We start from the raw sequence: 71,043 nt of genomic DNA on the forward strand, positions 1-71,043 counted from the left end.
AGTATCTTTATTTTATTTTTATGTGGTGGTGAGGATCCAACCCAGGGCTTCACACATGCTAGGTGAGTGCTCTACCTCTGAGCCACAATCCCAGCCCTTACATATCTTTTTCCCTTCATCAGTTGATGAACATTTGGGTTATTTTTTATTTTGGGTACCAGGGATTGAACCTAGCTGTGCTCTACCACTGAACTACACCTCTGTCCTTTTCTGTTTTCTTTCAAAACAGGGTCTTGCTAAATTGCTAAGGCTGGTCTCTAATTTGCAATCCTCCTGTCTCAGCCTTCTGAATTGCTAGGATTATAGACATGTGCCACCATATCCAGCTTATTTATTTTAGGCTATAATAGTGCTATAAACATTCATGTACAAGTTTTTTGTTTGTTTGCTTGGGCTCTAGGATTGAACCCAGGGAAGTTCTACCACTGAAAAAATTCTCAGCTGCAATCTTCCTGTCTCAACCTCCCAGTTGCTGGGATTACAGGCCTGTACCACCACCTCTGGCTCATGTACGAATTTTTAAAAATATTTTATTTTTTAGTTGTAGATGGGCACAACACCTTTATTTTATGTATTATTATTATTATTTATATCGTGCTGAGGACCAACCCTAGAGCCTCACATTTATTTGCCTAGGTGAGTGCTCTACCACTGAGCCACAACCCCAGTCTCTTATGTACAAATTTTTTGTGGACAAATTTTTTCAATTCTCTTGAGTAAACCCATAGATGTGGAATTGCTGATTAATATGCTTAACTTTATATTCAACCTTTTGAGGAAGGGCAGCTATTTTACAAAATGCCTGCTACATTCCCATCAGATCTATCTGAGGGTTACAATTTCCCTATGACCTTTCCCAAAGTTATTATCTTTTTTTTTTTTTTAATCAGAGCCGTGATCCAATATACTTTTAGGCTTTATTTATTTAAAAATAGATAAATTTTCACTAGAGGCTGAACCCAGTGGCACTCTATCACTGAACTACATTTACCACCTCTCACATTTTTATTGATTTATTTGTGGGTACAGGGTATTGAACTCAGGGGCACTCGAAAACAGAGCCACATCCCCAGCACTATTTTGTATTTTATTTAAAGAGAGAGTCTCCTTGAATTGCTTGGGGCCTCGCTTTTGCTGAGGCTGGCTTAACTCTCGATCCACTTGCCCTCCTGAGCCACTGGGATTACAGATGTGCGCCACCGCGACCGGCCACATTTTTACTTTTTATTTGAAGATAGGGTCTTGCTAAGCTGTCCTCTTGCCTACATGGGGCATGCTCATGATCCCAGCGAGTTGGGAGGCTGAGGCAGGAAGATGGCAAGTTCAAGGCCAGCCTCACTAACTTAGTGAGAACTTCACCTAAAGAAGACCCTATCTAAAAATAACTAGTGGTTCAATGACAAAGCATTCCTGGGTTCTATCTCCAGTACCAAAAGAAAAAAGAAAAAAAGAAAAAAGAGAGAGAGAGAAGTAATAGCATGAGATCAGTTGGGCACTAGAAGATTACAAAGATCAAAACAAAGGATGTTTATATAGAAAGGAGACAGAAGGCAGATGTGACAAACAGGTCGTATCAAAGTGCCAGAAGGTGAATTCAAGGAAATAAAACCACAATTTGTTAGCAAGAGTCAAGATTGGGGAGGAATGGACTTCCTGACCAGCGTCATCAGCGGTGGTCTCATCATGCTGTTGCAGAGCTTGGTCATTTTCTAATTGCATCAGGCTGTTTTCTCTCCAACCTGACTGTAAATTCGATTTGGGGGTTGAGGGGCGCGGGGTTGGAACCTAGGGTCCTGAACATGATACAAGTGTTCTATCACCAAATCACCGACAGCCTTCGGACTGTGAAATCAGGCAGTGCTTTGAAAGTTTCAAGCCTGCTACCTCTACGCGAAAAGCACCTCCTGACACCAGCTTAGTCGTCAGCTTCCAGGAGCACGGAACCGCAAGTGCTCGACCAGAGAACTGACTGCCTGCCAGGAGACACGTCCAGGGCCACGCCCAGCCAGCGCAAGCCCGCGCGGGCGCTCGGGTCGCTTCAGCCCTCCCGGCACTGAGATTCGGCTTCCAACTGGCCAGGAGCACACGAGGCCCGCCCTCCAAAGGTCGCAGGCTGGTCTAGCCATCACTTCCACGAGGAGCCGCCAAGCTGAACCGGACACCGCATGATCCCGTCGGTTCCCAGCCGTCAAGGGCCAAACCCGGAAGGCTCTCCCACCGCAAAGGCACCCCGGACTGCACTAGGAGGGTTGTGAGCTTCTAGTCCCTCTACACTGAGAGGGCGGGTCGCGTCGGCTCCCGCCCCGGAAGCGGAAGTGCAGGCGCCGCGGGGTCCCGTCCACTGTGAGCCCGGCCAGCGCGCCAGCGGTTTCCCCGGGTAGTCATATAGTGCTTCCTCGCTGCCGGTGTCCCGCTAGTCGGTCCCGCCATGCTGTCTCTAGACTTTTTGGACGATGTGCGGCGGATGAACAAGAGGCAGGTGAGGTTGACTCCCCTGTTTCCTCGGGTTCTTCTTGTCGTTTCGAAGCTGCTGCTGCGGGCCCCGGAGGAGCTCTGAGCCGGGTGGAGGGCCTGCGCGGTTTGACGCTGGATCATCCCCTTTCTTTGGAGTCGGTGGCCAGACGCCCTTTGTCCACCAGCTGTGTTTAACCCCCTAACTGATTTTGGATCTGTCTGGGACGGAGCGGGACGCAGTGTCTTCATGTTCCATTCTTCCCAGTGAGATAGAAATCGTGGAGCGCTTTATGGGAGTTGAGGTTTCTTATTGTTTTACACAGTGAAGGCAGTCAACTCGGTTTCTCCAGTCGAAGCCACTGCCGCTGGGGTCCGGAGAAGATCCAGGGAGACAAGATTTAGCAGTTCGGAAAGGTGATTGTAGGCCCTACAAAAGCCGTTCCTATTTTCATTCCGTCGCTATCTTTCCAGTCCAGCTGGGCCCCAGCGGGCTGCACCGACTTTAACTTGGACGACTCTAAGCTTAGAGTTGAAATAGTTACTCTACTTGTCCTTGAGTCCACTTAGCAAGAAGTGGGCATTCTTGTGAATCTTTGGTTTTACCGTGCGATGTCAGTGACACAAGGATCTTGAAATTTAGGTCTCCAGATTTTACCCCTAAAGCTTACTTTGTCTTGATCTTGTTAGTATCAAAAGGTACTGAGAGTACTTTTGCAGTTATTTGATTATTACAAAAAGGTTGCTCCTTTTTGTCTTCTACACCATGTGTGTCTGTAGATCAGTTTTGCTTGAAGTCAGTCTTTTTTTCGTTTTGCTGTTAAGAATTATCCCTATGTCACTATTAAAGCCCCACCCCCAATTTGTATTTCGCATGGTTTATAATTGCCATTTAGGGAAGTAGGTATACACCCTTCCCTTACTCTTCTTCAGACTTTAGCTAGCTTGGTATCATTACCTCTTAAATGTGTCTACAAAATTGAGAGGTTCCAGTCAGATATTAGGAACATCTTTAAAGAGGAACTGACATTTAAACTGTAATTTGAAAGTTTTTTTTTTTTTTTTTTTTTTTGGGGTGTGTGTGTGTGTGTGTGTGTGTGTGTATGTATGCTGGGGTTTGAATCCAGGGCCTTGTGCATGCAAGACAAACACTGTACCAACTAACTGACTGTATCCCCAGCCCAAGATCTTTATTTTTGGTGCTGGGGATTGTACACAGTCTAAGCACTTTTCTGTCACTGAGCTACACACCTTGCCTTGAAAGACCTTAACGTTTTTGTGGGTTGTTTAGCATTTTGATAATTCAAGAGAAAAAGAATGGGAGAACATTCACTGAATACTTGTAGACATACTATGTGGCAGGCTCTTGAGTCCACAGACATGTACAGGGCATACTTCCTGCTCGAGGTTTACCAGTTTAAAAGAGAAACAAAGAAAAATGTCAACTATTGATAACTTCTATAATAAATTATAGACAGGAACATGGTGAGAGAATTAGTAGGCTACCCTTTTTATATCCCTACTATGGAATGACTGGTTCAGAATCCATTACGTCCAGGACATTCAGGACTAGTGGAAGAGTATATGGTGAAATTGTCCGCCCTAACTTCTCAGGTTGTTAGGAATGGATGGGAAGGATTAGATAGCATAGGATAATGTGAGGGAAGAGTTGAAATGAGATTTTACCTGTATATATTATTTGGAAAAAAGAATTGACAGCGATTGTAGAGACTGAGTTAATCAAATGAAGGAAAATAGGATTTTGATCTGTCTTCTTCCTCCTAGAATTGCTGTCACTTGCATAACTTTCCTATTTATGCCTATTTATATATGGCACACATAACAAATCTCTGATTATTTAGTCTTGTTTTAGTTTTTTCTTATTAGGTTATAGAGAAATATTTTATTAAATAAAGTCTGAACATTGAGTACAAAGCATGCCATTTAATGAGTTTTTACAGTTAGGTGCACAATCAAGATACAGAATGTTTCTGTTACCCCCAAGATCCTTGTTTCCTCTTTGTAGTTCATCTCACCCAGCCCTAAGCAACTGCTGCTTTGCTTTTTGTCAGTGTGGAGGGGTTTACACTTTATATATGGAATCACAGATTATGTACAGTTTTAATTATTTTTTTCTCTAATCTCCTTACCTCCTCTGTGGTCATGAAAAATCAAATTCAGGGAAGTACTCCCACTGAACCACATCCCCAGCCCTTTTAAAATTTTGTTTTGAGACCGGATCTCTCTTAAATTGCCCAGGCTGGCCCGAAACTTGTTATCCTCCTGCTTCAGCTTCTTGAATAACTCAGATTACAGGCAGGCATCACTGTGCCAGGCCTCTATTTAATTTTTTAAAGAGGGTTTTAGGTTCAAAGTTGAGAGGAAGGTACAGAATTTCCCTTATACTTTGTCCTCTGACACGTGTCTACCCTCTGGGCATACCAACATCCCCTATCATACTGGTACATTTGTAACATTTGATAAACTACATTGATACATCATAATCACATAAAGTCCATAGTTTAAGGTTCACTCTTGATATTATACAGTCTATGGGTTTGGACAAATGTGTAATGACATGTATCCACTATAGTATATAAGAATAATTTCATTGCCCTGAAAGTCCTCTGTGCATCACCTGTTCATCCTCCCAAACCCTGACAACATTGATCTGTTTATGTCTTCATAGTTTTGCCTTTTCTAGAATGTCATGTACTTGGAATCATAAGAGTATATAACCTTTTCAGATAGGTTTCTTTCACTTAATAGTTTGCACTTAAGGTCCCCCGCTAATTTTTTTAGAACTGAATAGTATTCCATTTTCTGGATGTACCAAAATGTATCCATTCACCTACTTAAAGACATCTTAGTCACTTACCAGTTTTGGGAGTTAGGAATAACACTGCTATAAACATCTGTGTTCTGTTTTTTCTTTCTTTCTTTTCTTTTTTTTTTTTTTTGGTGGGGGTGGTTACTGAGAATTGAACCCAGGGCGCTTTACCACTGAGCTAAGTCCTCAGCCCTTTTTAAATTTTTGCCAAGTTGTTTGGTGCCTGGCAAAGGAGCTGAGGCTGGCCTTGAACTTGGATCTTTCTGCTTCAGCCTCCCAAGTCACTGGGATTACAGGCGTGCACAACCTCACCGATTTTATATTTATTTTTGACAGCAGTGTATTCTGCAGTTGGCTTGAGAATTGTTAAAAATATTACCGTTTTTACTCCATCATTCCATTGGTTAATAGCATTTCTGATGCACATTGAGATGGCTTTTTTTTCCTCAATAGGTAGAAAAGTCTATTCACTGTTATCTTTAGTTTTAAAAAATTAATACTTATAAAGGTTAAATTTTACTTATTCATTTATTGCAGTGCTGAGGATTGAACTCAGGGCTTCCCCAGTGCTAGGCCAGTGCTTTACCACCAAGCTATATCCCCAGCTTATAAAAGCTAAAATTTTGAAACTAAGTTTTGGAATATGGGGTTTAAAAGCAACAACACTGGGAGGCTGAGGCAAGAGGATCAAAAGTTTGAGGTGAGCCTTGACAACCTAGGAGACCTTGTCTCAAAATAAAATAAAAAGGACTGGGGATGTAGCTCAGTGGTAAAATGCCCAGTTGGTTTAATTCAGTACCAAAAAATAAAAATATTTTAAAAATTTAAAAAATTAACAAAAAACAGCAACAATTTAGTTTTGAAGCTTTTCAAATCAATTCACAAATGTTATCCTATATAAAGTGTAGCAATTTTTTTTTTACTAGTTGTTGTTGGACCTTTATTTCTTTCTTTATTTATTTAAATATTTATTTTTTAGTTGTAGTTGGACACAATCCTTTATTTTAATGTGGTGCTGATAATCGAACCCAGGGCCTTGCACATGCTAGGTGAGAGCTCTGCTGCTGAGCTGCAACCCCAGCCTCAACCTTTATTTATTTTTATGTGGTGCTGAGAATCAAACCCAGTGCCTCACACATGCTAGGCAAATGCTGTACCCCTGAGTCACAACTCCAGCCCAAGCGTAGCAAATTTTAACAATTTTGTTTTTCCAGCATGCTAGTCAAGTGTGTGATTTACCACTGAGCTACATCCCCAGCCCCCACCCTGACTTTTTTGTTTGTTTGTTTTAATTTTGATACAGAGTCTGACTGATTTGCCTAGACTGGCTTTGAACTTGCAGTCCTCTTTAGCCTCTAAAGTAACTGAGATTATAGGTGTGTACCATCACACCATGCTAAAAATTTCATTTTCAATTACAAATCACCTGAAATTAAAAGGTGTTTACTCACTAAGTAAATAAATATGTCATGCTATTTATTTTTATGTTTACTTTCATTTTATGGTTACTTTCAATACAGGGGATTGAACCCCCAAGAGCATTGCTACATCCCCAGCCCTTTTTTAAATTTTGGGACAGGGTCTCACTAAGTTGCTGAGGCTGGTCTTCAGTTTTCCATCCTCCTATCTTAGCCTCCTAAGTATCTGGAATTAGAGGTGTGAGTCCTTTCACTTTTTCACATATAATTTTTGGAATTTTCTTCTCTGAACTGAAATTTTTTAATGGCTAGGAGATATTGGTAAGAATGTGATTGGATCTGTGTCTGAGTCCTGATGTGACTAATCTCTAATAGACGTTTGCTTAGCTACCTCCAGGTTGATTATTTAATTGAATTTTCTATTACTTTACTTGCTTGATTGAATTTTCTTTGGGTTTTCTGTGTTTTTCTGCTTAAATGTAAAGTCCTTAAAACTTGATAGACTCCATCATTCTTTTAATATCTTTCTCTTAAGATTGCCAAACTCATTTTGTGGGGAGGGGAGGTACTGGGGATTGAACTCAGGGGCACTCAACCACTGAGCCACATCCTCAGCCCTTTTTTGTATTTTCTTCAGAGATAGGGTCTCATTGAGTTGCTTAGCACCTTCTTTTTGCTGAGGTTGGCTTTGAACTGTTGTTGATCCTCCTGCCTCACTGCTAGAATTACAGCTGTGTGCCACCACGCCCATCATGGACCACCCAACTCTTAATGGCTATTGCAGTATCTGATTGAATTTAAGGTATATTTGATAATTTTGTTGTTGTAAATGAATTGACCCTCTTAAGACGTGTGCGCGCGCACACACACACACACACACACACATATATATATATATTTATTTATTTTTCTTTCTTTCTTTCTTTCTTTTTTTTTTCTTTGAAACAGGGGCTCACTAAATTGTTAAGGCTGGCCTGGAACTTTCTATCCTCCTGCCTCACGCCCCCTCCCCCGCCAGCAATAGCTGGGGATACCAATGTGCTGCACTACTATAATGGCTGCACCCAGATTTTTCTTAGGTTGGACCTAATATGAGTAAATGTGCAGCAAATCGGAGGTGTATGCAACACAGAAAATCCATTACTGTTCTTTGCCTTTTTTTCTTTTTTGATGATTGGAAACTAATCTGATCTTGTTTAGGAATAGGAAAGTTTTTATCACTGATAGGGTGTCAGCATTCCTTAACAAATTGCCACATTTCAATGTAGAAATATTAACATCAATCTCCATTACATACACAAGAAAATTACACGAAAAAAAATTAAACTGCCTTTAGCCATCCACAGGTATGTTCTTCTTGACCATCTAGAAATCATTTTCTTCCCTGTGTAACTGAAAAATCCAGAATGTAGCACCTAGCAAGGATTACAGATGTTTCTTGCTACTGTCCCTTCATACTTCACATCCTCATAACATTCTGTCCATGGACATAAAAACAAGCATGGTTATTCATTCTCAACAGTAGACGGTACAAGACTAAAACAATAGAGATGAGCTCTACTTAAGCAGAAATTGTGATTACAGTATAACTCTTCTCCAAAAGGGTTGTCTTCTGATTTCAAGGAAGAAAGATAGAATTCAAGCTAAGATATTTCTGTCTAAGGTGCTGTAATTATCCTTTGTTTCTGTAATTGGTCACATGGTCATGGCTGTTTTCTTCCTGTACCCTCCACAAGAACCTAAATTGGTCATGGTTTCTTGCCTGATGCAGTGACTCAAATTTTCCTTACTGAAGAGTTAATGTCATGAACAGTCCTACCTGAATTGCCTTTTTTTTTTTTGTATGTGTGTGGTACTGGAGATTGAACCCAGGAGGATTCTACTCAGCTATATCTCTAACCCTTTTTATTTTTTATTTTGGGACAGGATCTCATTAAGTTGCTCTTGCTGGCATTATACTTATGATCCTCTTGCCTTAGCCTCTTGAGTAACTTGTGCCATCACTCATAACCTACTTTTTTCTTCTTGAAATCAATTTTTATTTTTATCAAAATATTATATATACTTATATACAAGAGATATATAATAAAAAACAGCAATATTCTAGCTATAGCAGAATTTTCTTTATTTTTTATTTTTTATTTTTTTAATTGTAAATGGATACAATACCTTTATTTTATTTTGTTTATTTTTATGTGGTGCCGGGGATCAAACCCAGTGCCTCACGCATGCTAGGCAAGTGCTCTACCACTGAGCCACAACCCCAGCCCAACATTTTTATTTCTTACAATTGTTTTTTTCTGGTTTACCCCCATGTATCTAAAAACTAATTGTTTATCTTGTTTCATAATAGGTAGTTAATACATGAGTTTAAAAATTTTATGATGATGTATTTAGCTTTCTTACACTTGCCTGAACCTCCCCCAAACAAGCCACAGCACCTGACTTGTTTTTCTTAACTTTTATATGGGAGCCTTAGATGGGTGTCAGAGGATCGCTGTCACCAGGAATTGAGCAATGAATATTTAATATAAAACATCGTTAACTAAGGGCTGGGAATGTATCTCAGTGGTAGAGTGCTTGCCTAGCATGTGTGAAACCCTGGGTTCAATCCCCAACATTGGGGGGTGGGGAAGTTAAATAGTAAAAGATACTTCACTACAAGAAAGGTAAAAGAGAACTCTTAAGGGGTTTAGAGGTAGCATAGGCAGAAAATAGCACTACCCAGTAGGATAAGGAAAGAGCTAACAAAGTACTTTCCTACAACCACCCTTCCTAAACTGAAATTTAGACCTCTTTGAAGAAGTTGTAACTGCCACAGGAATTTGCAACCTGTTATTGCATGGCAGTGACATTTGACAGATTAGTAAGATGGATCTGGTTCAGATTAGTAAGCTGGATCTGGCCTAATGAGAAGCTGAGAAATTTGCCAGAGACTGGGTAGTATCTAGAGCCCAACTATGATGTTCCCTGAGGTGAGCACTACTAGGCTCCTAGACACAGATCCACTACTACTGTGTCGTATATAAATACCACTGGAACCAGGAGAATCCCCTTACTCCCTCTGTTGCCTAGCAGTGGCCCTTCAGCGCTCCACCTCCCCACTTTTTTTTTTTTGGCAGTAATAGGGATTGAACCCAGTGACACTCTACCACTAAGTTACAGTCCCAGCCTCTCTACCCTCTCCACTGCTTTTTTTTGAGACAAGGTCTCACTAAGTTGCCCAGGCTGGCCTTGAACTTGGGCACCTCCTCTTCAGCCTCCCAAATTGGTGGGAATCCAGGTGTGCCCCACCTTTTATTAATAAAACCTGACATTGTTTAACCAGCTGGCAAAGGAGAATGTTATAAAATCACCTCAAGTAATACTTAGAAGGGTGTATTTGAAGTTGAGAGAGAATAAGTTGATAACTGGCCTACCTCCACTGTTCTTTCACACAAGATTTTTGAAGGCTGTGGAGGACATAGTAAGACATTTTACAGTCTTGTGCTTACTACTGTGATTTAGTTGCCATAAAATACATTTTTGAATAACCAATAAAAAAATAAATAAAATATAAAACATATTAAAATTAAAAAAAAAACATTTTGTGATCAAAAGCAATTTGTTTGGGATACTGTGCTGCAGAATAAGGCCTTCCATAACGTTATGAATGATGATTTTGATAGGAACACTGAGGACAGGAAGCATGCCATCAGGCTTCATGATTAGTTCTGAGGTTGTAATATCATAGCTGTCTACTTTGGGTTGGTGCTAGGTGATTTATGTAGCAACATAAAAACCAGGTCTAGAGTCTTCCATAGTCATCTGGGAACTCCCTGTGAGATAGTAAATGCAGGGTGAGGGGGGAAGCTCTCTCTGTAGTAAGGTTAGGAACCATGGGTAGAATGCATAGTGTTAACAAAAACAACCTAAAATGTAAAACCTTTCAACTCAGGGTCTTGTGCATGCCAGGGAAATGCTGTACCACTGAGTTATAGCCTCTAAAGCTATAAAAATTTCCTCTATGTCCACTGTATTAGGCATATCCCACACTTTTTACAATGTTGTATTTTTATTCAGTTCAAATACTTTCTAATTTCCAATTTCTTCTTTTACCATTAGTTATCTAGAAATGTGTTATTTGATTTCTGAACATTTGGGATTGTTCAGATGTCTTTCTATTATTGATTTTTCATTCCATTGTAAACAGAGAATACACTTTGTATAATTTACATTATATAATTGAGATTTGTTTTGTAGTCCTGATGGTCTGTCTTGGTAAATGTTCTGTATGTACTTAAAAGGAATTTAATATGCGTTTGCTGGTGTTGGGTGTTGAGCTGAATGTTCTGTAAATATCAATTAAGTCAAGTTGGTTGGAAGTGTTGTTCAAATCTTTTATATCCTTATTGATTTTCTGTTTTCTTGCTGTATCAGTTACTAACAGAGTGGTTTTGAAATTTCTGACTATAACTGGGCACGGTGGCACACGCCTGTAATCCCAGCAGCTCAGGAGGCTGAGACAGGAGGATTCAAAGCCAACCTCAGCAACAGTGAGGTGCTAAGCAACTCAGTGAGACCCTATATCTAAATAAAAAATACAAAATAAAACTGGGGATGTGGTGCAGCGGTAGAGTATCCCTGAATTCAATCCTCAATACCCCCCCCAAAAAAAAAAGAAATTTCTGACTATAAAAATTCCTATATTTGCTGTATTTTGAAGCTAAGTTGTTTGTTACATAAGCATTTAAGATTGTTATATCCTCATGGACAAACTTACTTTTTTATAATTATGAAATGACCACCATTGTCCCTGGTAATATTTTTTTGCAGAAAAATCTTTGTATGATATTAATGCAGCCACTGCTGCTTTATTTTTCCTTATTTATTTTTGCAGTACTGAGAATTAAACCCAGGGACAAGCTTTCACTGAACTACACCCCTGGCTCAATTTATTTGTTTTTTTATTTATTTTTTTATTTTTTAGTTATAGGTAGACACAATTTTTTTTTTTAAGAGAGAGAGAGAGAGAGAATTTTTTAATATTTATTTTTTAGTTCTCGGCAGACACAACATCTTTGCTTGTATGTGGTGCTGAGGATCGAACCCGGCCGCTGCACACATGCCAGGCGAGCACGCTGCTCTTGAGCCACATCCCCAGCCCACACAATATTTTTATTTTATTTTTATGTGGTGCTGAGGATCGAACCCAGTGCCTCACACATGGTAGGCAAGTGCTGTACCTCTGAGCCACAACCCAGCCCTATTTTTTGTTTTGAGACAGGGTATTGCTATTGAGCCTGGCCTCAAACTTGTGGTCCTCCTGCCTCAGCCTCCCAAGTCATTAGATTACAGGCAAGACCACCACAATTGACTTCTTTCAGTACTTAAAGGTTTTGCTCCATGTCTTCTGGCTTTTGATGCTTTCAAAGAGAAGCTGATGTTTTTATCATTGATTCTTTTTACATATTTTTTTCTTGCTTTTTATTTATTTATTTATTTTGCTACTGAGCACTTTGTCACTGAACTACATCCCCAGCTTTTTTTACTTTTTATTTTGAGACAGGGCCTGGCAGAATTGCTGAGGCTTGCTTTGAACTTGTAATCCTCCTTCCTCAGCCTCCCAAGTTGCTGGGATCAGAGGCATGCACCACCCAACCTAGCCAATGTTCTTTTTATCAATGATTTTAAGTAGTTTGATGATCATGTGTTTTGTTATAATTTTCCTCATGCTTCTTTTGCTTGATGTTTGCTGTGCTTCTTGAATTGGTGGGTTTATGGTCTTAGTCAAATTTGGATAAATTTTGTTTATGATTTCTTCAATTTTTTTTTTCTGTCTTACCCCTCCTGGGGAATCCAATTACATTATGTTAGACTGCTTGATATTATTTTTCAATTGCTTTGTTCCCTTTTTTTCCGATCTTTTTTTCCCTTTCCTAATCACTTTTTTATTTGAGATTATTTCTATTGCTGTGACTTCAAATTGCTAAACTTTTCTGTGGTATCTAATCTGCTATTTTACTTGTGTAAGTTTTATTTCAGATATTGTGTCTTTTAATTTGCAGAAGTTTGATTTATGTCTTTTTTTTAATACCAGGGATTACCTAGCAGCACTTAACCACTGAGTCACATCCCCAGCCCTCTTTTATTTGATGATGATGATGATGATGATGATGATGATTTCGATGATTTCTGAGACAGGGTCTCACTAAATTGCTGAGGCTGAACTTGAACTTGGGATCCTCCTGCCCCAGCCTTCTGAACTGCTGGAATTATAAGAATATGCCACTGTGCCCTGCTGTCTTGGATATTCATATCTTTCTCTACTTAACATGCTCAATCTTTTCTGAACATGCTATTTTAATGTCCTTGTTTACTAGTCCTACCACCTCAGTCATTTCTGGGTCTGTTTCCATTGATTTTTCTCATCTGGGTCATATTTGCTAGTCTCTTTGCATGTCTGGTTTGTTTTTGTTTTGTTTTGCACTGCAGGGGTTGGAACCCTAGGGCCTCACATATGCTAGGCAAGTGCTTTACCACTCAGCTATAGCTCCAACCTTCATCTGGTAATTTTTTATTGGTTGCCCAACTTTGTGAATTTTACCTTTTTGGGTACTAGAAGTTTTCATGTTTGCATAAATATTCTTGCTTTATTCAGAGATGCAGGCAGGTTACTTGGAAACAGTTTAGTCCTTTCAAGGCTCTTTTGAACCTTAGGTAGATTCAGAGCAGCCTTTAGTCTAGGAGTACCATAAGTGACTAAAATCTTTCTGCATATTCTATTGAAAGCCCCATCTGTTAGGATTTCCACTCCAGCTGGTAGAAGCAAACTATTCCTACCCCATGTAAGCTTTGAGAATTATTCTGTCTGTTCCTTTTAAATGGTTTAAATCCGCAGTTTCCTCATATGCATGCATTGATCATCACCTAGTCCAAGACTTGAGAAGAAACCCTTTGCAGATCTCTGTGTAGTTCTTATTTCTGCACTGTTTTGTAGTCTCCAGATGCCTTTACCTCTTTGAACTACCATTTCTTTTCCTTTTTTGATACCAAGGATTGAACCCAGGAACACTCAACACTGAGCCACATCCTCAGTCCCTTTTTTGTATATTATTTAGAGACTGGGTCTCACCAAGTTGCTAAGGGCTCACTTAAGTTATGGAGGCTGGCTTTGAGTTCATGACTCTCATGCCTCATCCTCCCAAGCCACTGGAATTAAAGATGTTTGCCACTGCTCCTGGCTATAAACTACCATTTTTTTTATCCTTCAAGTAAACTACTGAGCTCTGTCCTGTGGTCTGGAAATTGTATTTGGTCTATAGGTTAGAGCAACTAGTCTCCCCCTGTTAGTTTCTGCTTTCTAAGTAATCACAGCCATATGCTACCTGGACACAGCCACATGTCCAATGCCTGAAACTCTTGTTTTATATGTTTTGTTCAGTGTTTTAGTTATTTTAGGCAGGTAGGTGAATTTGGCTAAAACAGCATATTTTTGAGATTCACCTATATTGAATGTATCAATTCGTTCCTTTCTATTCCTGAGTAGTGTTTGATTATCTGGAAATATTGCAGTTCATTTACTCACTGTTGATGGACACTTGAGTTATTTCAAGGTTGAGGCTATTATGAGGGAAACTGGTAAACAGGTGTATGTATAGATGTATTTTCATTTTATCTTTTTTGTTTGTTTGTTTGTTTTTTTGCTATGTTGTCTAGACTCTAGACCTCAGATTCCTGGGGTTCAAGTGATTCTCCTGCCTCAACCTCACAATTAATTGGAATTACAGGCACAAGTCACCTTACCTGGGCTGATCGGTCAGATTTTTGAAAGATGCAGCATACATTTATTTATTTGTTTAATTGGTGCTCGGAATTGAGCCCAGAGCCTTGTATATGCTAAACATACTCTACCACTGAGCTATACCCTCAACCCAGATTTTTTAAAAATTAAATTTACTTTACTATTATTGATATTATGCTTGTTTAAAAAGGATTTTTAAAAATTATCACTTAAGATACATGCTGGGGCCTTTGGTGATTTTATTGGATCACAGTAAAAGTGGGTATCCTGAGCTTACTTCAGTTTTGCCAGCACCACAAGTTTCACAGTTTCTAAATACTCCTGTTCCTGTGAGTTAGAAAACAGAATTGTGTTTATAGATTAATGGTTTCTTAGTTTGAGGTCTTAAAATAAATGGAATTTAAGACTTACACAAACTACTATTTTGTAGTCTAAAATACATTTTTGCTTCCATGGTCAATACTATCTTTGTTTGAAATTGCCATAAGTCTAAGTTTTGTGAAAATATTCTATATGTTTTTGTTTTTACACTGATAGGAATTGAATCCAGGGCCTCAAAGCTGCTAGACAAGCACTCTACCACTAAACTTTGTCCCTTGCTCCCAAATATCCTATGTATTGAACTTTACATAATCTGAATTGGAAACATAATGGTATGTTTGATAACTGTAGTAGATATAACTGGATATAATTTCCAGATTATGGACTATTAAATTATAGTATTTTAATTAATCTCAGCTATTTTTTTTTAGAGATAGAGAAGAGAGAGAGAGAGAGAGAGAGAAAATTTTAATATTTATTTTTTAGTTTTCAGCGGACACAACATCTTTGTTTGTATGTGGTGCTGAGGATCAAACCTGGGCCGCACGCATGCCAAGTGAGCGCGCTACCGCTTGAGCCACATCCTCAGCCCATAATCTCAGCTATTATATGGCTGAATTTTTTGTCTTATAATAGAGGGTTGTTTTTTTTTTTTTTGGTACCAGGGATTGAACCCAGGGGTGCTTAACCACTGAGCCACATCTCCAGCTCTTTTTTAATTTTGTTTTTTAAAATAATATTGATAAAGGGTCCCGCTAAGTTGCTATGGCTGACTTTGAACTTATGATCTTCCTGCCTCGGCCTTTCAAGCGGCTGGGATAACAGGCATATGCCACTGTACCCACCTCATTGGTTTTAATAATATTGTTTTTAGTTTCACCTTGAACATTGAGGAACATACTATTCTAGTCACTTCTTAGAAAACAATAATAGGGCTATTCAATTCTGTGGTTGTTATTCTACACACGCCACAATGTCTTATTAATAGTTAGCTTGATGTGGTCAAATGGTATGAGTTTAAGTAGCTGCCACTTTATTTCTGCCAATACCAGATAAAACCTTTTTCTGATAATATACATTCATAAGCATTCAGATGTAGTGGTAAAGAAAGCAGGTACTAGAGGGGCAGTAAGTTTCACTTTTTTTTCCTACTTTTAAAAAATAAGTTTGACTTTTGAGTGAAGATCATTGGCAGGAAAAGAGGAGGAAAAAGAAAGGGAGTAGAGTATAATACTTTTCAAACTGTTTTTTAGATAGGGTATTTGTTTTAGCAAATAATATGCTTCTTTCTAAGTTTTTGCCCATAGATTGACTTAGCAGTGTTATACACAGGCACCTTTTAATGAACATACCAGTTAAACACAGTGAGGGACATTTAACTTTTGTATGAAAGGTGAAGAGGATGTGGTCTGGGGTTGTAGAGCATATGCCTAGTGTGTGCAAGGCCCTGGGTTTCCATCCCTAGTACCATTTTTAAAAAGAAGCCAGGCATGGTGGCAGCGCCCATAATTTCAGTGGCCTAGTAGGCTATGGCAGGAGGAATGCTAGTTCAAAGCCAGCAATTTAGTGAGGTTCTATGTAACTTTGTGAGACCCTTTACCAAAATTTTAAAAAGGGGAGCTGGGGTTGTAGCTCAGCAATAGAGCGCTTGCCTTGCACATGCAGGGCGCTGGGTTCAATCCTCAGCACCACATAAAAAATAAAATAAAACTTTAAAAGGGGCTGGGGATGTGATTCAATGGTTAAGCACCCCTGGGTTCAATCCCTGGCACCCCCCTAAAAAAAAGAAGAGGAGGAGGATCTTGATAAATTTCACAATAATGATTCTATAGTAAATGTAGCATGACATGTCCAAGGAAAAGGTTAAATATGGATGGGATAATGAGTTCCTTGCCAGAGATATAGGAAATTATAAAATTTATGTCATTTGTTTTTCACTTAAAAGATACATCATTGGAATAGGGGTGTAGCTCTGTGGTAGAACGCTTGCCTAGCTCAAGCATGGCCCTGAATTCAATCCTCAGCACCACAAAAAAATTAAATAAATGATTACAGAGGGCACGATGGAGTGCTTCTGTGGTCCCAGCTACTCTGGAGACTGAAGCAGGACAACCTGGCCACCCTGGGAAACAAAGCCAGTCAAAATAAAAAAAAGTAATCTTATTGGGTATCTTATTAAGTAACTCTTCTGACAGTTCTATGTCTCAATCTTTCTGAAGACAAAAAGTTTTCCTCAACACAATATGCTTGACTTGATAGGGGTGTAACTATTTTTATTTCTTATTTGTTTTACTGTGTATTTTTATGTTCATTTTATGAGGAAATATTAATATGTTTGATTATGGGATGTTGCCATAGACCCTGCTTAGAATAGCATATGTGGTCCATGCAGGTATTGTGTTTTAAAAATCTGGCTGATTCTGAATTCTAAAACATATCTGATCTCCCAAGGATTTTGAATAAGGGATTATGGAACTAAACTTCCTAGTTTTTGTAAAATCCCCGAACCCCTCCCTCAGAGGTTCTGGATTGGGGCCTACAACTTGTCATTTACAAATTGGTCCTATAAATGATATTTTTTGTATGGAAAGTTGAAAAATGAAGACTAAGCTGAATTCATGATTTTTTTACCCCTGGTTGACCATGGTTACTTCTCAGAAGCTAGTTTTCTTCCTTTTATCATCTCCCCCTCCACTTCCTGAAATTAGTCATCTGAATAAAAAGATTGGTTTTATCTTTTTGAAAGCCTCCATCTTGAAGAGATGGTATTAGTTGCTGCTCTTTCTGCCAGTTGCTTTGCAGTCATCAGTACCTCATTTAGCCTCTCTGTGCCTCAATTTTCTCAACTAGAAGGGAAGGTGTCAGACTGGTCAGATGACTTATATGTTCCTACTATTCCATTATTCAGAGAACAGCAAATATTTCCAAATGTATCTTAGAAAATGTCCATGTATTCTTTGTGGATGATGTTTGTTAATTATACTGATATAGTATGTTATTCATGTTAATTGGAATGCCAGAAAAATTGTATCCTGGCTATCAGTATGGACTTAAGAAAATAAACAATTTATTTATCTATGTGTTTTTGTTGCTGGGGATTGAACTTAGGGCTTTGTGCATGCTAAATCCACACCTCTAGACCCTTAAGCAGTTATATTTGAGTAGGTAATACTTGCATAAAGTAGAAACTTTAAAAACATGAAACTATGTATTAGAAGGTATTTCCCTTCCACTCTGACTCCTAGTCTCTCTTCCCAGAGGCAGCCACTCTCCCCAGTTTATTTGTTTATTTTTATGTGATGCTGAGGATCAAACCTAGTGCCTCACATGTGCGAGCAAGCACTGGGCCATTGAGTTACAGCCCCAGCCCTCTAGAGATTCTTGTTGTTTTTTTTAAATTTATATATATAAATTTAAATTTATATATATACACACACACACACACACACATATTAATTGTAGATGGACACAATATTTTTATTTTATTTATTATTTTTATGTGGTGCTGAGGATTGAACCCATGCCTCGTACTTGCTAGGCAAGCTCTCTACCACTGAGCCACAACCTCAGCACCTCTAGAGATTCTTGATAAGAATAAGTAAAAATAATTTTTGTTTGTGTGTGTGGTACTGGGAATTGAACCCAGGAGTGCTCTTCATCTGAGCTACATTCCAGACCTTTTTTTATTTTATTTTGATACACGGTGTCACTGAGTTGCCCAGGCTGACCTTAAATTTGTTATCCTTCTGCCTCAGCCTTGAAGTAGTTAGGATTACAGGCATGTGCCACACATACAGCACATATTATTATTTTTTAAAATACAAAAATGAGCCTATATTATATATATTTTTGAAACTTGTTTTTGAACTTTATATTGTGAATGCTTTTTCAGGCCCATATTTCAGTCCTACATTTAAGATTCTTTGTAATCTGACCTTAATATGTTTTGTCAGATTTCTCTAGTATTTTCCAGCACCATTCTTTCATTTCTTGAAATATTTGCCTTGGGATACATTTATCCTCTCTACTTTTACCAATTTTCTAATCTTGCCCCAACACACTTAGCTCACTTGAAATGCCTTTCTGTTCTATTTGCTTATTCAAGTCATAAAAACTTTAGGTTTGTAGAGTAGTGGAAATTTAGTAAGACAGAGACTGGTCTTCAAGGCTTAACTATGTGTCTGATAAGCTTAGAATTCTATGAAGTCTTTTCTTTCTGAGTTTTCTCAAGTATAAAATGAGGAAGTGGAGTTAAATGTTGTTGACTATCTTGTGCTTGTCAAGGAAGAAATACTATAGAGAATTAAGTTCTAAAGTTCAGAAGCAAAGCTACATTACTGTCACAGTTAGTGCATGTGGATGCTGTTGAATTTAAGCTAAATTACTATGAAGCCCAAATGAAATAGTTTATGTGAAAAGTTCTGAAAATACTATATTGTAATAAAGGTGTAATTAGTGTTTTAGTAAACAAAATGGAGCAGGGTACTTTAGGTGAGAGGAGGATTGTTCTGGGATGCTCAGGGTTTAATTATTATAGTATTTTAAAGAATGTCTCAGAACTTCAGCTGCCCTAAGGGTACTACTTGAAACTTTTAAATTAATGGATACTACTTTCACTTGCTTTCCTGGTTGGGGATAATAGTGGATCTGATTTGTTCTCTTTTGTTCCTACAGCTGTATTATCAAGTCCTAAATTTTGGAATGATTGTCTCCTCGGCACTAATGATCTGGAAGGGGTTAATGGTAATAACTGGAAGTGAAAGTCCAATTGTAGTGGTGCTCAGGTAACAATTTTTCTTTTCAAGGCATGAAATTGCATGGCATTACTTGGAAAAAATTTGAGATATTGAGTAACTTTTATTTCAGTCCTTTAGAAAAACTCTTTCCCAGAAGAAGGCCTAGAAAAAAATTAGTTACTATTTCTCAATTATGAGAAATTCTCACCTTCTCAGGCACTCCATCAGAACCTTAAAGGGCCCATGACCTTTCTATAAAAGGTTAATATGGGAGGGGTTGGGGCTATAGCTCAGTGGCAGAGCACTTGCCTACCATGTGGGAGGCACTGGATTCCATCCTTAGCACCACATAAAAATAAATAAATAAAATAAAACAATTTAAAAAAAGGATATTATGGTGAGCTTTATTTTTGGCACATCACTTATGAAAATTTCACTGTACTTTATTTTCCTGAAATTCTGTCATTCATTCCTTACTTTGATAATTTAGTTGTTGGTTCATTATATTTTATAGTATCTCTAGAAATTAAAAGAGTTTTTATGCAGTAAGAAGCATCACTATTTTCTTATTTTCTGTTGACCTTTAAATATCAGTTCTAAACTAGACTGTACAAATTTTGAGGTATTAATTCCATCTTCTAAGGTGAAGATAATACTAAATTTCTTTTTCCACTCTCTTATCTTTGTATTTATACTCTTAGTGATTTTAAAATCTATTTTAGTATCTCATTTTTGGAGAATTATCAATTATTTAATTGAATTATTATATTCTCTCATTTTAGGCTTAATTTTGTAATTTCAAATCTTTTCTGGAAATAATAGAGTACAAATAGAAAATAAATAGAATCATTAACATTATCTATAATGTAGATAATAGTACATTACACTTTTTTCTTAACCACTTTACTGAGGTACAGTTGATATTAAAAAAGCAGTATTTTTTTTTCCTCCCCTTTTTCTTTTTTGCAGTACTAGCAATTTGGACCCAGGAACATGTACTGCTGAGCTACATCCCTAGCCCTTTTTTGTTTTTATTTATTTTTTATTTTTGGGGGGATAGTGGGGATTGAACTCAGGGGCCCTCAACCACTGAGCCACATTCCAGCCCCATTTTGTACTTTTATTTAGAGACAGGGTCTCACTGAGTTGCTTAGCCCCTCACCATTGCTGAGGCTGGCTTTGAACTCATGATCCTCCTGTCTCAGCCTCTGGAGCCACTGTGGTGAGCACCACCACACCCGGCTTGGGTTTTTATTTTGAGGCAGGGTCTTACTAAGTTGCTCAGGCTGTCCATGAACTCGAATCTTTCTGCCTCAGCCTCCCAAATTGCTGGGATTATAAGTGTATACCACCACTCTCAGTTTAACATTACCGTTATCAAGATGAACCTGACTATTTTGTTTTCATTTTTTCATACTTCCAGGTTGAAGACATTAGGTCTCTGGTTTATTTTTTACTTTTCAGTACTAGGAATTGAACTCAGAGGCACTTTATTGAGGCGTATCCCCAACCCCTGCACCCCACACTTTATTTTTTTTGAGATATAGTCTTGCTGAGTTGGTGAGGATGGTCTTGAATTTGTGATTCTCCTTTCTCAGCCCCCCAAGTCACTGGGATTATAGATGTACGCCACTATACTGGCTAGGTCTTTGATTTTGTTTTCAACCTTTATTTTATTGATTTATTTTTATGTGGTGTTGAGGGTTAAACCCAGTGCCTCACACATGCTAGGCAAGTTCTCTACCATTGAGCTACAACCCCAGCTCTAGGTCTCTGATTACTTGTACTTTAATTCTCTCCTTATTAATCAAATGCAACTATGATTTTAGAGATCCAAAGAAATGTATGAATCTTGTTAGCCAGGAAAGCATTTAATGTATTACTCTGTGAGTATAAATCTCTGGCTCTTTGATTGTCCAGCTACAACCTTGGGCAAGTCACTTACTTATTCACTAAACCACAGTTTCCTTGTCTATAAAATGAAGGTTAAGTTGTTTTTTTTTTTTTTTTTTTTTAAAGAAATGAAGGGGGCTGGGATGTGGCTCAAGTGGTAGCACGCTTGCCTGGCATTGAGTGAGGCACTGGGTTTGACCCTCAGCACCACATAAAAATAGAATAAAGATATTATGTCCACCTAAAACTAAAAAAACAAATATATTAAAAAAAAAAAAAAAAGAAATGAAGGTTAAATTTTTTTTTTAAAGAAATGAATGTTAGACCTGGGGATGATGTCAGTAGACCTCTCCAGTTCTGAAATTATGTGCCCCTAAATTCCCAGCCTTGAATTCAGTAAGAGAGCTTCAATTTGCAAAGTATTTAAACAACCAACAGAAGGAGAATCCATACTAATTGGCACTCTGGGGAAAAGTTGTAGAGAAAGGACCAGTGGAGTCTTCTTCTGGAGATTCTTCTGGGACTCTTTCAGATTTAGTTCCCTTCAGTGGAGGTGTTTAAGGACAATCAGCCTCTAAACTGAGGGTACTGGAGTAAACAGGGAATTAGACTAGAGGACCTGCTCAAAATATTGGTGATCCTGAAAGTAGCCTATTCTTCTGTAACTGAAAAATTTGTTTTATGAGTTGGTATTTAAGAGCCACATTTGGACAGTTAGGTAGCTAGGGTGTTTATATACTAATAAGCTTTTTTGTTTGCCAATCTAAGATCAAGAAAAGAAATTAAGAGAGACCGGGTTATATTAGAGAAGACTTTGGTCAAGACTAGAAGGAAAGTAGTCATTAGAGAAAGGTAAAAAATTTAAAAAAACATTTTTTTCTGTGCTGGGAATTGAACCCAGGAACTTATATATGCTGGGTAAGAGCTTTAACACTGAGCTACACTCTAACTCTAGAGGAAGGTAATCTATATGATTACAGGGAGGCCAGGTAGGTTTTACCTGGTCAGGGTTTTGTATAACTTCAAGGAATATAATTTTTACCTGAAACCAAATATGTCTCAGAGGACTCAGGGTGACTGCATATCCACTTTTAGGATTTTTATTTATTTATTTTTATGTAGTGTTGAGGATCAAACCCAGGGCCTCATGCATGCAAGGCAAGTGCTCTAACACTGAGCTCTACCCCAGCCCCACTTTTAGAATTTTTGTGACGCTTTGGCTATAAAGACACTTCCATATTATTTTATTAACTAAAATTTCAGGTAATATTCAGAACCTAATGTTTTCCTTTATGAAGTATAACTCTGTTTTTAAAAAAATTAACGTTTTTTTATATACCTTCTAAAAAATGGTTGCTCAGAAAATTAAAGTAGAACTTTTACATGATCCAGCAATCCCACTATTGGCTATATATCCAAAAGAAATAAAATCATATGTTGAAGAGACATCTTCAACTCCAGTGTTTATTGCAGCACAGTTCATGGTAATGAAGAAATGGAAACAACTTCAGTGTGTCCATCAACTGAAGAATGGTAAAGAAAATGTGGTACATGTATACAGTGGAATTCTATTCTACCGTAAGGATGAAATCCTGCCATTTGCATGGATAGATCTGAATGGTCATTGTGTTACATGAAATGACCAGGCACAGAAAGACAACTTCTCATACAAGTTGAAAGTAGAATACTGGGTAGCAAAGGCTAGGCAGAGTAAGGGAGAGTGAAAGGTGGGGAAAGACTGATCTGTGGGTACTAAGTTATAGTTAGGAGAAATAAATTCTAGTGTCTCATTACATAATTAGGGTGACCATAGATAATGATAATGTACTCTGTATTTCAAAAGGGCAAAAAGAAAGAATTTTGAAATTTTTCACTATAAGAAATTTTGTTTGAAGTGATGTATTAACCCTAATTTGAACATTATACAACATATACCCATGTCAAACATGACACCCTGTAAATATGTACAATTGAACGTGTTAATTAAAAAATAAAATTTATCATGATTGATATAATAAATTTAAAAGTATAGTTAAATCAGATAATAGTAAGGTTTGCTAATGATTTATTTAATGTTTAAGAAGTTTTCCCCAACTTGGCACCATGGCACACGCCTATAATCGCAGTGCCTCTGGAGACTAAGGCAGGAGGATCTCAAGTTCGGGGCCAGCCTGAGCAAGTTAGTGAGACCCTGTCTCAAAAAATAAAAAGGACTGGAGATGTGGGCTCAGTAATAGAGTACTCCTGGGTTCAATCCCAGTACTACAAGAATAAAAATAAAGCTTTCCCCTGTTAATTATTTAAGAAAATATTTTATTTGTTCTTTTTAGTTATACATGACAGTAGAATGTATTTTGACATATCATACATACATGAAGTATAATTTCCCCTTCTAGTGGTTGTACATGATGTGAAGTTACACTGGTCATGTATTCATATATGGACATAAGAAAGTTATGTCCGATTCCTTCTACTGTCTTTCCTATTCCCATCCCCACTCTCTTCCCTTCGTTCCCCTTTGTCTAATCCAATGAACTTTTTTTTCCTTCCCTCCTCCCCCCCAGTTTAATTCTTTAATGGTCCTCTTGGACTGGGAATTAGCTCAGTAGTAGAGCAGTTGCCTAGAATGAACAAAGGACTGGATTCAGTCCCCAGCACTACAAAAAATAATAATGAAAGTTTAAATGATCCTCTCACTTCATACTTTCATATATTTTAATTGCTGTATATATCTGAATTCCTAAGTCTGTTTCTCACCCAGCTTGCTTCACTGAAGTCTAGACTCTTGTTTTCACCCCATATTTGGACATCTCTATTTGGATGTTGACCAGGCATTTAAATCTCTACAAAATAAATTTTGTAAAATACATCTCCTTTTCTCAAAACCACTCTCTCATTTCTGCGACTAACACTGCCATCTGTTCAGTTGCCAGTGTTAAAACCTAGGAGTCATTGTTGATTCTTCCTTCTGCCATATCTAATTGGCCACCAAATTTGTTATTTTCCCTCTATCATTTTATAGTTGTTCTCCCTGCTGTTTTTCTATTTTAGGTTGTTGTCATTTCCTGCCTGGGCTGTTGTACTGACCTTTAAAAAAAATGCTTTTATAATCAGGAAAAATGTTAATATATTTTTATTATAGGAAATGTTGAAAACATACAAAAAATTAGATGGAACTGTCACTCGTAATTCTGAGATATAATTAACTGTTAACTTTTTAGTCTTTTATGTATATTTTTAATATAATTGAGGTAATTGTCTATGTGCATCCTTTGTCTAAAAATGTCTATTTTTTTCTCATTATTTGCCTATATCCATTTTTACAAAGAAGTGGGGTTTTTTTGTTTGTTTGTTTTTATTGTGTTATTGGAAATTGAACCCAGGGTCTGGAACTTGAGTTCCTCCAGCCTCAGCCTTCCAAGTAGCTGGGGCTACAGACCTGTGCCATTATGCCCAGCTACAAAGAGTTTTTTTTTTTTTTTTTTAATATTTATTTTTTAGGTGTAGATGGATACAACACAATGCCTTTATTTTTATGTGGTGCTGAGTATCAAACCCGGGTCCCGCCTGTGCGAGGAGAGTGCTCTACTGAGCACTCTACTGCTGAGCCACAATCCCAGCCCACTACTAAGAGTTTTAAGTGATACTTTTAATAGTTACCAAGTGTTCAATTACAGTAACAACTAAGCATTCAATTATAATAATAACCTAGAAAGTTGTTCTCCCAATCTGTCTTATCATTTTTCCAGTTTGCTTATTAATTTAAAAATATTTGTGTGTCTTCTGTATACTCTATAACTTCTGAGATGATTTTTCTTTAATGTAAATATAATTATGGTACTCCCTGCTTAAAATTCTTAAAATTGCTCAGAGGCAATTTAGCTTAACAAGAGTTGATTATATGGGATTTCTTTAAATCAAATCTCACCCTTCTCATTTTATTGATGTATAACTTCTTGGACTTTTATAAGCATCAGCCTTCCTATCTGTAAGTTGGAATAATTATAGTACCTATATCATAAAGCTGTTTTAAAGAATTGCTTTAAAAAGACTTAGATTAGCACTTTGTATATAAGGGCCCAATAAAGACAAGCTATTCAACCAGAGCAGCTCAAATTTTATCTGTTTTATTTATATACTTTTTCAGGTAAGGTTTTATTTGAAGAAAAAGTGTCACTAATTTTAAAAATTAATCAAAGTGAAACTTGAAATTTTTTTGTCTAGAATATCTTCTCTAATGTTTTCACCAGACACACATTCCTTCTGACTAGATATTTGCCGAAGAAGAGAACTCACTGCCCCTCAAGGAACCTGAACAAGAGCTTTAATAACAAACGTACAAAAACCCATGTTCTTAGTGGTTTCCAAATTTTGCTATACATTGGAATCGGTGGGATCTGAAAAATGATACCTACCTCCCATTTCCAGGCATTCTGGTATAAATGGTTTGGTGTTTGACCTGGACATGTTTTTTTTTTTTTTTTTAAAGTTCTCTAGGTCATTCCAATGTGCATTAAAGTTTGGGAATCACTTCCATTATTCCCTTGTTTAGAGGAACTGAATTCTTCAAACAAAAATGTTTGTACTCTGAAGTTATTCCTGCCCACTATCCCTGGTACTAGTAGTTGAATTTAGGAGTGCTCTACCACTGAACTACATATCCAGCCCTTTTTATTTTTTTATTTTTGACACAGAGTCTTGCTTAGTGGCCCAGACTGGTCTCAAACTTGTGATCTTCCAGCCTCAGCCTCTGAAGTCGCTGGAATTAAAAGCATGCATCATTATGTTCAATGATATTCTTATTTTGAATTTTATTTTGCCTATTTTAGTCTTACTTCAGAACTATTGAAATTAAAAACTGAAGCTTGTGTCCTGAAATTATACTGATGTGCTATTTTTTCATAGAGATGAGCTTATTAATTAGTGAAATATCTAAGGATCTTATCAGAACATCGTGTAAGGTAAAACACGTGAGAGTTAAGACTATGTTCTGTAGCATTTTCTTACTTTTTACCATAGAATTAAGTAAAAATCTTGGCCATAACCACCTTTTTTTTTCTTGTTTCTCTTTTAAAAATAAATAAATAAGTAAATTGGTAACACAGTGTTATCTCTGTAGCTGACAGTTCTTTGACTTGATGAGCTGTTTTTCTCTATGATGGGTTGAGCCCATAAGGTCATCTTGGTCTCTATCTTTATAAAAGGCAAAAGAAGATGATCCAGTTCTCATTTGAATATTTGAATATGTTTAGTGTTTTCAGATGAGGTGGGTATAAGGGCAGTATTTTAAAGTTCATTCTTTTATATTCTGTTTGTCATTTGAAATTTTAAAAGGTTAAGGAATTAGCAACACTGCCCTTTTCAAGACTTAAGCTCCTTTGAATAGAAATGCTTGAAATGGAACTAGTTAGTAAAGACCAATAATTTAAAAATTCTTTATTAGTTCAGGCCATGCCAAAGTCATATGCCTAGGTCATATGCCAAAATCAGAAAGTCTGGGAATGGGAAGCAGGCATCTATTTTTTTGTTTTTTAAAGATCCCTGTGATTTCAATGTACAGCAAAGTTTTTTGTTTCTAAAAATGTATTTTAAGAAAAATATACATTTTGGTGAGATAATTCTTTTTTTAATGTTTATTTTTTAGTTTTAGGTGGTCATAATATCTTTATTTTTTAAATTTTTACATGGTGCTGAGAATCGAATCCAGTGCCTCATGCATGCTAGGCGAGCACGTTACCACTTGAGCCACATCCCCAGCCCCAAGAGATAGTTCTTAAAGTGTTGTATATAGTAAAAGGTTGATACTTTTGACTTAGTGTTGTATATCTAATTTAAAAAGTAAATTTAACCTCATGCTTTTTCTTTCTCTCCCAGCGGCAGCATGGAACCTGCATTTCATAGAGGAGATCTTCTCTTTCTAACAAATAGAGTTGAAGATCCCATACGAGTGGGAGAAATTGTTGTTTTTAGAATAGAAGGAAGAGAAATTCCTATAGTTCACCGAGTCTTAAAGATTCATGAAAAGTAGGTACACATTATGTCTTTCTCGGTTTTTGTTGTTGTTTGTTTATTTGTTTGGGAGACTGGGGATTGAATGGGGAGAGTACTTGATCCCTGAACTACATCCCCAGACCTTTTTATTTTTTATTTTGAGATAAGGTTTCAATAAATTGCTTAGGGCTATGCTAAATTGTTGAGACTGGCCTTGAACATGCAATCCTTCCGTCTCAGCCTCCTGAATTGCCAGGATTATAGGCATGTGCCACCATGCTCTGCTCTTTCCTGTTTTTAAACATTTATTAGTGTTTAATTAATATTATTATTATTATTAGTCTTTAGTTTTGATAGCATAACAATTATGATAGAACAAGAAACCACTGGGCCCAGTCCATTTTTATGGACAACTGAGGATTTGAACATTTGGAAAACTTGAAGTAGTTTTTTATTAATTAATTTATTTCCTTGATTTTTCCAGAGGTTTTTCTTGGTTCTTCTCTACTTCCCTGTCAATTAATAAGCATGGATATAACTCCCATAATCATGATAAAAAATTGATCCTATATAAATTCTTATGATATAATGGAATAAAGCAGTTCTAATCTTAAAAAAAAGAACTATAAGACAATGTAACTATAACATACATTTCAAATAAGTTAGAATAAATTCATCAACTTTTAAAATTCAAAATAAAATTTCTGAAGTATGAACTATTTCTTTAAATATAGAATTGTAACATTTTAGAACCAGAAAAGATACTTATAAAACCTTTAGATTGTTTTTGTTTGTTTGATATTGGGCATTAAACCCAGTGGCACTTTACCCTGAGCTACATCCCAGCCCTTTTTTATCTTGAGACAGGGTCTTGCTGAGTTGCTGAGGCTGGCCTTAAACTTGAGGTCCTCCTGCCTCAGCTTCCCAAATTGTTGGAATTTCAGACCTATGCCACCATGCTCAATGTTAGCTCTTTATATTACAGATAAGGCGGTTGAGACACAGAGTGAAATTTTTTCCCTAGATGTTATGCGCCACATCCATCCTGACATGATTCTAAAGGTTTTACAGTGGGTGGGGTGGTGCACTCCTGTCATCTCAGTGACTTAGGAGGCTGAGGCGGGAGGATGGCAAGTTTGAGGACAGCCTGGGCTGCTTCACAAGACCCTGTTTCAAAATAGAAAGGGCTCAAAATAAAATGAAATAGGATTTTGCTCAGCAGTAAAGGGTCTCTGGGTTCAACCCCTAGTACTGTAAAATAAACAGATAAATAATAAATCAATAAGTAAATAAATAATATATATATATTTTTTAAAGTTCATCTTGTTTCAAGACAGATTTATTGACAGATAATATGTTAATTACAAATTCCTTAAATTTTAGAATAATTTTTAACAGAATTCTGAAAATTTTAAGGTGTATGGCACTTATAATCAGGGGTTTTGGGTGATTTGTTTTATATTCATGAGATACCCCCAAATTACCATCTTGTTTAGGTAATAGATTCTATTAATTTTCAGAAGTTTTCAGTTTCCTCTTTTCTTTTGGGATGATGAAAACTCCTGTTGGAATCATTGTTTTTTTTTTTTTTTTCCTTTTGGTGTTGGCAGTTATTATTTGGTTCAATAGTGTTAACATTGTCCTTAAATGTGAGGTCACATTGAGGTCAGTTGACAACCAAATGTATATATTTAGTAAGTTCAGTTTTTAAGAAGTATTATAATATGATAATATTTAACACTGGCATGAGACCAGTTAATTATTTCAAAGGGGAAATTTGGCCATTGGGATGACTGATTTGAGCCCTTAGTTTTGTTTTGTTTTGTTTTCTCTTGTATACAGATTCATTATTCTGCTCCTAATTGGCTTTTGGGGTCTTATTTTTTTCTTATCTTTGAAATGGTTATTTCTTCCTTCCTAGTGTCACAGTATTGTGATGAATGAATTAAATTTTAATGCTTTTGAGCTCCTTGGTGGTAGATCACATTAAATATTTGGTCCCTGTGTTAGCAGGGGAGGAGTCCTTATATAAATGTTCCTCCAATCACTATTTTGAGTCAGTGAATTGTGAAGTGCTAGAGTATGTCTTAATAGGTCTAATAAGAGCTGTTCACCACCAGAGAATATTTTTTCCACCATTAAGCAGATGGATAGCTATGCTTTTTAAAAAAAACCTATTGTGATCTCTACTGATTACAGGCTAGTAGAGGAAAATTGGTTGTATCTGATTGTTTTGCTGACACATCAAGTCTTTGGAAATAGCCCAGATTAGTAGCATTCCCTTCCTTCCATGCAGAGTTTCCCATTTCCTTTTTTTTTTTGGTCTTCATATCTGATTTCACTTTTCAGCATCTGTGCAGTTGATGTGTTTTCCTGGTTGAACTGATTCTTTCTTCCTGATGCTCCTGACTTGGACTATAACAGTCAGCCCCTTCTGTTACCTACCCTCTTTTACCCTCCAAGATTTCTCAGACATTCTTTCACTTACTGAATTGTAAGCTACAGGTTACTTTTCTCTGTATATATTTGCATTTTTTTATTACTGGAATACCATTTTTGATGTGAAGTTTGCACTTAACTGTCTTTGGTGTTTGCAACACCTCCCAATTTAGTTTCATCTGCAGATTTAGTGTCTAGTGAGGCAGTTTCTGACTTAGAATTAAAGTGAATATTAGTAGAAATTTGAAGCTAATTTTCTTTTCTAGTATAGTGGTTAGTTCAAATACTTGAATTAATTTTAGGCTGTACTATAAAATATGCTTTGCTTTTAGTTAAAAATTTAAATTACTATCAGCCTCATAGTTCTCTAGTAGAATTAAATTAACAGTTTCTGATCAAGCAAGATTCTATTCCTGTATATCCTAGCATGAAGAATTGGAGTGGGGGCTGGGGATGTGGCTCAAGCGGTAGCGCGCTCGCCTGGCATGCGTGCGGCCCGGGTTCGATTCTCAGCACCACTACAAACAAAGATGTTGTGTCCGCCAAAAACTGAAAAATAAATATCAAAAATTCTCTCCCTCTCTCTCTCTTTCTCTCTCTCTCTCTCACCTCTCTTAAAAAAGAAAAAAGAATTGGGGTGTTTTTTCTTTTAAAGTTAGCTTCTTTTTCTAGTAAAGTAATATATGTTGGTTAGAGAAAGAAAAAAAGAATGGTAATCTACAGAAAGTCATAGATAGCCACTGTTTATGCCTTTATGTATGTTATTTTATATATTGTTTAATACACTTTTTTATATTCTGTTTTTTGAATTTGGAAATTTTCTAACATGCACAGAAGAGTATTATAAACCCCATGTATCTATCACCATTCCCAGTAATAATTAATGTGGAACCAATTCTGCCCCATCTACATTCTCTCCTCTTCCTTCTCTCCTATATTATTTTGAATCCAAATCTTTGATATCATATCGTGTCATGTATAAGCATTTCAGTAAGTATCTACCAAGCTTTACTACTAAACTTTTATAAAACTTAACAATTAGTGTGGTTATGTCACCATAAAGGGTTCTGAAGAGTTTTCTCCAGAGGCAAAGGAGACCTCTGTGGGGATCATCCAGGTACATGATATGTCGACATGTCACAGATTTGGATTTTAGCAGAGTATAGCTTTATTAGAACCAGGCATCATGGCATACACCTGTAATCCCAGGGACCCAGGTAGCTAAGGTAGTAGGATCATAAGTTTGAGGCCAGCTTCAGTAACTTAGCAAGACCTTCTCTCAAAATAAAAAATAAAAAAGTCTGGGAATTTAGCTCAGTGGTAGTCATCCCTAGTTTCAATCCCTGGTACCATAAAAAAGCTTCATTAGAAAGTGAAAGCTGAAGATACATTCTGAATGAAGACCACCATCTGAAGAGTTAAAAATGCTTTGGGGGTCTTGGGTACTTCTTTTTTTTTTTTTTTTATTTAATAGAAGTGGTTGGACACAATACCTTTATTTTATTTATTTATTTTTACATGGTGATGAGGATTGAACCCAGGGCCTCGAAAGTGTTAGATGAGCGCTCTACTGCTGAGCCACAATCCCAGCCCTTGGGTACTTCTTTTTTATTGTTCTTGTGTGTGATACTAGGATTGAACCCAGGGCCTCATGCATGCTAGGCAAGCACTGTACCACTGAGCTACATCCCCACCTCTTCTGCGGGAGAGTGGGTAGGTGTTTGGTAACAAGGTCATTCTGCCAAACTCAGCTCTTTGGTCATGAATTACATGATATTTATGGTGGTCTGGTTTTCCACAATCTTCACTTGTCTCTTCTATCTACATAACATTTGGAATGTGCCTGTTTTATAGGTTTCTTAAAATACATCTCCCTTGCCGAGTGCTGTGGCACACAGCTGTAATCCCAGCGGCTTCAGAGGCTGAGGCAGGAGGATCACAAGTTCAAAGCCAGCCTCAGCAAAATGAAGGCACTAAGCAACTCAGTGAAACCCTGTCTCTAAATAAAATACAGAATAGGGCTGGGGATGTGGCTCAGTGGCTGAGTGCCCCTGAATTCAATCCCTGATCTCCCCCCGCCACCGCCAGAATCTCCCTTTGTTTTATCTAATCTGAAAACACATAACGTGCACTTAATAAAGCTTTAATCAAAATTAGCTAATTTTCATACATGAGTAAATTTACAGTAACTCTAAGATTTATAGATTTCTCAGAAATTAGGGAGTAATAGTCCTAGAGGAAAAATCAGGTCTGGGGGGTAAAGTCTGATCATGGGGCTTTTAGATTTACAGCTACAGTCTCTGTTTTCTTTTGTCTCCTTTCTACCTCTTTATTCATTCTATTCTATCTCAGTTACACTTAAAAAAAAAAGAACAGTAATTGCTTACATCATTGTTTCTAATCTTTGTTCAAATTCCCAAATAGGTCATAAGTTTAACAGTTTATTTGAATCTGGATTCAAATAAAGTCCTTGGCTAAATAGGTTGATGTGTTTTATAGTCTTATTTCATCTAGAGGTTCTTTCTCCAACTTTCTTTGTTTCTTGCAAATTATTTGAAGTAACTAGGTCATTCTGTTGTTTCTGAAAGTCTAACATTTTGTCAGTTACATCCTGAGGGTAATTTAATGTATTGCTTTACTCAGTTAATATTTCTAGAAAATTGATTATATGTATTTTAATGTAAAAATTAGATGATTCTGGGGCTTGGGTTGTGGCTCAGCAGTAGAGCACTTGCCTAGCAATGTGTGAGGCACTGATTTCAATCCTTAGCATCCCATATAAATAAATAAAATAAAGGTGTTGTGTCCACCTACAACTAGATATCGATCTATCTATCTATCTATATACACACAGACATACACACACATATAATTTTTTAAAAATTTAAAAATGAGATGGATTCTGTGTGCTGTTTTTAAAATTGGTGCATTATTATTATACATAACAGTGGGATTTGTTGTTGCGTATTCATACATGCACATAACATAATTTGGTCAGTTTCATTCCCCAGTATGTACATGGTGTTTTGTAACCTTTCTTTCACTTAGTAAAATTTGTATGATCTTCCAATGCCATTAAATATTCTTCTACAAGTTTGTTTTTAATTTTAATGCTTGCATAGTATTTCAGCTCCTAAATTTGAACTTTTTGAGGCTGGGGATGTGGCTCAAGCGGTGGCACACTCGCCTGGCACATGCGGGGCGCTGGGTTTGATCCTCAGCACCACATAAAAATAACATAAAGATGTTGTGTCCAACAAAAACTAAAAAATAAATATTAAAAAAATTCTCTCTCTCTCTCTAAAAAAAAAAATTTGAACTTTTTGTTTGTTTTTAATCTTTATTTTAAACACAGTAATTATATTTTTTAGTTAAAGAGTTATTTTAATGCTAGGAATTGTGATAAAGTACCCAAGTGCCACAGGAATTTTGGGTTAACAAGAGCATATTTTGTGCTTTCACATGCCATGAAGAGGTATGTAATGATTTGAGTTTACCTTACTCTTTCAAGGCAAAATGGGCATATCAAGTTTTTGACCAAAGGAGATAATAATGCTGTTGATGACCGAGGCCTCTATAAACAAGGACAACACTGGCTAGAGAAAAAAGATGTTGTGGGGAGAGCCAGAGGGTAAGTATAGAGGGGAACGTCTTGAAATTTTATGTCACTTGAAACATGACCCTCTCAATCATATTATCTGATCATTTGCAACTGAATACATAGCATTTTGGCCCTGGTTTCACCATATCATATTTGTGTCATTTGAAAAGTGTGCTTCTTAAAATTTACCCATATGGGCATGAATTTGGGTACAATAAAAGAGATGGTGAATTGGATGTGACAATTTAAAAATTCATATTTATTCAAGAAATATCAGGTGCGGGGCCAAGGTTGTGGCTCAGCGGTAAAGCGCTTGCCTAGCATGTGTGAGGCACTGGATTCGATTCTCAGCACCACATATAAATAAATAAAATAAAAGTCTATAGACAACTAAAAAAATATTTAAAAAAAAAGAAATATTGGGTGCTTTTTTAATGCTCTGTTGTCTGTATTGGGTAAGGCTGTGAGGATTTGGAACAGTATTAATCCTGCTTCCTGAAATAATTTCTTAGGAATTTACTGAGTCAACAACTTAAAAGTGTTCATCTAAATTAATTTTATCATGTCCATTTATTCCATACTGTTTTATTTCTAGTCTTGAAATTGATGAGGTAATATGAAATTTAAAAATTATATTAAGCCTGTTTATTTCAGATTTTATCAGGAGAACAGATCAGTGGAGAACAGGAATTGTAAGTTACTGGTATAAAGAAGTATGGAATTGTTAACTACCTTAATGTTATTAATAGTATTAACAATAACTCACCTTCATTAGGGTTTACTATTTATCAGAGACTGATTGTGAATGCTTTATAGGTATTACCTCATTTTAACCTTGGAACAACCCTAATATTCCCATTCTACAGATGAGGAAACTCAGAGGAATTAGGTTACTTATCAAAAATCACACTGATAGTAGTAAGTGGCTGGCAGCTCCAGGGCCTACCCTCTTAACCATCACACCAGAATTACTGGCATAACATTGTTGAACAGGGTGGTTACTGGTTCTCACTGTTTCAGTGCTTCATGGCACTCTTAATGCTATCACAATCTGTGGTCCTTCTGACCTATAATAGACTGTGTGAATCCAGAGTTATTACACTGATAAGCAGGCCACCACAATGAAAAATTGTACTGTACAGACCGAAGTGCAGGTTACAAGTGAAAGTTGCCTCAGTTATAGCATGAGAGATGCTCTTTTTTGAGCCAAAGAGATCAGATTAGATCCTTCAGGGCTGGGGTGCATGTGTACACGCATACACGGATGTACTTGTGCCCCTGCTTTAGGAAAATTTCATTTATTATGACAGACAAATCCAAATTAAGTCATCAGTGCTTCAAGAAATAATAGTACCCATCTCCCACAATTCCAAAGATGCCCCTAATATTATTCAGACTTGTCAACCCCTTTGAGTATTTTTGTTTTCCCTTTAATTGCAAAAAAAAGATAGATGTAGATACATAAGGAAATGCCAGTCATCAAAAAGCAAAGTCACTTTACTGTCCTTCTTCTCTACTTCTATAAGTATTTATTGTTAGCCTTTGGTTTAAGTTCTTTTAAGTCTTTATATAGAGAGATAAAGATGCAGGCATTAATAGATATGTTTCTAGATACATTAACACATGTATGGAGAAACAACTATTTTATAACCTCTTTTCACCCAGAAAATTGCCAATATATTCACACATCAATAAATTTATCTATGTATCATCATTTGCAAAGCTGTTATTTTACTATATGGATAGATTAATAGAGCATACTATTATTTAGTCATTCTCCTGTTATTTAGATATTCTGACTGTATCTAGTTTTTTTTCTATTTTTAATCTAATTTTTTGTTTAATTGTGAACAATGTCATGGTGAACCTCCTTGTTACTTATATCTCAGTGCCTCTGCCCAAGCAATCTTTTTTTTTTTTTTTTTTTTTTTGGTACTGGGGATTGAACCTAGGGCGCTTAACCACCAAGGCACATCCACAGCCCTTTTTGTATATTATTTAGAGACAGGGTTGCCTAGAGCCTCGCTAAGTTACTAAGGCTGGTTTTTTAACTTGAAACCCTCCTGCCTCACCTTCCCAAGATGCTGGGATTACTGTAATGCCAGTAATTCCGATCAGTGGAACTATTGGGTAAAACATGTATATGTTAAAGTCTTTCAGCAAATTTTGCCATACTTTTATGTATGCTTCTACATGTGTCTCCCTTTATGTGGATCTTGATTCTAAAGTATTTATTACAGCTGTGTATTCTCACTCTGGCCCTTTGTTGAATAAAAGATACCGTGTTCTAAAATGTTGGGGAAGCCAGACTTTTACTCAAGTAACTTGTCTTTCTGAAGTAGTTTTGAAAAATCCCAAACTATACATACCAATATTTCTATACTGCCACCTTTAAAAATATACAATGTTTTGGTGACTTTTAATTAAGCAATGCAGCCAGCTGTGGTGGCACATGCCTGTAATCCCAGTGACTCAGAAGGCTGAGGCAGGAAGATCACAAGTTCGAGGCCAGTCTTGACAACTTGGCAAGACCCTCAGCAACTTAGTAAGACCCTGCCAAATAATAAAAAGAACTGGGGCTGTAGCTCAGTGGTAGAATGTCCCTGGTTTCAATCACTAGTACCACAAAAAAGGGAGGGGGAGGGAGAAGGAACGAAGGAAGGATTGGGGGGGGGGGAGGGAGGGAAAAGAAAAGAAAGTAATAGACTGTTACTCTCTGTATTAAGTAAATTTCTATGAAGTATAAACATACGGTACATGAACAGCAGGAGGACAGACTCTTGACTGTACAAATTCACTTTCCATTGATTTTACCACCACTTACTTTGACATGTAATGTAATTTATCACCTTCTCTTGTGGAAATTGTATTTATAAAACACTAAGCTGATAAGTCAGGCTATGCCAAACCTTGACAATAGATTTTTTCTGCAGACAAGTTTGTGACTGTGGTACAAACATCCCTTTAGGCATTTTTAAAAATGTTTTGATTTTTTGAACAGTTGTACACTGGGGCCTAAAGCCCCAAATAAAAATTATCTAAGAAAAATTTTTTATTGAAATAGAATTTTCATATATTGGGATATAAAATTCACCATTTTAAAGTGTCCAATTTAGTGGATTTTATTTTATTCACAGGGTTGTGAAACTATCACCACTAATTCCAAAGCATTTCCATCAATCCCAAAATAAAACTCCATGCTCATTAGCAGTCACTTCCCATCCCCTCCTTCCCTGCAGCCCTTGACAACCACTAATCTACTTTGTGTCTCTATGGATTTGCCTGTTCTGGGTGTTTCATATAACAGAACCATACCATTTTTAGTCTTTTATGTCTGGCTTCTTTCACTTGTCCTAATTTTTAGGGTTCGTTCATCTTGTAACATATAGTAAAAACAATTTTAGAAAATGAAACTGATATTGGCCCCATTAAGCATTTAGTAGGGGTGATTCTTTCTAAATTCAGGAAGTTGAAAAACACAAGAGGACCTCTTTTTCAAAGAGCAACAAGAGAAAAGGCTAAAAGCCTGGCAGAAGATCAGGAAATAGAAGTATTAATAATGAAAAGAAAAGAACAAAAATATAAAGAAGAACTATAATAGAGAAGCTTGAAGTTTCCAAACAAAGCAATGATAAAGAAATGGAAATGCTAACTCCCTTGATTTGAAAAATGTTGAAAAAATATACCAATATTACATGTTAAGCCAAAATTTAAAATATATAGATATAAGACATAAGGAGCAGGGTATCTGAGCTCTCTGTTGACTGAAATCAGTTTTATAAATAAATCTTTTAAAATGTGTTTTTACTTGAAACAAGTCACAGGTCATTCTGGAAACAAAATGATCCATTTTGGATAATTGCATATTCTCTTAGTTGGCTGCTGGGGTCCAAACTTCCTTAAGATCCCTTTCAATATCTGACAAAACTGTTCTGGGTTCTCCTCTTAATTTTTTTTTTTTTTTCAGGGTTGGGAAGCTTATCTCCTTTACTGTTTGATCTTTTCTTTTTAATAATTTTTCCCCCAAAAAAAATCAGCCAAAGAGGCTATTTCTGAATAGCACCTTTGATCCCAAGAGTTCCCAGAGAAATGTGTTCAATCATACTCTACCATTTAGGTGTTAACTTGGCGAAGGCTGCTATTGGAGTTGGCCTTGTGAATGGTATTTATTTTATTTACTTTAAACCTTGTTCTGCTTATCAACTCTCCTTTAATAAATATGAGTTTACCTGAGCAGAATAGGGAAAAAGTACGATTGATGCCTTTAAGATAATTGATGATACCACTTTATATACATTATTAATTCTGCTATCTCTGTCTATGGCAGGAAGGAGTGGTACAAGTAATTAACTCTTTGGTTTGGCTTACCATATGTTTTTCTTGTATTACCCCTAAAGATGAAGTTGCTTTTGGGGCTGGGATGGTGGCTCAGCGGTGGAGCATTCCCCTAGCCCGTTCAAGGCCCTGGGTTCAATCCCCAGTACCACATAAAACAATAAATAAATAAAGGTATTGTGTCCAATTACAACTAAAAAATAAATATGAAAAAAAAAAAAAGATGAGGTTGCTTTCATTTTAACCTATATTGGACAAGGAAAAGCCAAAAACTACAACAACAAAAGTTTCCATGAATTTCTCCTAAGCAAATTGTGGTCTGTGGTTGTTTTTCTTTGGGCATATATACCATTGTGTGGAGATAACAGAAGAAAGCTTCTACCTATGAGAATGGCTGCTGGTCATCAGATCAGAATTAGCTTGATGTTTTATAGAAAACAGATGTTTTTATAAGTGTTAATCTGCATTTTACTGTGAGGCATTTGCCATTATGTCCTTAAATTAGATGATTTACCTTCACTGAAAGTGATTGCTTTTATGAAGGGTTAAAAATGACAAGACATGTATTGCAATTTTAAAAATATGTATAAAACAATATAGACAGCCTCTATCTTCCCTCCTAGAGCTTAGCAATACCATTCTATAGAGACTGTCACTTTTCAGCTCTTCAAGGACCCAGGAGTTGAAACTAAGACATAGGCCCCAAGAGTTGATATTCTTTTCACCACATACCTGTGCTGTGCACCTCACACTAGAGGTAGACTTTTTGAAATTGAGTGTGCAAGAACATCATTTGGAGCTCATCTTTCAGAGATTTCCTAACCTAGTAAATCTGGGGAAGATTGAAGAATATGTATTTTGGGGGTGGAGGGGGGGTTACCAGGGATTGAACTCAGGCACTCAGCCACTGAACTACATCCCAGCCCTATTTTGTATTTTATTAGAGACAGGGTTTCACTGGGTTGCTTAGTGCCTCACTTTTGCTGAGGCTGGCTTTAAACTCAATGATCCTCCTGCCTCAGCCTCCAAAGCTGCTGGGATTATAGGCATGTGCCACTGTGCCTGGCAAGAATATGCATTTTTAACAAGTCATTCAAATGATTGTGACAAAGGAGGTCTAAGTTTTAAGAAACACCAATGTATGTAGAAGGGAAGTTTGTGGGAAGAGAGAACAGGAAAAGGGTGAGGAGAGGAGACAGGAGTAAGGGACATTTTTGTTTGTTTATATTTTTGTGGGGTTTTTTTTAAAACATGGATTGAAGCCAGGGGCACTTAACCACTGAGTCACATCCCCAGCCCTTTTTATATTTTTTAAAATTTAGAGACAAGGTCTCTAAGTTTCTGTGGCTGGCTTTGAACTTGTGATCCTCCTGCTTCAGCCTCCCAAGCCACTGGAATTAGGAAGTGAAATACACCAAAGACAAAATGTCCATTCTTGAAATTTACCTTAGGCTTTGATGGTGGAAGTGTTACATGGGAGATAATTTCTGTTTCGGCTGCCTTTGGCTTGGGATAAAGGTGCGAAGGTTGTCCGTGCCCTGAATAAAAATCTGTGGGCTGTTACAAAGTGTACAAAGATCAGCTTCCGCTTTGGCTTTCTTCTGTATGATAGCAGAGGTAGGTGGAGAAACAAATTTGTTACAGATAGATAAAAATATCCAAGGAGGAGGGATTTCAAGACAAGTTGTGGTCATCAAGGTCAAATGCTGTAGAGATGTAAAGAAAGATGGAGGCTGAGATTAGTTTGTTCTGTATGGTGTTTTAAACTGTTTTAAATTTCAGGATTAAGAGGGCCAAACCCAAATTACAGGTGGTTCAAATAAGAGGGCAGTGAAATCCTAAGTACATCTATATAAGAGCTCTTACATTTACTTTGTGGCCACTTAACATGAAATACCTTGTAATATTCTGGCTGTGTTTGCCTTGTCTCCCCAACTAGGTTGACAGCTCCCTAAAGCTTGTTAGGACACACCCTATATCAGTATTACCAACTAAGATCTAAGACCTCTCAGGTCTAGTAGCGGTTTCACCACAAGGAAGCTATATGCCTTGGGCATGATCAGCTGTTTCCTCATCTATAAAATGGTTATATTCCTAACTTCCCTATCATGAGCTATTGGAAGGAATAAATAGAATAATATATACAAAGGATCTTTGTGAACTGAAAATTAGTTTTCTCTGAAAGATATGGATGTTTGGTAAATGATAACAGCTGCTTTGCTTAGGAAATTCTGTGATGATCATGTTTTTGTTTATTTTAGATTTGTTCCTTATATTGGAATTGTGACGATCCTCATGAATGACTATCCTAAATTTAAGGTGAGAGATTATACCATATGTTTCATTAAAAATGTGATCTTGGACCTGGTATTGTAGTGCATGCCTGTAATCCCAGCTACTCTGGAGGCTGAGGCAGGAGGATCACAAGTTCCAGGCCAGCCTGGGCAACTTAGCAAGACCCTATCTTAAAATAAAAAGGACTGGGGATGTAGCTCAATAGTAAAGTGCCCACCCTGGGTTCAAGCCTCAGTACCACCAAAAAAAAAAAAAAAGTGACTTCAAGCTGAGGGTGTAACTCAGTGGTAGAGTTTATGCACCTAGAATGCATGAGATCCTGGGTTAAAGCCTCTAAACAGTGATCTTTTGCTTAATTTTGGAAACTTTAAGTGGATTGTGGTTGAAACATGAAAAAATAATAGTTTAAATATATCATGGCCAAAAAGTCTAGTTTATTAATTGATTCTGAGAACTTAAGAACTTTGAAAAGCATCTCTGACTTGTGTTTCTGTCTTTATTTTGTAGTATGCAGTACTTTTTTTGCTGGGTTTATTCGTGCTGGTCCATCGTGAGTAAGAAGTCTGCCTTGCTGTTCCTGGGAAGATGCCGTACTTTTTGTTACTGAATGTTTGAAGTAGCTGTTGGTCTGTGATTGGTGGAATGGAGAACACACATGTTGGCGTTTCTCAGTAGCCCTGGTTTACGTTAGTTTATGTTTCCACGCCAGAATCTGTTTGGGCGGGTGCGTGTGCACTAGAGTGCACTCAAGGGGACTTTCAATCACAGAATTTCATATGTTGTCATTGTCACACTTTCACATTTTTGTACATCAGTGAATTTTTATATTAAAAGGTTGAGCCAAAGCCCCCAGTGTTTGTATTTTGAAGCCAAGCTTCACTTCTAAAGTGCCTACAGAGTTCTGTAAATGAAAATGCAGCTCTGCACGAGTTTGAAACTGTCATTCCTCCTTATAATGGGAATGGCACATACTGAGGTGGTCATAAGTCTTTAACTTTTCAGAATTTTAAATAAAAGACTTTGCACATTGAACCCCTTATCCCTGGATTGTGTTTGTCCAGAAAGCTCCTGAGATTTGCCTTCCTTGGATGGTTTTAGTACTCCTTGTGGGGGTACAAAAGTTTTGGGTTGAAGAGCCCTTCAGCTAAGAAGATTGCCCTAATACTGTTATTGTTTTGTTTTGTTTTGTTTGTTTTTGTGAAGCAAAAGTAGCCATTGACGTTCATAGGAAATCTCTTAGTCATAAAATTGATTCTTCACTAGGGCGTGACTCAGATGTGTATAAACCCAACTAGTATTCCTGAGAGATTCAGAAAATCTCACTGGCCTGTAAAAACTCATAGCTCTTTGTACACTTCAGACATTCTCAGTCCTTTGTATACCAGGGCATGTGCAGGAGGCAGGACAGGGTGCTGGATGGCAAGCATTGTACTTGTCTTTAAATTCTAATTTGCCTGAATGTGTTGTTTTAAGTGCGTGGCTCTGCTTTTCTCTAATGCAAACTTAAGGCAGAGTTTAAAGCAACAACTGCAAAGCTCAGTTGTGCATTTTCTTTTAATATTGAGACTGATAGGGAAACAGGAAGTGTAGGGTAAGCCAGTATGTTTTAAGCACAAAATACTCATTAAGTCTTTCTATTCTCTTCTTGTATTAATGCATAAGTCTCAAAATAGGCAAGTTTTCTGTGTTGAGCTACATGATCTAGTTCTATTATTTGTTCAACTGAGGTGGAAGTCAGTTCATGCTGTTATGCTAATGGAATGAGAACAGAGACACACTTCTGCAGCCCTCCCCTGCAGAGCACAGTGCCACCCTTGAATCCATTAACTAGGCTTTAGCCTTCTAACTTTGGATATGGGTGCTTAATGGTCTCAACAGTGTGTGAAATTTGTCAAGTCACTGTTAACAAATGCTCTTTTGAACCTGTCCTTATATAATATTTACATTTTCTCATGAAAAGGAGAGTGCTGAAACAGCTCCTTGTGTGGAATGGCAGAATATTACTATATTACCTTCTTTCTTCCTACCTAATCATCTATAGAGAATGATAGCTGTTTAGCCCTATCAGTCCACTGGAGATAGTGTGCTTTCCTGGCCAAAGTTGGGATCCCATCGTCCTCTGCAATCCTGTCTAGCCAGATATAAACACCCTCAGATTTGTATCTCCTTCCTTTCCAATTTCTCCTCCTTAGACACTAAATGGGAGGAAAACAATACTTTTCCTCACTTGCATGTTTCAGTAAAAGTATCATTCTTTCTCCTTTACTAGATGCTCCTGTTTTAAGCAATGGATAAAACTCTCTGAAAAAGTATTCAAAGGTGTTAAAAACATTTGAACCATTTCATTAACCAGAAAAAGATTATTTTGGGAAGAGGTATTTTATGTTCCTAGTTATATATTGTGTAGATTAGCACTAAAAATAAGACTTAAATATATGAGATTTTATTAGTAAATATGTTTTAAATGCTCTTTGAAAATGCAAGAAATGCCAGAGAGGTTTAATTAGGTAATTGAATGGACGTATCAGCTCTTTGAGATTTAGCAGAGTATGTGGCAAATTGGAGACTCAACGTGGTGAATGAAAGGAATTAGAAAACAGTATGAGAACTATAAAACTTTAAGAATTTGATAGTGAGATCATCTCTTGGCTACTTATCTACTCTCATAACACCAACTGCCTATCCTCAGTCCTAGTTTTTTTGTCTCTCTTCCCCCTGGACCCTTTCACTTGATTGTTCCATCTTTAAACTCAAGTTTGTAGTGATTCCCTCAAACTTCCCCTTCAGTGTTCATATGTTCAGTGAAGGAATACTTCCCTAGATTTTTCATTTTCCTACTATATCTACTCACCTTCCATCACAGTGTTCCATTGTGTGCCTATTTTAGATATTACCACCTGCTAATTAGTTTCAGTGTACTTTTTATTTTCAGAAATGTCTGTTGCTTGGACCATAAATTTTATGTCTCTCCTACCTTTCAAACTTTGAATTCAGCTAACATTAAGCATCCCTGTGCTGTATTCCCTGGGTTTTCACATTATCATCTTCTCCCCCCCCCCCCCCTGACATGCTGGGGACTGAACCCAGGGTTTCATGTGTGCTAGGCAAGCACTCTACCACTGAGCTACATCCCCAGCAATTTTTCACATTAGTATTGTATATATACCCTTATCTTTGCTAGTCTTTGAGTCTTACCATCTTCACAATTAATTATTCTACTGCCACTCGGTATTGGCTGTCTCATACTGTTTAAGTTTATGGATATGGCCTCAAGATCCCCCAGCAGATTGGAAACTTTTCCAGTGTAGGGGTCTCATATTATAGACACTATGCTGTATTTCCCTGGTAACATGAAGCAGCATATATTAAATGTTCAGTGTAATCATGCTTTGGAACCATAGGCAGTAATTTCAGTTAGCATTGTTGCTGAACTATTATTCTGGAGTAGAGCATATGAATCATTAAAGTGATTTGCGCTTTCCTGTTATTTAGTAAGTACATTCTCTTGATCTTGCCAAATTTGAATCTGAAAACTTCATTTCTCCATGATTCCATTTAAGCTGCATGTACCTTTTCCAGATTTTTCTTATGTTAATCCTGTTTCTTTTTTGCTCTTGGACTCTTCTTGTGTCCTCTTTCTTGATGGTATTTGCGAAAGTGGTTGTTTGCATAAGTTTTACCAAGACCAACTAACCCCTCATAACATAGTAGGGGACTATTTCAGCACCTGAGGTCAGCCGCCTCATGACAATATATTTAACATTGTTAAGAGTCAGAGATGATCCAGCTGATTCTATCTGGTTAAATGGATTGTCTACCTTTCTCACAATCCTCTTTCAGTTGCTATAGCCTGTTCAGTCTGTTTGCTGGCTAGGCATGTCTTCATCTCCCTTCTACCCTTCTTGGGCTCTTAGAAGTCAAACAACAAACAGCATCTTTCATACACAAGATGAGTGGGTGTGGAAAGAATACTGTGTAACCAAGTAGTATTACGGAAACTAGAATGTGCAGGACTTACCAAAAAGATGGCAAAAACCTTTTCTTCCAAGTGTCATTCTGGACTTTTCCAGTCTCGACTTTCCCCAGGTCCCACATTGTTGCATCTACATAGGTTTCACCATACAGACATAACCTGTCTTTGCTTATGCTAGTCCCTGCCTGGGGTCCCTGCTCACTTCACCTGAAAACTTTCTCAATTCATTCAGCAGACGTTTATTGAGCATTTAATGTGTAGAGTTTCAGCTAGTCTTTGAGGATACAAAAGTGAGTAAGGCAAAGTCCTTCTTGCTTTGCCAGAAACTCTGCCTTAATAAGGCAATATGCATAAACAAATTTTTCAGTATAGGATCATAAGTATAATAATAGATGCATAGAAAGCCCCCAAAAGGGGTTTTCTTTTCTTTTTTGTTAAACTTGGGGTTAAACCCAAGGTACTGAGCTACATCCCCAGACCATTTTATTTTTTATTTTGAGACAGGGTCTCACTCAGTTGCCCAGGTTGGTCTTGAACTTGTGATCCTCTTGCCTCAGCCTCCCGAGTACTTGGGAATACAGGTATACACACCTGCCCCCTGCTTGTTTCTTATTCTTGACTAAGCTTTCAAATTTGTATAGTGGTACTTCCTCCGGACTGCCCTGTACTTTGTTCATATTCCTCTTTAACATTGTCCTCAGAGTGGTTGCTTTCTGTTTGTCCCTCTCTCCACCCCAGGGAAGGCCAGTTCCTTGAAGGTATCAAGACAAGACCAGCTTCAGTTTCATCTTGGTATATATCATAGTACTTTACTTATTTTAGATTTATTTATACACTGCCTTGGTTTCATAAAATATATACCTAGCACTATGTGATAAATGTAAAATAATTAAAGAGGGCCAGGTGAAACCTATGTAGATGCAATAAGCTGCTGGGATCACACCTTAGGAGCTTAGGAGACTGAGGCAGGAAGATGGCAATTCTGTGGCCAGTGCTGGAAATTTAGTGAGATCCTTTCTCAAAAAAAATTTCAAAAAAGGGCTGGGGATAGCTCAGGGATAAAGCATCCCTGGATTCAAATTCCCTGTGCTGGAGGGGAAAAAACTAAAATTAACATAATACAATTTAATTATTGAAGAATTCAGGAATGAAGTAAGTGTGGAGAAAGAAAAGGATGGAATTGGAGTCGAGAGTAGTACCTATAAGATGTCAGAAGATTCTTTTGTCTGCTAGAAGAGATCCATACATTTGACTCTCATCCTTAGCATCTAATGCAAAGAGAGAAATAGTTATTTCTGTGCTGTGTGGAATTTTAAAAAATTGTTTTTGTAATAGTACCTGAGAACCAAGAAACATACTGTGATGTTGTGTTATTTTTTTTCTAATTAGCATAATGATTTTCATGGAGCAATTTCATAGAAAGTTCATCCATACATGGTATAATTCGTCAGTCTCTGCAAAAGGCCTCAAAATGTAATCAGCCAAGAACTTTCAACTTCTCTCTAGAACAGTGTTTTGTGATTTTTTTTAAGAGAGAGAGAGAATTTTTTAATATTTATTTTTTTAGTTTTTTTGGCGTACACAACATCTTTCTTTGTATGTGGTGCTGAGGATCGAACCCAGGCTGCACACATGCCAGGCAAGCGAGCTACCGCTTGAGCCACATCCCCAGCCCAGTGTGTTTTGTGATCTTTAAAAACCTCATGGCTACTGTGCATGGTGGTGCACAACTATAATCTCAACTTGTAAGGCTGAGGCAGAAGGATCACAAGTTTGAGGCCAGTCTCAGCAACTTAGTAAGACCCTGTTTCAAAATAAAAAGGGGTAGGCATGTAGCTCAGTGGTTGTACCACTGGCTTCAATCCCCAGCACCAAAAAAGAAAAAAGCCCACTCATGGCCTTTTAGAAAACATGAAAATCTCTACCTCATTTTCATTCTGATAAGTACTTCCCTCTTATCCTCATCAATGAAGAATATTTTAAATTTCTTTTTCTTAAGTTTGTATTATAAAAACAATCTTCTCAATAGCTATGTTATTATTTTGAGTATGACTTTCAAACCATATGTGGAGTATAGAATTCTTTTCTTGAAATTGGTCAAGAGTTTAGGTAGATGTGCTGGCATTTTGGTTTATCAAACAACTTAAGATATAATAGGCATGCTGCCAGAGCTAGGCCCCATTGTGTGAGCATTGTGGTCTTTGCTGCTAGCAAGCGAACATTTCCCTCTGTCATGGGCTTCAGATTTAAAGCAGGTTTTGCTTTTCTAGGATCCAGCTAATAATATTGAGAACTTAGAATGTGCCAGATGCTCTGCTAAGTGCTTTATAATTTCCAACAAACACTTACTTTCTCTCATTTTATAAATCTTAAAATAACCTCCATCCTACAAAGGAGAGAAGTCAGGAGAAGTTCGGGGATTTGACCAGGATCTTCTAATGCATGTATGGCAGAATCAGACTTGAGGTGTGTTACTTTTACCACATCACCATGCTGGAGGTCTTAATCCGGTTATTTTACCCTGTAAAGTCAAATGGGATTTTTTGATTGGCCGCAGGTTTTTCCTCCTCAGATTTGCTCAGATTATTAATACTGAGATTCTCCACCAGATTTCCAAGCCTTTTTAACCCTCTTTGGAGTTGAACGCATATTTACTTCAATTATGGAAATGTCTCCTTAGATACATGAATATTACATGCAAGTAGTTATGAATTATTAATGTTGCCTGGGGCTTCTTGCTTTCTTAGGTTTTCATGGTGTCCCTGAGCACTTGAGCCATTTAGCTGAACAGTAGCTTCTTAGCCACTGTTGAAGTGTTCATCCTTTTTCATTAGTTGTAGGTCTTTCCTTCCTTCCTGAGTTCTTGTTTTTTGTTGTTGTTTTGGTTTTGATTATGGTTTATTTGTTTAGTACTAGGGATTGAACCCAGGTGCACTTAAGCATTGAGCTACACCCCTAACCCTTTTTGACAGGGTCTAAGTTGCCAAGACTGTCCTTAAATTTGCAATCCTCTTGCCTCAGTCTCCCGGGGAGCTGGATTACAGGCATTTGGCCATCTGTGGATTTCTTCTTAATAGTACTTCTTAATGGTTACTGTTCTGATCTTACAGAACAGCTAAAACCCCTATGTATTCCCCCTGACTTCAGGAAATTCTTTCACAAATCCCTGACTTACCCTTCGTTTCTCCTTTCTTGAAGATTCTATTCTTTTCCTGATTTTATAAATTCCTTTTGATTGTAAAACTAAAGAGCAGGACCTGAGCATTCCCAAGATGTTTCTCTTCATTTCTGTAGGCCACACAGATGGAGAACTGTGTGCAGAGGTCTACCAGGTCAGACTTCACACTGTCCTGCTCTACACAGCTCTAGTTTCTGAGACTTCACCTAGACTCATTTATGTCTAATTTAAATTTCTGCTTTTCCCTTTCTCTGTCATCCTCTGTACTTGTGTTACAAGTCTACAGTCTGGTTTTCTTCATTTGTTTCCTCTCTCTTACTAACTTGCTTTCTATGTGAGTTAATTCATTTATAAAATGGGCATGGTACTAGTCTTTTCTACTTCAAATCCATGCTGAGAATCAAGGGAACATACATGAAAGTGTTTTTAGAAAACAGGCAAAAAAGACTGAGTTATGAAAAGGTGTTACTTGTAATTGATTTCAATTTAATGAAGACATGCAAAAACATTAATATTTATGTCCTTTATTTCAAACTGTTTTGGATTTTAAAACTTGGTGCAGTTTAAAGGTTTGGTTTTTGTTTTTTGTTTTTGGTGCTAGGGATTGAACTCAGGTGCACTCAATCACTGAGCCACATCACCAGCCCTATTTTGTATTTTATTTAAAGATAGAGTCTCACATTTGCTGAGGTTGGCTTTGAATGTATCGGGCCTTCCAGGTCTCTGAGATTATAGGCATGCACCACTGCACCTGGCTACTTTAAATGTTTTGTTGGTGCTAGTTATAATGGGATTTGCCATATAGCTTTCATCCCTTTGGTCATCCTTTGATCATCCTGTGAATCTTCTCCCCATTTTCCACGGATGTTCTTGAATGTTGTAGAATTCTGGAAGGGTCGTGAGTAAACCCTGAAGATATGATGAACCCCGTATACTTTGATATGAAAACACACTGTGAGTCTCTCCCTGTGGGATGAAACCTTTGGTCTTCCCTTGTCATCAGCATGTATATAGGGAATATATGCGATGAGCAGTTGAATTCCTCATGCTAAACCCAAAGCCTAGCATTGCCTTGGACTAGCCATCCTTTCTGCGGTAGCTCCTTCCACTCTCCCAGGGAAGCCCAGTCTCTTGGACAGTGTTATATAGCTGGCTTTGGAGCTGCTGCTTTTTCTGGGTCCTCAGGGACCCTTTTTTCCTGTGCTGGGCTGACATTTCAAATAGTCCTGAGGGCTTCTGGAGCCAATCTCAGAGCCGTGAACCTGGGCTTGTGTTAGAGGAAGCTTAGCTTAATATAAATAAATCTGTAAGAAAAGGTCCAGGGTCACTGTCAGGAAAGAAGTAAAAAATACAGTGTTCACTCCCTCTCCTCCCTGAGAAATTGAAGCCCAACTTGGTGTTGAAATGGGATGGTAAAACAGGAGTGGGTCTGAGAATTTGGGGAGATCTGTATCTGCCCTCACAGCTTTGGGGACCTGATACAGTGATCCCAACAGACCTGAAGCCAGACTCCAGTGAGATATCTAAGCAAGTGACTCTTTCATCCTGTTTCCACGAGTTAAGGGAGAGAAACATAAAATAATTTCGTTTAAGCATTTAAGCAAGGAAGAATCACTAAATATGAGCTTCCACTAATTTTTACATCCATGGACCAGAGAAGGTAGGATGGGAGTGTAATGGATGCAAAGGGAATGATTATTATAGGAAGGTGATAAGAGCTATATCTGCACACCATGGGGATCTGTGACAAGAAAGCAGAGAGGTGTAAATGCCAGGGCAAGAGTGATAATAGCAGGTGTCATTATTAAGTCAGAAAAAATAATTCTTAAAGATAATTGTAGTAAGCTCTGTCACATTCATACTGTCCAGTGTCCAGCAAGGAGCCCAGGGCTTGGCCCACACCCCACTCTTCCATCAGTCTCTCCTTATACTGATTCTAGTGAGAGGGATAGCTCTCTTGGGAGTAGGGAATTTGACTCCCCTCCTGCTGTGGCATTCATGGGGCTCTGGTTATTGGTGTTCAGTAAATGTTTAAGAAAAAATAAATGGGGGCTGGGGTTGTGGCTCAGCAGTAAAGCCCTTGCCTAGCACGTGTGAGGTGCTGGGTTCAATCCTCAGCATCACATAAAAATAAATAAAAAGTATTGTGTCCAACTATAAAAAATTTTTTAAAAAAGAAAAAGAAAAAAATAAATGGATTATTCTGGAGCATAGTGTCTTCCCCTTCTCATTAAGTGATACCACTAATCCAAAAGTTCTTTTCAAGTAGGAGGATGATAGTGCTGGGTGTGAAAGGGCAGGTCCTATAAAACTGCTGCTTCCTGCCACAAAATAATTGTGTTTATGTAAAACTATAAAAAATAAGGCGAGGGCTGGGGTTGTGGCTCAGTGCTAGAGTGCTTGCCTAGCACATGTCAGGCACTGGGTTCAATCTTCGGCACAACATAAAAAATAAATATATAAATATATTGTGTCCATCTACAAGTAAAAAAATAATTTTTTTAAAAAAGATGATTTAGGGCTGGGGTAATGGCTCAGTGGTAGAGCGCTTGCCTAGCATATGTGAAGCACTGGGTTAGATTCTCAGCACCACATACAAATAAATGAGTAAAATTAAGGTCCATCAACATCTAAAAAATTTTTTTAAAATAAGGCGATGTGGTTATTTCCATTTTATACTTGAAAGTGAAGTAGAGTTGGTCCAATGCTCTTTCCTCTCCCCGGACCCACAGAGGTCTGCCTCCTGCCTACGGTTAAGGCGGGCCCTCCAGCGGGTGCCTTCTCCAGGAAGTGGGACGAGCCAGATGCTCCAAGAATGAGGGGTGTCGAGAATTAATTATGGAGCTCCTCTGGTGCCTGGCACTTGCCTGAGTGGCATAAAGATGCCCGTGCTGTGCAGGAGGAGGACTTCTTTGCCCCACTTTTAGTCTCCTAGAGAAGCTCTGGGTTTGAAGTTATTACTGGGTGGCCAAAAGCCAGCGGCCATGGCGTGCGAGGTCCCGGAACTGTCTTGCTGCGGGGGCGGCGGGAGGGTGGGAGGCTCAATCCAGGACTCATGGAGGAGGCAGCGCCCACCCCGCCAGGAGCAGGTGCGGGGCGGGGCCGCTACGGGCGGCAGGGCGGGGCTCCTGCCGCAGCTCCGCCCCAGGCGCAGGTTTAAAAGCAGGGAAGGCGGGCCCCTGGAGTCAGCTGCGGGCGCGGGCTGGCAGACGGAGCTGTGTGCACGGCCATGGCCCGGCACGCGGGGGGCGCTTGGTGGCTTAGTGGCCTCCTGCTCTTCGAGCTGCTGGCAGCCGGTGTCGCCCCGCTCAACTGGGATCTTCCGGAATCCCGGGGCCGAACAAGCAAGATCCGAGTGCACCCGCGGGGCAACCTCTGGGCCACCGGTAAGTCTTAGGGGACCCCAGCAAGCGTCCCTCACCCCGCTCTGGCCCCGTTTCTTTCTCAACACTGTGGCCCCTCCTAGTGTCCGAGCACGTGGGGACACTAGGGGATCATCTAATTTAGTAGATAGAGAAGTTGAGTAATTTGGCCAAGATAGTAACTTAGCTAAGATCTCTTAGCAAGTTTAAGGCAGAGCTGGGTTTGAATCCTAGGTCGACTGCCAACCGGTGTCCTTCCCTTAAGCAAGACTGCCGAATCTTATATCCTCTGGAGTGTCTTTCTGCACATTCATCTTCCAGGCACCTCTTCATTCCCTACTTCTTTCCTTGCCCTTTTCTGACCCTCCTCCAAGCAGGCAGTACAACTGGCAGTTTTCCCCTGGTCCTAGTTTGTCCCACCTTCCTTCCAGCTGTGCTGTCCCTGCACCTGTTCAGGAAAAGCTGAGGTAGCAGTCTTTGTCACCATCCCAATGTCTTTGTGGCTGCTTGGTGAAGAGAATGAAGGTTTCCTGTCTTCCTTCCAAGAGAAGTGAAAAGTGGGAAAGATGGGGAACTTTCCCACTGGGGCAGGATCCTCACTCCCTGACTTCCATGTACCTGGGCACCTCCTTTCTAGGCCACTTCATGGGGAAGAAGAGTCTGGAGTCCCCCAGAGCATTCCCGTTGGGGACAACTCCCCAAACCTCCCTGAGGGACCAGAGACTGCAGCTGAGTCATGATCTGCTCAGGATCCTACGGATAAAGAAAGCTCTGAGCATGAGCTTCAGCAGCCCAGCACCCCAAACCCAGGTGAGCCAGGCCTCCACCCCAATACCAGGATGGTTTAGCCAAGGCCATCTAGGATCCAGCATGGAGGAATTACCACCCAGGATTGGGTGTGATTACGCAGCCAGGGCATAATGGGTATAAACCCCAGAAAGCCAGGATTCTGGGCCCTCCCTGTGTCCCAAGGCTTAAAGGAGACACTCTCCAAAGAAAGGAAGCTGACCTTCCCACCAGACTCCATGGAGCAAGAAGTAGGGAAAGAAGTTCCCCATCATTCAGTCTAAAGTCACAGGCTGGCCTCTTGGCAGCAGAATCTTCTCCCCTAACTACACAGCTTTGTTCCACTCCAGATGTCCCCTACTATATAAACCAAGTGTACATTTGCTGTGCCTTACATATGGTTATGACCAGAGCTAGGACCCTGAGAACCAGAGAGGGCAAGAGAAGTCAGCAACCAAGACAGAATTAAAACCTTGTTCACGTTCACCAGTGCTCTTGACATTCTAGGCTGGATAATTCTTTGCTGTGGGCATCCCTGCACATTGTCGGATGTTTAGCCATATCTGTGGTTTCTACCCACTAGATGTCAATAGCACCTTGCCTCTCCTAAGTTGTGACAAACAAAATTATTTCTGAGCCAGGTGTGGTGGTATACACCTGTAATCCTGGCAACTTGGTAAATTGAGGCAGGAGGATCCCCTAAGCCCAGGAGTTTGAGGTCAGCCTGGGCAACATAGCAAGACCCTGTCTTTTAAAAAAAAAACAACAAAAATACTTCCAGACATTGCCAAGTGTCTCCCAGGGTGGGGCAAATCACTCTTGGTGGTAAACCAATGATCTATGGGGTTCAAGGTCCTAAAGCTGGAAGTAAGCCACCCTTCCTGGCTAGCATGGGTGGGTGGCTTCTCCTCCATTTGCTGCTCCCAGTGCTATCCCTACTGCACACACCCTCCTTGGTACTGTTACCATGTGCAGAAAGCAGTGTGATGTGGCAGAATGTGGGCTCTGGCCACTGTGCTGGGCTCAAAACCTAGCTGCTCAATAGCTATATAACCTTAGAATGTCACCTACTCAAAGGCTCATCTTCCTCATCCATAAAGTGGAAATACAGGCCCTTCTCCCATTATGTCATTTTGCAGCATGGTGCTGGCACATAGAAAGCCCTCAGTAAACAGGAGCACTTACCAGTCCATGAGCTTTCTGGCATACCTGTTGGTGCCTCATTTTTGTATCTGCCACTGTGTCTACCATAAAGTATGCATATGTTGAAAGAAGAGAGGGGCATTCCCTAGAAAAGGTCTAGCCCCAGCCCACATCCCTGACTTTCAGATGCATAGCTCCTGGGAACCTCACATAATAAGGGCTAGGAGGTTGGGCTGGCTATCTGAAGGAAGACTATTATCACCTCTAGGGCCATGGAATTTGAAGGCCTAAAACGTACAGATTAACTAGAGAATCCCTAGCTATGGGGCTGGGGGAACTTGAGGGAGGTCTGAGCAGAGCTTGGGGTAGGGGGAATAAGGACACTGACAATGGCCCAGTGCCAGACACCATACTTTTACTTGACTTCCATGATCTCCTTTAATTGTCATGTCTGCCCTTTGCTTTTGGGGCTGTGTTCTGAGAAAACCACCACCCCTAATTCCTCTCAGGACTTTCAGAGAGAAAGTGCTCCGTGGCCTGCCTCAATTGAGAGTCTGTCTCTGCCCACATCTGCAAACACCCAGCACTTAGAAATGGCAGCATGGCTTTATCATTTTCCCTTCTCCCCAGGTCATTTCCTCTCTTTGTTTTCCTTCAGTACAGGAGGCTGCTGGTGCAGATACTGCAGAAGTGATGCCAGTAATGGGGCAGACACAACATGGCTTAGATTGTGCCCACCCAGGCAAGTTGCTGAATGGAACCCTAGTGGTGGCCCCATCTGGATGTAAATCCTGAGCTTGAATCTGTTATTCCATTACTGTGATTTCCATTTGGTTCGCCAGAAATATTGCAGTTGCAAACACAACCTATGTTCCTGCTGTTTTTCTTGCTTCTCTGATGAAGTTGTGAATAAAACCCTGCTGTTTATATATAGAATGCATGGTCCTCTCTTTCCAGCCACGTTTAAGGGAAGGGAAGAGGAAGGGAATTGGAGGGTGGGGTGTTCAGTGAAATGGGGTGGGCTCTAAAAAGCCCGGGACACCCCCATGTTTGGCATCAGCCTGGCAGTGACTGAGCTCTTACTCCATTCATTCAGCAAGGAGGTACTCAATGCCCACTGTATGCTGGGTCTCCTTCCAGTTGCTGGATTCTGCTCTCGCCTCTGCCACCTACTGGTGCAGGCAAAAGTCTCTTCCATTTCCTCGCCTCTAACGAGGGTACTACACTATACTAACACTACACTACTGGGCTTTACTTAATCTCATCATATTTCATTTCCACGCCAAGTTTCTAGAGGAGTACCTAATGCGTGGAGAGAGAGAGCCTGGTGAGATTCCAGACCCCGCCATCTGCCTGCTCTCTTCTCTGAACTTAAGTAGAGTTGCCAGAGTTAGCAAATAAAAAATGGACACCCGGTAAAATTCGAATTCCAGATTAAAAAAAAATTTCCTGTAAAATGTCCTAAAAATTGCATGGGCATACTCACACAAAGAATATTATTCATTGTTTATCTGAAATTTCAGTTTAGCCGGATGGTTTTGTAATATTCCTGGCCTTGGGATACTGACCGCCGTTTTCTGGGCTGCAAATACCTGGATCTAAAACAGGTATTTGGTCCGTCCAGCCCTGCTCCGAGCTATCACCGGAGTCTTTCTTCCCTTTTCCGGGAGCTTTTCCCCAAAGATTTCCCAGCACAGCCCAGCGAGGGCGGGGCGCATGGGCAAGCCAGCTGGGACACCACGGCCCCGCCCGCCAGAGGGAGGCCACGCCCTCTCCTCGCGAGAGGGCCGCGGATGTCCTGGAAGGCTTGGAAGCGGAAGCGGGGTGCCGGAAGCGGCAGTTGCCATGGATCCCGCGGAGGACTGGCTTGTGGAATCCTTGCGCTTGTAAATCGTGAGGGATTGGGAGCTGAGCCTGGGCCTGAAATGCATCTGGTGGGCGGATGAGTGTGGGTGGAGGCACTAGGGAATCCTGGTATGAGGGGGACGCGTGGCTGGGTCTATGCGGAATGACTCTTCTTGGGCCTCGGCTTTTAAATCTGGAAAATGGTCCGTTCTGTGTGCTAGTGGTGTTAAGAGCTGTGCTAGTGATGGATAATAATACCAACACAGATGATCAGTTGTTTTGCTCCAGCCTCTAGGTTAAACATGGAACACAGACTAACTTATTGGATCTTCACATCAACTTTGGGTGTCCTGGGAGTTCCACAGATGAAAACCGAAGCTCAGGGCCTAGTGTTTGGCCTAGTCTCAGACATACGGGGTGTAAAATAGGAACTAAGATACAGTGCCTTGGGCTGGGGATGTAGCTCAAGCAGTAACATGCTCGCCTGGCATGTGCAGGGTGCTAGGTTCAATCCTCAGCACCACATAAAAATAAAATAAAGATGTTGTGTCCGCCGAAAACTGAAAAAAAAAAAAAAAAAAAGACACAGTCCCTTGTCTGCCCGACTCCAGATCCAGGTCCCTAACCACTGAATTTTGTTATTTTTGTCAGCTATACAGTTCCATGCACCGTGCGATTGTGTCCCTTTTGTGCAGGTACCAGGATTTCCATGCATTCGACCTCTCAGGAGCCACACGAGTCCTTGAATGGATTGGTGACAAAGGTGATAAAACTTGCCTGGCCCTAAAGGAAATGGAATCACATTTCTCAGGCTGAGAGTCAGGGGCTCAGTCTAGAGGGACCCAGGCTACTCTCTGGGAGCCTGAGGGCCTATTGGTCACTTGTTGAAATTTGGTGCCCCGTCAGCATTTACGTTCCTTTTATTAAGACCCTCCATCCTCTGATTCAAGGCTGCACACTGATGGGGAAGGAATTTATCCCTGATTGGGCAGATTTGGCAGGAATTTATAGATCCACCCATTGTCTATAATAATCTTCCTAATGATTTGTCACAGCTGCTTCTTTTTTCCAGGAGTCTTTGTTGCTGGCTATGAAAGCCTGAAAAAAAATGAGATTCTTCATCTGATACTACCTCTCAGACTTTCTGTAAAGGAAAACCAGGTAATTTGAAATATAAGTATATATGTTCATTTTTATTTATTAAGCATTTGAAAACTCCTGTTACACACCAGGTATTGTCCTGGATGCTGGAGAGACACACACACACAATGGTCATGCCCTTACAGTCTACTAGAGGGAGACAAGTTTGAACAGAGATAAGTGTTATAGAATCTCATGTGATTCACAGAGGGCTACTAGAGGAAGAGGTCAGTTTTATTAAAAATAGATTTGGGGGGGTGGGGCTGTAGCTCAGTGGTAGAGTGCTTGCCTCACATGCATGAGGCACTGGGTTCGACCCTCAGCACCACATAAAAATAAATAAATAAAGACATTTTAAAAAAATAGATTTAGGGCCAGCCAGATGATGCATGCCAATAATCCCAATGGCTTGAGAGGCTGAGACAGGAGGATCACAAGTTGAAAGCCAGCCTCACCAACAGCAAGGTGCTAAGCAACTCAGTGAGATACTGTCTCTAACTAAAATACAAAATAGGGAGCTTGGGTTGTGGCTCAGTGGTAGAGTGTTCACCTAGCATGTGCGAGGAGGCCCTGGGTTTGATCCTCAGCACCACATAAAAATAAAGGTATTTTGTCCAACTACAACTAAAAAATAAATATTTTTAAAAAATAAAATACAAAATAGGGCTCAGGATGTGGCTGAATGGCTAAATGCCCCTGGGTTCAACCCCTGAAACCCACTACCACCACCAAAAAAAAATAGATTAGGAAGCCATTAGGGTATAGAAAGTAGTTGAAGCCCTTAGAATAGTTTAGATTGCCTAGAATAATATGTACTATATTAGATTAAGAGAAGATAGCTAAGGACAGAACTTCAGGAGACACAGTTAAAGCGACAGGTATAAGAATTGGAACCTACAAGAAATACTAAGGATAGTCTTTAATGTAGGAGGAGTTTCAGAAAAGGTCCAAATGCAAAAGAAGAAAACATGTCAAGAAGAGTCTATAGGGCTGGGGTTGTAGCTCAGTGGTAAAGCATTTGCCTAGTATAGTGAGGCCCTGTGTTTGATCCTCAGCACTAGATAAAAACAAATAAATAAAGGTCAAATTCTTTAAAAAAGAAGAAAAGTCAATAACTATGTAATGTTATTATAGAATCATTCAGGTGAGGATTGAATTTTTTTTTATTAGATTGGCAATTGGGAAGATCTTGGTGACCTCTGGCACAGCATTTTAATGATGGTCAGGGCCAAAGACTGAGAGAAAGGAGGAAGTGGAGATGCAGGAAGGGAAGAAATCAGAACAATAACTAGTCAGAAACAGATTTGAAGAGGGAGGATTTCCTAAAGCCAGAAGTGTTAGCAGAGTTACAACCTGAGGAGAAGTAGCTCTTAAAGAGGGAGAGAATGTAGATGTAGGAGTGAGGGAATAACAGGAAAAATGATCCTAACCTCCAGTGATAGAAAAAGATCCTGCTTCCCCAAAATGGGAAGGGTGAGGCATACAGTTAAATAACTGAAAGGCCATGTAGGAACAGGAATTTGAAAATGTTTGTTTCTGAATAAACAAATTTATTTATTTGTTTGTTCGTTTTTGCAATACTGGGGATTGAACCCAGGGCCTTGTACATACTCTACAACTGAGCTACACCCTTAGCCCTTTAAAATTCTTTAATAAGAAACCAAGTTATCTTACACAGGGTAACCATGGCATAGTTAAGCTGAAGGTTTAGAATAGATGACAGGGTAGACAGGAACCTATAAAGGGATTATTAAGACCAGGAGAGGCTGAGTCCCAGGCAGCCATAGCCCAGTGTTTCTCACAGTAGCCTGAAGACCACCTGTATCCAAGCTATTAAGGTTGCTGGCTAAAATGCAAATTCCTGGGCCCATTCCCAGACCAATTGTATTAGAATTTCAAGAGGTAAAGCTCAGAAAAATGCCAAGTGTTCCTTTGAAGAGCAGACTGTATCTGATTGGCCAACCCTTTGTATTTTAGGGCTTATTCCCAGAAAGAGATTTTACATTGCGCCATGGCGGATTTTCGGACAGACCTGTCTTTGATCTAAAGCATGTGCCAGATACCAGGTATGATCAATTTTGTGACTCAGACCTTCCATTTCAAGATGGGATGGCTGAAAATACCCAGGGGTGCTTTTTTATTGCCTCCACAGCTCTGCACACAGACACGTGAATGTGCACACAGATCTAGAACATAAAACCATTATCTCCATACCTACTTTGATTAATGTAACCACCAGGTCACTGGAATTGCTCTAGGGACTAGATAGATACAGGATAAAAAGGATTCTCTTAATCTTTCAGAGAACTGATGTATTAGATAGTTTGTGTAACTAGCTAAGTTAGAGGAAGCTAAGTCTGTAGGTCAGAGTTGTGTGTTCAGGCTCCTCATTGGTGTCCTCTCTAGATGGCTGAGCCTGAGCTCAGTCCCATGGCTCTCTGTGAGCTGTAGGCCCATCCCTAAAGCAGAGCAAGCTGCTTATCTGTTAAATAAGGATGGCTGGTTTTGATCCTGCAGTACAAATTTTTGTTATGGGAGGTGAACAGATCCTAAGCTATGTGGACTGGAAAGGGGAAAGCTGTTGGAGTTTGGGGAGGAGCTCCCCAGTATCTGAACTGATTTTCTATCTATCCTGAATAGGTTGCTGGTGACCAGTGGCCTTCCAGGTTGTTATCTGCAGGTGTGGCAGTTTGCAGAAGACAGTGGTGAGTGAATTTCACTTGGTAGAGGTTGAGGTTTAAGGAAAGTATGTGACTTACACACTCCTGCCCCCTACTCTTGAGTCAGGAAATATGTAGACTCTGAGTCAGGGGCAAGAGAATATAGAATCTACTTTTATGGTGGCAAAAAGACAAATTAGCAACCACAGCATGGCAGACAAGCCCCAAACGAATCTTCCCTGAACTTACTCCAAGAGTTGAGTTTACCCAACCCAGCCATAGATGGACTGCCCAGAGAACCACAGGCCTCTCCATTAAGCAAGACGGAGGCCAGGGCAGAGCTAGGGCTAATCCGAAGTGCTTTCCTCTTAGAGGAGGAGGATGGGAGAGAGAGAGAAAAAAAGAAGTTATTTCTCTCTACAACATGTTCCCTGGGAAGGAAAATAGCTAATGAGCAAGGTTGACTAGCCAGTTTTCTTCCTAGAGAAGTCACTCTGCTTCCTATCCATTCTGGAAGTGGAAGGAAGTTCCCTCTTGGGGAATAGGCTTCCCTCCAGCTGTGGAGATTTGCAGGTCCTCTGTCAGGCAGGCACCAGAGCGGGCAGCCTTCTGACCTGATTTAGTCCCCTCCCTCCCTCCTCCAGTGTCCATCAGCATTAAAGTGTGTGTGCCCCCTGTTGCCTCAGTTGGAAGCTTCCCAGAAGTAGCCTGGTGGCTGCTGGTCCCTCCCCAGGCTTCACTGCTGCAGAAAAGTACTCTTCTGTTTATTGCTTTCTGAGGTCACTGGCCCTGTGGGCTATCTTTATTGTTTTCCTTGTCACCTGTCCTATGCTATAGTTTTTACTTGTTTATATCACTTACTTAGCAGTTGTAGTGGCTTATTTTTTTAAATAATTTTATTAAGAGTTATGTTTTACCTGTCATTTAATTCACACATTTTGAGTGTACAGTTCAGGGATGTTTTTAAAATACATATTGTAGCCTTCACTTATAAATTCGTTTTAGAAAATACTTTCATGACCCCAGTAATACTTTCATGGAATTTACTGTTAATCCCCATTCCCATATATTAGATTTGCCTTTTCTGGACATATCATATCAATGGGAACATATATGTGGCATCTTTCTCTTAATCCTTTTGAAGTCCATCCATGTTATAGTGTGTATCAGTAGTTTGTTCCTTTTTATGACTGAATAGTATTCCATTATGGCTGTATGGATGTATCTCACATTTTGTTACCAGTTATTGGATCCAATTTTGGGCTATTATGAATAATGCAGATAAGAACATTAATGTACAAATCTTCATGTGGACAAATGTGTCTTAGGTGTCTTGGGTAGACACCTAAGAATAAAATTGCTGTGTCATATGGTAAATTTATGTTTGCTTTTTTAAGGAAACTCAAAATTTTCCAAAATGGCTTTATTTACATTCCCACCACAGTGTATAAGAGTCCACATTTTTCCATGTCTTCATCAACATTTGTCGCTGTCTTTTTGTGTCCTTGTGGTTTTCATTTGCATTTCCATAATGACTAATAATGTTGAATATCTTTTCATGTGCTTATTAACCATTCATTTATCTTGCAAAATGCCTATTTTTTATTGGGTTGTTGGTCTTTGGTCCTTGTACATTCTAGATACAAATTCTTCATTTGGTATACTTTGCTAATATTTTTTCAAAGTCTGTTACTTGTCTTTTCAAGGTATCCTTTGAAGCATAAAAGCTTTAATTTGATAAGGTCCAGTTTATCCATGGTTTTTTGTTGTTGCAGGGGGATCCTGAACTATTTTTTCATAGCTACGAAGTCTTTACCTAATTCATAAATTTTTCTCCTATATTTTTTCCCAAAAGTCTTGTTATTAGGTCCAACATTTGAATCTATGATCCATTTTTAGTTAATTTTTGTTTATAATGTGAAGTAAGGATCTAAATTATTCTTTTTGCATGTGGATTTTCAATTGTTCTCACACTAATTGTTGAAAAATCCATCCTTTCTCCATTAATTTGCCATGGCACCTTTGTTGAAAATCAGTTTACCATAAATACAAAGATTTAGTTCTGGACTCTGGGTGCTGTTCCATTGATTTATGTGTCCAAACTTATGTCAGGAACTTAAAGTTGTTTTTTTTATCTTTTCCCCAAAATAGTCTAGATGGGGCAGCAAGGGTTTAAAGACAAGAGAGAAGGAGTCTTACTAATCATTTGATAGTGCTTGAGTACTGGTGTCTCATAGAGTCTGTAGTGTAGACCTAGGAGAGTTAACAGGTCAAGGGGACTTATTCTGACACTAAAGTATGTAGAAAGTCAGAGTCATTATTCTCTAGATATTAGTGCAAGAATATTCCAGAGCTGAGGGAAGACTTTGTCTGCTATTTTTCTAGAAGCTTTCATGTTATCTTGGTAAGTTTTCTGAAGTCTGCTGTTGACCCACAGCCCCAAGGCTGATTTTGTGAGCACATACAGAACAAGCTAATAGAGGCAGTGCTCACTAGACTCACCAGACTGCTGTATATATCAGCATGCAGTTTTGTTAGTTTACAATGAAAAAGCAGTTATCACTAAAATATTTTATGGACTATTCTATTTTATAACAAGCTTTGCTTAGAGAAGATATAGCCTATTCAGAGTCTGCATGATAAACGCAGTGAGAACAAGAGAAGTCAGCTCTTGAGATTTCCAAATTGCTTTTTATAAGACAGACATCTTGTGAACACGTTGCTGCCTGAGCCTTATGCTGCCCCCGCCCTTGGAGCCAAAGCCTCTTCTCTCAGCTCTGGGGATGTAGAAACCATTGAGTTGGATGATTACAGTGCTAAGGGTCTCAGCTGAATGTCACTTGTTCATTCCACTTGAAACTTAAATATGCAGCCAGGCCTGGTGGTGTACTCCTGTACTACCAGCAGCTTAGGAGGCTGAGAGACAAGAGGATCACAAGTTCCAGACCAGCCTCAGCAACTTAGGGAGGCCCTAAGTAACTTAGCAAGACCCTCTCTCAAAATAAAAAATAAAAAGGACTGAGGATGTGACTCAGTGGTTAGGCGCCCTTGGGTGAAGACTCCAGTACCCAAATTTAAAAAATAAAGAAACTTATTCATGGTGTGGCTTCTCTTCTGAACAGGCCCAGTATTTTCTTTGCCTCTGACTCAACAGCCCCCTCTCATGGACACTTTTCTTGTATTATCACACTTGCTCATGATTGCAGGTCTGGGAGCTGCCCTGATTCCTAAGGGCCTTTGCCTGCCTCTGCTCTGATGCTTTCTATGTTGGTTCTTAGAAACAACCTGCCTTTTCTTTCCAAGTTCTTGGAGGTACTTCACTGTCTTGCCTTCATTTGGAGTAGTTTGTCTTTTTAGTTGGGGCTAGTTTGGTAAACTTGGTGTAGATTTCCTAGGAGAGGGCACTGTACCACTGACTGGAGAAGAAGACCTATGGGATTGAAACCAAGGCCTGGTGCATGCTAGGGCAGCACCCCAACAGAGGTATATCCCCCAGCCCCTCTGATTTCTTCCTTACTATAATTATAGAGCAGCTTCCTAGTCAGGAGGCCCTTAAGCCTTTGTTTTCCACTGAATCTTTGAAATAGATCTCCTTCCTTCCAGAGAGGAGAGATCATAGCTGAGAACCATCCTCTAGTTTAGAGTAGCAGGTTCTGGGAGAATTGTCCAGACTCCTCTGAGTCTGTGGAAGGGGAAGAAGGGACTGATTTAAATGTGACCCAGGAGAGTCAGGCAGGCTCTGGCCAGATGGCTTGAACTACAGCCTCATCAGCATTCCCTAGAGACAAACTCTGGCCCTAAGGCCCAGCTGTTGTGTCTGTGACAAACCCCCACAGCTCATGTGGTTGGAACAGTTAAATTCAGCCAGTCTGATTAAGTGCACTGAGAGGCCTGTGGGCCCTGGGAGCAGTACTGGAGGGCCCTCTGAGTATTAACCCAGCCCATGTATGTCCCTCTGGGCATGTCTTTTGTGGGAACTGTTATGAGGGAACTCGTGGCCACACATTGGCTTGATGAACTATGTGAGTATCCTCATGTCTATTCTGCCCTCATCATTCTGATTTATGCCTCTCCTTCAGAGTTGAAAAAATACACAGATGTTCATTTTCTTCAAAGAATGTAGAAACTGGGTTGGGGGTGTGGCTCAGCGGTAGAGAATTTGTTTAGCATGTGCTAGGCCCTGAATTCAGTCCCCAGTACCAGGGGGTGGAAATAGCCAGACACAATGGTACACAGTTGTAATCCCAGCTACTTAGGAGGCTGAGACAGGAGTATTGCAAGTTCAAGGCCAGCCTCTGCAATTAGCAAGACCCTGTCTCAAAATAGAAAGGTCTGGGGATATAGCTCAGGGTAGAGTGCCCCTAGATTCAATCCCAATACTTCAAGGAAAAAAAAGAGAGAGAGAAGCATCAAACGATACAGAATGCAGAAAAGAGAACTGGCCTACTAACCAAGCAGGTGGAAACAAAACTAAAACTTGTTTCTATTGAGGCCCAATATGTCTTTCTTTGTTCCATTTACTTTTTAAAAAAAAAAAAATGTGGTCTTTCTTATTGTCTAGTTTACATTTTAAGTCAGTGATATCTGCAGTGTAACATTTACTTGCTAGATTTTTAACAAGTTGCTTCAGGTCATGGACTATGTTTTTAAAAGAAATAATACTAGCTCATTAACTCTGTACCTGTTACTTTTCACCAAAGGTGTAAGTGACATCAGTAATGAATGTTCATTCCTTTTCCTCTATTTGCTCTCTACCAAATTATAAAAAGCAAGAACTGATTGTGGAGTTTTGAGATTACAGTGACTCATAATTTCCCATTTGCAAAAATAATTCATATGATAATTTATAAAGAAATTAAAGTGATTCTGAATATTTGAAAATGTAAATATAACCCAGAGTGTTTATGCTCAACATTCTCACATTGTCAGTTCTTTCTTCCTTTTTTATTTTTTACTTTGAGGTAGGGTCTCCCTAAGTTCCCAAGGCTGGCCTCAAACTTACCATCCTCTTGCCTCAGCTTCCCAAGTTGCTGAGATTACAGGTGTATGCCACTGCACCCAGCTTCTCTTTCTTTCTTAACCACCTTTTTGCGGGGGAGGTGGGGTGGTGGTGAGTGGGTACCAGGGATTGAACTCAGGGGCACTCAACCACTGAGCCACATCCCCAGCCCTATTTTGTATTTTATTTAGAGACAGGTCAAGGGTCAATGCTGAGTTGCTCAGCACCTCACCATTGCTGAGGCTAGGTTTGAACTCTCTGTCCTCCTGTCTCAGCCTCCTGAGCTGTTGGGATTACAGGTATGTGCCACTTTGCCCAGCTCTTTCTTGACCTTCTCAATGTCCAGGATAAGATGGCTGGCCTATGCCATGTCATTTTTCAAAACCGTCATTAACATTCTGGGCTTTCATTACTTCCCTTTTCCTCCTAGATGTCATTAAGGCTGTCAGCACCATTGCAGTTCATGAAAAAGAGGGAAACCTCTGGCCTAGAGTGGATGTCTTCTCCTCAATGATTCCTGGAGTCCTCCATGGGGCATGGCTCAGTGATCTGAAGATTGTGGATCTGGAATCCCAGAAGGTCACGTACAGCTCAGGTACTGCAGTAGTTCACCTCTTGCTGGCTCTTTCAGCCAACATCTGGCCTTCGGCCCAACTCAGCACATTTGAAACCTAATGTAAACTGTCCATTCCATGTGCTGGAGAAACTTGCTGAATAAGAGATAGGCTCTGGCCTTGAAGGGCTCCCATTCTGGGGTGGGGAGGGGCAGTCCCAGGGACCAGCAACCACCCAGTGAAGCAGACTATGGCAAGATGAGTGGGAGGAGGGGAATGATTCATTTTGCTTAGGACTGTTGTGACCAGCAAGCCCTGCCAAATTGCCTGGCCTGTCTAATTCTTCTTTTCCTTTGGTCTTCCAGACATCAATGACAGTGAGGAGCTGAGTAGCCTGCAGGTCCTAGATGCAAACACCTTTGCTTTCTGCTGCACCTCTGGTCATCTGGGGCTTGTCGATACCCGCCAGAAGTGGGCACCATTGGAGAATATCAGCCCGAACCCTGGGTCTGGTGGAGAGAGATGGTGTGCAAAAGTTAGGGGCATGGGCCAAGGCCCAGGATCCTATATTGCAAGCCTTGGCTCAGAGGGGCAGCTCCGACTTCTTGACCCCCGGGATCTCTGCCATCCTGTCAGCTCAGTCCAGTGCCCAGTGTCCACACCTAGCCCCAACCCAGAGTTGCTGCGAGTAACGTGGGCCCCAGCCCTGGACAACTGCTTAGCCATTTCAGGTACTGCTGAACAGGCTCTCATATCTTATTAGATCTCTCTTTTCCTGATGATGGTAGAGTGCTCAGGAAGAAGACTGCAGCCCCACAATCAATCTGGTTCCAAAAGAATCTGGCTCCAAAAGTTAGAAGTTGCCCAAGAGAGCTCCAGATTAACTCTTCAGGTTCCTCAGTGGTAGGCCCTTCCCTGCCCTGGCCTCTAAATTTCCATGCACAAACACCAGCCTCTCCAAGCCTAGCAGGGATTCAGATTTCTGGTCAGTTGAGAGAAATGCAGATAGTAAAATGCTGGGATAGCCATGAAGCTGTACCAGAAAGGGGCCAGGATTTCTTTTTGGTTTTGTTTTGTTTTAATTAGTTACACATGACAGTACAATGACCTTGACATATCATATATTTGAATCAGATGGGATATAATATCTCATTTTTCTGAGTATACAGGTTGCAGAATCACATTGGTCATGCATTCACATATATACACACAGTATTAATAATGTCTGTTTCATTCTACTATCCTTCCTATCCTCCCAACCCCTCCCCTCCCATCACTTCTCTCTACCTAATCTAAGGTAACGCTATTTTTTTTCTCACGTCTTCATACATGTATTTTGTATAACAATGAAGGTCTCTTTCCACCATCCATGCAATTCCCTTTCTCCCTCCCTTTCCCTCCCACCCCTCTTCCCTATGTAGAGGTAATCTTCCCATGCTCTTCCCCTCTTCCCCATTTTGAGTCACCCCCCCTTATATCAGAGAAGACATTCGGCATTTGGGATTTTTGGGGGGATTGGCTAACTTCACTTAGCATAATCTGCTCTAATGCCATCCATTTCCCTGCAAATGCCATGATCTTATTATTTTTCAGTGCTGAGTAATATTCCATTGTATATATATGTCACATTTTTTTTTTCCATTTACATATTGAAGGGCATCTAGGTTGGTTCCACAGTTCAGCTATTGTGAATTGTGCTGCTATAAACATTGATGTGGCTGTGTCCCTGTAGTATGCTATTTTTAGGTCTTTTGGGTATAGTCTGAGAAGAGGAATAGCTGGGTCAAATGGTGGTTCCATTCCTAGTTTTCCAAAGAATCTCCATACTGCTTTCCAAATTGGCTGCACCAATTTGCAGTACCACCAGCAGTGTATGAGTGTAGGGACAGGATTTCAAGGATGCTTCTCAACCTACTTTCATTTTGAGTTATGCAAGCCAGCCAGGTCAAGCTCCTGGGCCTGGTGGAATCTAGTTCCATGGTGTATGGAATGAGGGCAGTAGATGCCAATGGTGAGGATCTATTGTGGGGGAGGGGCTGAAAGAATAGAAGAGAGCACAGGAAAGAAAGCGCCAGGATTCATAAAGAGCAGAAGAAAAGAACCAGGCTCTGTGGAGGGAACAGGAAGATGGCAGGATAGCGTGAGTGCAGATATAACTCAATTTTGGGGGACGTGAGGGTGTTCCTCTCTTAAGGCTTCTTCTGCTTCCCTCTTTAAGGCCATTTGCTGAGAGGGACAAACATGGGGGAGATTGGAATTTGGGACAAGTTAGAAAGGTTTGATAAGTCTCTTAAGCCTCCATTTCCTGGGGAAAATAGTCCCTACTTCAAATGGTTGTAAGGATTAAGAGATAGAGCATGTCCAGGATCAGCCCTGGACCTGGTCTGTAACAGGTGAACCACAGATGATCATGGTGACATGCCCAGGAGGCCAGCACTGGGGCAGAGGTCACATTTCCAGTAGTTGGCTTTTAAGTATCTTGCTACTACTATGTGAGAACTCATCCTTAGCCTGTTTTGGTGCCATTGAGCAAATGGCATTGTTTTAGGGATTCAGGGTTGATGCTCCTTTTCTATATTCTTCCTCAGGTTTTGATGGGACTGTTCAGGTCTATGATGTCACATCTTGGGATGGAACAGGGATCCAGGTGGAACCTCTCTTCACTCACAGAGGTCACCTCTTCCACGATGAAAACAAAATGGATACTGCTCCACAGGTTACCACCCACACCTGGCACCCCTGCAAACCCAGGACTTTGTTATCAGCAGCAAGTGATGCCTCCCTGCACGTGTGGGACTGGGTGGACCTCTGTGCTTCCTGCTGACACCAGCATCTTCCTGCCTTGGCCATTAGGAAGAGAAGGAGATGCTGGAGTGGCAGGGGCACTGATTCAGTTCTTGAGTGACTACAGATCCCTGCTACCAGCTGTATGGCCTTGGCAAGTCAGTCTGTCTCTTGCCCCCAGTTTTCTTTTCTGTAAAATGAGGAAAGAAATAACTACCTTGCTGGGACTGGTGGCAAACACCTGTAATCCTAGATGCTCGGGTGGCTGAGGCAGTAGGACACAAGTTCAAAGCCAGCCTCAGCAACTTAGCAAGGCCCTAAGAACTTAGTGAAATCCTGTCTCAAAAAATTAAAAAGAGGGGCTGGGGATGTGGCTCAAGCAGTAGCGCGCTCGCCTGGCATGCGTGCGGCCCGGGTTCGATCCTCAGCATCACATACAAACAAAGATGTTGTGTCCGCCGAAAACTAAAATAAATATTTTTTAAAAAAATTTATTAAAAAAAAAAATTAAAAATGCTGGGGATGTGGCTCAGTGGTTAAGCTTCTCTGGGTTTAATCCCTGGTACCAAAAAAAAAAAAAAAAAAGACTACCTTGCGGGGTTATTGGGAAAGTTAAAAGTGACATAAAGAATAGTTTTTGTAGGACACATGGCACAATAAATTACCTGGTAGCTGAGGGCTCCACTTTCCCCAGTGTGAAGTGGCAGTGTTTTGTCCCTCCCTTCTTCACAGTATCAGAGTAAAATTCAGAAGAGCTTGTGGATGTAATTGTGTTATGTGAACTTTTTTAACAGAAAAAAAAAATGTATTAGGGCAAGTGAACATGAAGAAAACATCAACCCCAGTAGAAATTAAGAAAAGATTGTGCCATTTTTTGCCTGTCAGATTGCCAAATATCAAAGCCTTATTGCTTTGAGCAGCTGATGGAGGTTCTGGGGTACTCTGAAGGGCGCAGGAGAGGCAGGGTCTTCATTCCTGCTGTATATTGTACCTTGTGCATTTGAACCAGAACGCATACATCCAGCTCCCTATTAAAGGGCAGTTACATTTTCCTCATCTTTTCTTATTGTGTGATGAACAACTTTTGTTCCCATAAACAATGTTTTTAGGAAAAATTTGTAAAAAAATAAAATTGCTTTAGGCAGAGAATATATGCATATTGAAACACTGCCAAGGTGCCCTCCTTAGAGAGTATGTCATTTTCCCCCAAACATTGATGCCTCTCTCCCTCATCCTTGCTAACAAAGTCTATTTAGTGACTTTTGACCTTTGCCAATGAATGAAAAGTCATTACTCATAGCTTTAGTATGCATTTCTCTTGAGAAGTTGGTACTCTTTAGCCAGGCATGGTGGTGTGTGCCTATAACCCCAGTGACTTGGGAGGCTGAGGCAATAGGATCATGAGTAGTTCAAAGCCAGCCTCAGCAACTTAGCAAGACCTGTCTCTAAATAAAAAATAAAAAGGGCGGGGGAGGGGCCGGGGTTGTGGCTCAGAGGCACTGTGTTCAATCCTTAGCAACACAAAAATAAATTAACAAAGTAAAGATTAAAAAAAAAAGGTGGGGGATATGGCTCAGTGGTTAAAACTAATGGGTTCAATCCCAAGCCAAAGTGTGAAAATAGTTGTTTGTGCTAAGCACCAACCATAACACAAGAAGTTCAAACAGATCTTAGCTGTCTTCTTGTCCCTCACTAGAACACAGCCTTCCCCAGGGGAATCCACATGAGGGGCATTTCCTTTTGGGGGCTCCACAAACATTTCTGGGGATCCATAGCAAATATTAAAGTTATATGCATCTCCCTGTTATATACAATATCTCACTGTTGCATTTATTAAAGGGTTTTTTATGAATTTTGCTTTTGAAGTTATGTGGGAAGCCATTCTCGCACATGATTGGGCACCTCCCGGATTGGGTGAGGCATTCTGGCCAAACTGTGTCAGAGCTATCCCCACCCTCTCCAGGTGCCAGAGCCTGTCCATGTGGGGGTGTGACTGACCACTGACCCTCAGGCCAATCACCCTGACCTTGGAATGCTGCCCCCCTCGACCTTCATTGGATGGAATTTTCCCCTGAATTTCTTGTTCCCCAATAAAAGGCCACTCCCTGGCATTGCATTCATTCTCTCTCTCTCTCTCTCTCTCTCTCTCTCTCTCTCTCTCTCTCTCTCTCCTGAGTAAGCCTTGCTGCCCCACCGGGTAGTTCGAGGTGAGAGCCAGAGAGGGGAGAGCCGTCTCGGACCTGGTCATAGAAAAAGGTAATTGAGTCTGTGTTTTATTTTGATCTCACTAGTTAACTTCTGTGCCACGAACCTCTTTAATGAAACCAGCATGCTGGTCGCCTGGTGGAAAGTTAGTTGATTATCAGTCACAATTTGGATTTTGTTTTTGTTTGTGTGTGCATACTCGTGGGTGTGCGTGCATACCATGTTGCACTGGAATGAAACCCCAGGCTGGCTTATGCTAGGCAAGTGCCTTTCTTCCTCTGCTTATAAGGCCACCAGTCCTACTGGATTAGGGCCTTATCCTGATGGCTTCATTTAACCTTAATTACCTCCATAAAACCCCATCTCCAAATGCAGTCACACTGGGGGTTGATTCTTCAACATACCAATTTAAGTGAGGGGGACACAACAGTCCATAACACTGGGAATTTTTTTTCCTCAGCAGTTCTAGGGATTGAACCTGGGGCCTCACTCGTGCCAGGCAATTGCTTTTCCACTAAACTACATCTCCAACCTCCTAACATGTATTTTTAAAAGAAATATATATATTCTTTTTTGAGACAAAATCTTGTTATGTTACCCAGGCTATCTTCCAACTTGGAAATTCAAGTGACCCTCCAACCTCAACCTCCTGAGTAGCTCAGACTACAGGAATATGCCACCATGTACAGTTCAGAAATGATTTTTTTGATTACTTAATTTAACAATGAAGTTGATGGAATATTACATTTTGGGGACATTTAAATTTTCCAATTTCAAGATGTGATCATTCTTAACCATTTCCTGAAACCGCCTCAATCATTCCTCCCTCCTCCTAAGAATTGATCCTGTAGCTCTCTTTCTAGCTGTGTGTACAGTGATATTACACTGACAGCTTGAAATTGGCCATGGCAGAAATATTTACATATCAGAAATTGGCAAATATTATAAAGCAGAGCTTTTTGTTTTTCCCTCAGAGATTTGAATTACCAGCATGCCACTGACTAAGCTATAGAATCTCACCAAGTAAAATCACAAGTGAGTAATTTAGAAAATAGTAGAATTGCTGCCTGAATTTAAAAGCTGCTTTGCAGAAGTGTATTGACAAAACGTGTATCAGTCATGGTCTGATCAGGAAGACTGAACCCACACTAAGTAATTTAGTTGAGAGAATTTAAATTTAATGATGAGGTATCTGAAAGAGGAAGCAAAGCAAGGCACTCTGAGTGAGCAATGGCAGGAAGTTGCCATACAAGGATAAAAAGAGGTGGTGGATGTGGCCAGAACCCAGGGTTTGGCCTCCTGGTGACAAACGGCAGAACCCTATCTGTCCAGAGCTGGGGTCATGGGGCAGGGGGCTGCATCAAAGGTGCTAAAACTGCAGAGGAGACATCTGAGGACTACAAGAAGTACAGAGTCACCTGGCTTCTCTCCTTCCCCTTCAATATCCTGCTAGTGCTATTGGTCAAACCTACATGGGGCTTATTGGCAAGGGACTTCTGGGAGGGTAGTGAGCAGGAGACGGTCCCCTGCAGTACAAAACAGAGCTGGAGAAGGACCCAGAATGAATCTGAGGAGAAAAGACAAATGACCAGTACCACATTCAAACCTCAACAACCAAGAAAAAGGAAGGACCAAAGGTGTCGCACTGGTTATGTGCTTTCCTAACGTACACAGGCCCTGGGTTCTATCCCTGGCACTACAAAAGAAAGGAAAAAAAAAATGTGTGGAACTTTGGGTTTGATCCACAATACCACACACACAACAAAGTAGAAAATAGAACAAGGATTTTAAGAATGTGTATAATTACATATTAATTCGGAGATTAATTTATTATAAATTTTTGGCAGGAAATCAGAATTATCCAATATTCAAGAAAGGACAATCATTCCAGGGATACATCAAAGGGGATATTGAGGGCTAGGGGTGTAGCTCAGGGTTAAAGCACATGTTTAGCACATGTGAAGCCTGGGTAATATCCCCAGCACTGAACCAGAAGAATCCCAAGTTCAAAACCAGCCTCAGCAATTTAGCAAAGCGGCCCTAAGCAATTTAGCAATACCTTGTGTCAAAATAAAACCTAAAAGAGGCTAAGGATAGCCTTGAGTAAGTTCCTGCTCTTTGACAACTCTGCCCAGCCCCGCCCTGCCCCCCCCCACCCGAAAGTTCTTTGGCTGGTTCTAATTTATTTACTTATTTATTTATTTTTGGTACTGGGAATTGAACTCAGGGGCACTCAACCACTGAGCCACATCTCCAGCCCTATTTTGTATTTAGAGACAGGATGTCACTGAGTTGCTTAACATCTCACTAAATTGCTTAGC

General features: G+C 39.6%; 3 protein-coding genes across 5 annotated transcripts; all 3 read left to right on the forward strand.

The window, feature by feature from the left end:
• The first annotated feature begins 2,125 nt into the window (after positions 1 to 2,125).
• Sec11a (SEC11 homolog A, signal peptidase complex subunit) lies at positions 2,126 to 41,125 on the forward strand. Of its 2 annotated transcripts, XM_076848782.2 has the most exons (7): positions 2,126 to 2,479; positions 19,478 to 19,587; positions 27,307 to 27,456; positions 33,374 to 33,493; positions 34,118 to 34,155; positions 40,060 to 40,117; positions 40,601 to 40,688. In XM_076848782.2, exons 1-6 carry the CDS (start codon positions 2,429 to 2,431, stop codon positions 40,083 to 40,085), a joined length of 495 nt encoding a protein of 164 aa, XP_076704897.1. In that variant the 5' UTR covers positions 2,126 to 2,428; the 3' UTR covers positions 40,086 to 40,117; positions 40,601 to 40,688. The 2 variants fall into 2 exon arrangements, with proteins under 2 accessions (XP_076704897.1, XP_076704896.1); XM_076848781.2 differs by lacking the exon at positions 34,118 to 34,155 and having other exon boundaries at positions 2,132 to 2,479; positions 40,601 to 41,125.
• A 9,319-nt stretch (positions 41,126 to 50,444) lies between these two features.
• On the forward strand, positions 50,445 to 53,573 carry Nmb (neuromedin B). 2 transcript variants are annotated; one of them, XM_076848783.1, is made up of 3 exons: positions 50,445 to 50,630; positions 51,244 to 51,416; positions 53,199 to 53,573. In XM_076848783.1, exons 1-3 carry the CDS (start codon positions 50,474 to 50,476, stop codon positions 53,328 to 53,330), a joined length of 462 nt encoding a protein of 153 aa, XP_076704898.1. In that variant the 5' UTR covers positions 50,445 to 50,473; the 3' UTR covers positions 53,331 to 53,573. The 2 variants fall into 2 exon arrangements, with proteins under 2 accessions (XP_076704898.1, XP_076704899.1); XM_076848784.1 differs by having other exon boundaries at positions 53,194 to 53,313.
• Positions 53,574 to 54,316: 743 nt separating this feature from the next.
• Wdr73 (WD repeat domain 73) lies at positions 54,317 to 67,568 on the forward strand. Its single transcript, XM_076848785.2, has 8 exons — positions 54,317 to 54,421; positions 55,076 to 55,143; positions 55,453 to 55,541; positions 57,498 to 57,586; positions 58,161 to 58,225; positions 63,610 to 63,774; positions 64,099 to 64,464; positions 66,322 to 67,568. The coding sequence occupies exons 1-8, from the start codon at positions 54,381 to 54,383 to the stop codon at positions 66,555 to 66,557; spliced, it is 1,119 nt and encodes a 372-aa protein (XP_076704900.1). The 5' UTR covers positions 54,317 to 54,380; the 3' UTR covers positions 66,558 to 67,568.
• Positions 67,569 to 71,043: the final 3,475 nt, after the last annotated feature.

This window comes from Callospermophilus lateralis, chromosome 3, assembly GCF_048772815.1.
Source record: "Callospermophilus lateralis isolate mCalLat2 chromosome 3, mCalLat2.hap1, whole genome shotgun sequence".
NCBI lineage: Eukaryota > Metazoa > Chordata > Mammalia > Rodentia > Sciuridae > Callospermophilus > Callospermophilus lateralis.

What these genes read in the sequence shown, in the direction of transcription:
- Sec11a (XM_076848781.2), top strand. Translation starts at nt 2,429, where the DNA reads ATGCTGTCTCTAGACTTTTTGGACGATGTGCGGCGGATGAACAAGAGG. An exon ending in GGCGGATGAACAAGAGGCAG is followed by an intron (nt 2,480 to 19,477) that starts GTGAGGTTGACT and finishes TTGTTCCTACAG; the next exon opens with CTGTATTATCAAGTCCTAAA. An exon ending in GTTGTGGGGAGAGCCAGAGG is followed by an intron (nt 33,494 to 40,059) that starts GTAAGTATAGAG and finishes TGTTTATTTTAG; the next exon opens with ATTTGTTCCTTATATTGGAA.
- Nmb (XM_076848783.1), top strand. Translation starts at nt 50,474, where the DNA reads ATGGCCCGGCACGCGGGGGGCGCTTGGTGGCTTAGTGGCCTCCTGCTC. An exon ending in GGGCAACCTCTGGGCCACCG is followed by an intron (nt 50,631 to 51,243) that starts GTAAGTCTTAGG and finishes CCTCCTTTCTAG; the next exon opens with GCCACTTCATGGGGAAGAAG. An exon ending in GCCCAGCACCCCAAACCCAG is followed by an intron (nt 51,417 to 53,198) that starts GTGAGCCAGGCC and finishes CCTTCAGTACAG; the next exon opens with GAGGCTGCTGGTGCAGATAC.
- Wdr73 (XM_076848785.2), top strand. Translation starts at nt 54,381, where the DNA reads ATGGATCCCGCGGAGGACTGGCTTGTGGAATCCTTGCGCTT. An exon ending in CTTGTGGAATCCTTGCGCTT is followed by an intron (nt 54,422 to 55,075) that starts GTAAATCGTGAG and finishes CCTTTTGTGCAG; the next exon opens with GTACCAGGATTTCCATGCAT. An exon ending in TGAATGGATTGGTGACAAAG is followed by an intron (nt 55,144 to 55,452) that starts GTGATAAAACTT and finishes TCTTTTTTCCAG; the next exon opens with GAGTCTTTGTTGCTGGCTAT.